Genomic DNA, 60,948 nt, shown 5'->3' on the forward strand with positions numbered 1-60,948 from the left:
TCTTAGTTTCTGCAAATCAACTCAAATATATGCATCAGATTATTTATTACCTGTGTTCAATGAGGAGAAACTAGAACTCTGTTTTATGGCTCAAATGCTGTTAAGTCATCATTACTTTTCTTGCCTGACTGCTTTTCCTTTTTTCGGTATGCCCTCACTTCCCTAATTAGTAACTGCTTGAGTCTGTTCTTTGGAACTCAGGGAAGGCTTAGCAGACTAAAACTTTTTTCTCCAAATAAGAAGCACGAGACATGGAGCAGCTTTTGTACCAGGGAAGTCCTTGCAGGTTCCTGCTCATTTTTAAACTCCCTCCCCTTTCCTTTGATAGTTCTCAATTCTGACAGAACAAGCATGGGAGAAGAAAGTGAAGGTGACAGGTGACAGTTTGATCCTTGGTAGAGGAAGTAAGATCATGCGTGCTGCTCATCACAACCAAAAAATCGGGGGGGGGAAAAAAGGTTCAATAAGCTATGGTATATTCACACAATGAAATACTATGCAAATGTCAACTGAAAAACACACAACGTAGAAGTTGTGAGTTGGACTTTCCTGGTGGTACAGTGGATGAGAATCTGCCTGGTAATTGCAGGGGATATGGGTTGGATCCTTGGTCCAGGAAGGTTCCACATGCTTTGGGGGCAGCTAAGTCCCTGCGCCACAATTACTGGTGCCCACATGCTCTAGAGCCCCCGCGTCAAGTGCTGCAACTACAAAATCCTGTGTGCCTAGAGTCTGCTCTGCAACTGGAGAGGCCTTGCAATAAGAAGCCTGTTCACCGCAATGAAGAGAAAGCTCGCATGGAGCAATGAAGACCTGGAGCAAAAAATAAATACATAAATAAATAATTAAAAAAAGAAATTGTAGGTTAAGTTTTATTTGGGAACCTTATATAGCACAAGAGAACATCTCAGATAGCTCTGAAGAACTTCTCTAAAGAGGTAAGGGAGGAGCTGGGACATATATGAATTTTTTCTTTTTCTAGGAAGAACATATAGTCAAACATCAAAATATTACTGCTAATCACAAAGAACAGACAACTCAAGTTAAAGGTTTTAGTGCTTTTGTATTGATGAGAAGATGCAAGAATCTGGAGTCCTTGGAAAATTTTCCTTAGATATGGATCCTAGCTATCTAGTGCCAAAGCACAGAATGTTTCCTGTTCTTTTTCCACCCTGAATATCTGAACATCCTCTTAGTGGAAGACGGCAGTGGCTAACGGTTTGATCCTTGTAGAACTGGAATGTCAGGCAAATTTTCTTTACACAATTATTAAAAAAAGAGAAAGATTTCTATAAATTAATTTGAATATATATAGTTTATAGTTAATATATATGATATATCTAAGATATGTTTTAATAAAATTCTTCAAAGACTGAATTTTTTAAAATTTGAAAATTATTATGCTTTTACTTTGGCTGCACTAGGTCTTAGCTGTGGTGTGTGGGCTCTCCACTTGTGGCTCGCAGGCCCAGCTGCCCCATGACTTGTGGGTTCTTAGTTCCCTGACCAAGGACTGAATCCATGTCCCTTGCATTGGAAGGTGCCTTCTTAACTCCTGAACCACCAGGGAAGTCCCCGGGATGTTTTTTAAATGAAGAAAAAGCAAGGCTTCCTTTTTGGTAAAAAGTGATGAAAAATAAGACAGCACATTATATTTATTTTTGCAGAAACAAACACAGAAAGAAAAATAGTTAATAAATTCTTTATCATTAAAACAACTGGTGGGTAAGATAAGGGTGAAAGAGAAAGATGATGGAGTGTGGCTCTGAGCATACCACTTTCTACTGATTTGAATTTTGGAATTATAATTATGCTTTGCATATTTTAAAAAGTCAACAAGAAAAAAATTTAAATTTCATGGGATAACTTGCCAAAGAGACTGCCATAACAGTAAAAAGGAATTGGGAGTTGATCATGCTTGAGCTATGAGAGTATTGAAATAGTACCAATAAGACACATAGAAAAGACAGCATGTCAGGGTTGTACATTTTAGGAGAAGATACTTACATGGCTTTTTGAATGTGCTAGGTAAGAAGCAAACTAAAAAACCACGAGGTGATTGATTCCATGATGTCTGGTTCTAGGTGAGTGATAACACCATTGTGGTTATCTGGGTCATGAAGATCTTTTTTGTACAGTTCTTCTGTGTATTCTTGCCACCTCTTCTTAATATCTTCTGCTTCTGTTAGGTCCATACCATTTCTGTGCTTTTTTGTGCCCATCTTTGCATGAAATGTTCCCTTGGTATCTCTAATTTTCTTGAAGAGGCCTCTAGTCTTTCCCATTCTATTGTTTTCCTCTATTTCTTTGCACTGATCACTGAGGAAGGCTTTCTTATCCCTGCTTGCTATTCTTTGGAACTCTGCATTCAAATGGGAATATCTTTCCTTTTGTCCTTTGCCTTTCACTTCTCTTCTTTTCTCAGCTTTTGTAAGCCCTCCTCAGTCAACCATTTTGCCTTTTTGCATTTCTTTTTCTTGGGGATGGTCTTGATCAGTGCCTCCTGCACAATGTCATAAACTTATGCCCATAGTTCTTTAGGCACTCTATCAGATCTAATCCCTTGAATCTGTTTGTCACTTCTACTGCACTGTAAGGGATTTGATTTAGGTCACACCTGAATGGTCTAGTGGTTTTCCCTACTCTCTTCAATTTAAGTCTGAATTTGCCAATAAGAAGTTCATGATCTGAGCCACGGTCAGCTCCCAACCTTGTTTTTGCTGACTGTAAAGAGCTTCTCCATCTTTGCCTGCAAAGAATATAATCAATCTGATTTCAGTACTGACCATCTGGTGATGTCCATGTGTAGAGTCTTCTCTTGTGTTTCTAGAAGAGGGTGTTTGCTATGACCAATGTGTTCTCTTGGCAAAACTGTTAGCCTTTGTCCTGCTTCATTTTGTACTCCAAGGCCAAATTTGTCTCTTACTACAGATATCTCTTGACTTTCTACTTTTGCATTCAGTCCCCTATAATGAAAAGGACATCTTTTTTGGATGTTAGTTCTAGAAGGTCTTGTAGGTCTTTATAGAACCATTCAACTTCAGCTTCTTCAGGTGGGCCTTAGGAAGCATCACTAAGTGGAGGTGATGGAATTCCAGTTGAGCTATTTCAAATCCTAAAAGATGATTCTGTGAAAGTGCTGCACTCAATATGCCAGCAAATTTGGAAAAGTCAGCAGTGGCCACAGGACTGGAAGGGGTCAGTTTTTATTCCAATCCCAAAGAAAGGCAATGCCAAAGAATCTTCAAACTACTGCACAACTGCATTCATTTCACACGCTAGCAAAGTAATGCTCAAAATTCTCCAAGCCAGGCTTCAACAGTATGTGAACTGAGAACTCCCAGATGCTCAAGCTGGATTTAGAAAAGGCAGAGGAATCAGAGATCAAATTGCCAACATCCACTGGATGATCAAAAAAGCAAGAGAGTTCCAGAAAAACATCTACTTCTGCTTTATCAACTATGCCAAAGCCTTTGACTGTGTGGCTCAACAAACTGGAAAATTCTTCAAGAGATGGGAATACCAGACCACCTGACCTGCTTCTTGAGAAATCTGTATGCAGGTCAAGAGGCAACAATTAAAACTGGGCATGGAACAACAGACTGGTTCCAAATCAAGGCTGTATATGGTCACCTTGCTTATTTAACTTATATGCAGAGTACATCATGCGAAATGCCAGGGTGGATGAAGCACAAGCTGAAATCAAGATTACTGGGAGAAATATCAATTACCTCAGAAATGCAGATGACACCACCCTTATGGCAGAAAGCAAAGAAGAACTAAAGAGCCTCCTGATGAAAGTGAAAGAGGAGAGTGAAAAAGTTGGCTTAAAACTCAGCATTCAGTGGCAACCCACTCCAGTATTGTTGCCTGGAAAAGTCTATGGACAGAGGAGCCTGGCGGGCTACAGCCCATGGGGTCGCAAAGAAGTGACACGACTGAGCAGCTGAGCACAGACAAAGGCCACCTTAATACAGATGGAGCCCATCTCAAAATCCACAGTCACGTGTACAAAGATTGCTTTTCCAGATCAGGTCCTCTTTGTAGGTTCTGGGGGTTACAGCTTGGGCATACATTTGGAGCCACTATTAAACCTGCTGCAGTCTGATAAAAAAAAAAAACCAAACACAACAAAAACTCAACATTCAGAAAACTAAGATCATGGCATCTGGTCCCATCATCTCATGGCAAATAAATGGGGAAACAAAGGAAACAGTGAGAGACATTAATTTTTTGGGCTCCAAAGTCACTGCAGATGATGACTGCAGCCATGAAATTAAAAGACGTTTGCTTCTGGGAAGAAAAGTTATGAGCAACCTAGACAGCATATTAAAAAGCAGAGACATTACTTTGCCAACAAAACTTCATCTAATCAAAGCTATGGTTTTTCCAGTCATCATGTATGGATGTGAGAGTTGGACTGTAAAGAAAGTTGAGTGCTGAAGAATTGATGCTTTTTTGAACTGTGGTGTTGGAGAAGACTCTTGAGAGTCCCTTGGACTGCAAGGAGAGCCAACCAGTCCATCCTAAAGGAAATCAGTCCTGAATATTCATTGGAAGGACTGATGCTGAAGCTGAAAGTCCAATACTTTGGCCACCTGATGTGAAGAACTGACTCATTGGAAAAGACCCTGATGCTGGGAAAGATTGAAGGAGGGAGAAGGGGACGACAGAGGATGAGATGGTTGGATGGCATCACTGACTCGATGGACATGAGTTTGAGTAAGCTCTGAGGGTTGGTGATGGACAGGGAAGCCTGATGTGCTGCAGTCCATGGGGTCACAAAGAGTTGGACATGACTGAGTGACTGAACTGAACTGAGGTGATTGACTAAAAGAAAAAGCAAGACTGTACCCCAGAATCATATCCCTGCCTCTCCTGCCAGTGGAAACCAATTTCTCTTGTCTAAGTTTCAGGAGGAAGCTTCAAAGAGTAAAAAGCAAAGACTGTCTAGAGCCAACTAGGCCCCAAATGGCAGAAGATTTGACTCCCATAGATCTTGAGCTTCATCATATGTTCACTGTAATACATTAGTCTATGCTAAAAGACACACCCACCAGTGCCATGATAGTTGACAGTTTCCAATGACAACTTAACAAGACCATACAAGAACAAAAAGGAGAGGTGCATCAATTCCAGTTCCAAACCACACTCCTGTTCTTGGATGACTCATGAATATTTCTCTCACTTTTTCCAATTGCCTCCTTTTTAGCCAGACACACCCTTAAATATGAGGTCTCTGCTCTAACAGGGTTGAGAAGTTGATTTGTGAACTAAGTTCCTACTTTCCCATTCTTTGGCCATTGAATAAAGACTATGCAGTTCCAGTCTCAGCATGGGTTTTTGTTCCCTTATTGGCTTCGAGAATCCAAGCAGGAGCAAGGACCTCTCTGGCTGAGACAATGGGTCTTGGCAAGGGGTAATATCTGAACCCAGAAAACTAGAATGTAAGGAATATCAGCTGAAAAAACAGTACAATATCATACTAAATTTTATGTGCTTTATTCAAGGGAAACTGATTCATGGGTAGAGGGAGTACAGTGCTTCACACTAGGGTCTGGTCAAGGAGAGAGTCTTGTCACCTGGCACTTCTGGGCAGTGCTGTCTCAATCCTCTAGAACAAGTATGTGGTGGGTGGACAGTGATAGTGACTCATGCTCCCAATTCACGACTTGCATCAGCAATCAGCCAAAATCAAACACTGTTTAGATATCTTGGGGAAAATTTCCACAAATTGTCAGTCACCTTGATGCAGGGTGACAGGCTTAGGGGGAGGCTTGGGGAAACAACACTCTTAGGAAGAAACAAACAGCATGTTTGTTACAAACAACACCTTAATGCTACCTGAATTCCTGCTGTTAATTAAGGAAAAATTGTGAAAGATTTTGAAATGAACAAATACTGAGCCTCCCTTCAGTGAAATACCAAGATTTGTCTAAACCAGAGGATCCTCCTTTGAATTTTCTGGTTCTATAGGAGTTTGCATCCTTTATCATCTTTGACTATTTTGCAACGATGTAGGGAAAAGTTGGGCTTCCCTAGTGACTGAGATGGTAAAGTATATCCACCTGCAATGTGGGAGACCTGGGTTTGATCCCTGGGTTGGGAAGATCCCCTGGAGGAAGGCATGGCAACCCACTCCAGTATTCTTGCCTGGAGAATCCCCATGCAGAGGAGCCTGGAGGGCTACAGTCCATGGGGTGGAAGAGTCAGCACAACTGAGTGACTAAGCATACAGGGAAAAGTTAATTCATGGAAGCCTGATGGTGACGCAAATAATCCCTGTTCAGAGAAATGCAAATGAATTTTGTTTGGTAGGGACTGATTTCCACTCTAGAAAGTAAGCAGATGATTCCAGAAATTGCATTTTTTGCTATACAGAATTAATTAATGAGCTAATTAATTGTTAACATGTGTTCATTTTGAATTTCCTATGGGAGTTATGACTTTACCTTAAGAAAATTTCAAGTGCTTAATGGGAGCTGGCAGTTTGTGGCAGTGGATATAAGTTTGGTGGGCCTGAAGTTTATGCAATCTGGAGGTCTCTTTAAGAAAGTAATACACTGAGAGAGGACCTGAAGCTCAGATTTTTTAATTTCTTTAACATTACAGGAATCTACCTCTAAGCATCATTAAAAGATAATTTTTGCAAGGAGGTGAAACCATGAATCTCATACAGATATAATAAAGATGTTAGGTAAAAAATTTATTTTACTCATATGGCAGAATTAGGCAAATATTATAACCAATTCAACTGAGAATAGAAAAAACACAAATGCTGAAATAAACTGCAAATGGAGACAAAGTTGATTTTTTGGGAGAGGAAGGGAAATTATGAAATTTACATAAATTACAGAATTTATACTTCTACTTGTTAGGTAGCTAGTCAGACATGAGTGGGTCCCACCTCATTCTAGAAGGGCCGTATTTCCCTCCTCTGCTATGTGGATCCTGGTAATCAGAGCACACCCAGAGAGTCTTGCTCTAAGTTTCAAATGAGATGAAACTCCAGCACAGGTTGGCATAGCAGCACCAAGACCTAAAAGGTACTCACAGTGACCTTGGGCTCATTATGCCATATTTGTAATAAATTAGGATTTTGGCTCTCCCCTCCCCCATCATGGGTTTCACTCCGCGGCTCATGGGTAAGTGCCTGTGCACTAGGACAAAAATTATGTAACCTAAAGCTGTCAATCAGCTTGTCAGGCAAATCGAATCAGGAGGAAGGGGGATGGGACACAGCCTTTGAAAGAATGGCATAACCTGAGGACACAATATAAACTGATTAGAATCAAATGGGTCTAAGATGGCAGACATGTCAACTTGACCTTGAAGCTCAGTATACACTCATTATAACACACCAGCAAGCTAAATGACAGGCTCAGAGGCACCATGACAGTTCCAAGACCCACCATCAAAGACCAAAACGTGGGTGGTGGCCCAGTTCCTGGAAATCTCCACCCCTTCCCCAAAATAGTTGAAATAATCCTCCCACTCATTAGCCTATACAGTTACTGAGTTCATAAAAGCTAAGAGTGAAAGTCGCTCAGTTGTGTCCGACTCTTTGCGACCCCATGCACTGTACAGTCCATGGAATTCTCCAGGCCAGAATACTGGAGTGAGTAGCCTTTGCCTTCTCCAGGGGATCTTCCCAACCCAGGGATCAAACCCAGGTCTCTCACATTGCAGGTGGATTCTTTTACCAGCTGAGCCGAGCCATAAAACGTAACCACACCACATTCTGAGGCTGCACTCACCCTCTAGGACAGCCCACACTCTTGTTTGTGGAGTGTATTTCTCCCAAGGCCACTCTTGATTTCTGAGATGGCCCACATTCTGTCTGTGGAGTGTGTTTCTCCCTAAATAAATCCACTTCTTACCTACCACTTTGTCTCTCAGTAAACTCTTTCTGCGATGAGACATCAAGAACCTGAGCTTCATTAGGTCCTAAAACTAGGCATGTGACCTCAGTTGAAAGACCATGGGTTTTGGCTGTGTTCAAATACCAATCTGGGTATTGGCTGAGTCCAGCACATGGGTTCAAGTCCCAATCTGAGGTGAATGGTTTCAGTTAGTGACTACAAAGGGACAGTGATAAGGCAAGAAAAGGTTTAAAATTAGGTCTTGGTCCTTAAGAAGCATGTGGGATCCCACAAGCCCACAGGGGGAGGAAGCTCTGCTGATGTCATTGGTGGGGTCAAGTCTGTATGCTTATATGCATCAAACGTTAGGTCCAGGACAGAGTTGTTAATCTCTATACTCTTTGACTGAGGTTTTTCTCCTACATTCTTGCATTCTTGTTCATTCCCTCTCTATTTCTTTCTTTCTTCTGTTAACCCTAGAAGACTCATGTGACCACCAAATTGTACTTTTTATTGTTTTTACTATACCTCTCTCTGACTCTTACAAGTGCTGACCCTTTGTTCCCAATTTATAGCTAGACCAACTCCAACTCATCAATATCATTGGGATGTCTGTTGTGCTATTTCTTTGCAACAACTTTTTGGGCATTTACACCCTGTTGGGACATTATCTTGGAAAAGTTAGCATCTAAGATCATAAGTGCAAATCTTGACCAAATTGCACAGTGGATATTGACTTAAGAGTGAAATTTTAGATAGAATGGGAGTTACAGACATCATCTCAGGTTTGGGTCTGAAACGGGTTAAATTGCATCAGTCTCAACTAATACCCCTCTGGGCCATATCCTCAGGGATTGGGAAAGATTGAGACTGCAGGGATAAAGAAAAAAAAAGAAGACTTATTACCTTATGTAATCATGTTTGGCTATGATAAAAATTAGGAAGCCAAGGAAAGTGGCTACTAAAGGAAAGCCAAAAAAAAAAAAAAAAAAAAAAAAAAAAAAGTGGCCACTAAATGGTTCCCTCAGTTATGACACTATATTGCAGTTAGATTTATATTGTAGAAAGAAATTTGAATGGAGTGAGCTTCCACACTTCAAATTTTCATGGCCTTGTATTTAAATTTAAATGAGACCTCACAGGGATTTAAGGTGTATGTAGCTCAGAGGGATACCCACAGTCAGGAGCCCCTTCTCTGGCTACTGCCTGAGGGGAAACACAGCTAGGGATGAGAAAAAGGGCCTGTGCACATTCAGGAACCTCTCTGTACCCTGGGCTCCCCAAGGGGCCCATCCTTAGCCCAGCTAGCCCTCGCAGTTGGTGTAAGTTACCAACAAACTGCCCTTACAGTTTTGCCCTGATGAAAATCAAAGGACGATAAGAGTCCATGTCCCTTTTTCAACGCCTGATCTAATCTAAGTATGGCAGAGGACAAGTTGGGAAGTTTTTCTGAGGATCCTGAACTTTTTTACAAAGGGATTTACCCAACTAATGAGATCTTTTGATGTCACCCGTGGGACTCATAGATCTTATTGACTACTATCCCACTGCTGCACCCCTGAGGAAAAGTGTGTAATACTGGCAACCAGAGCCCATGTGGAGTATCTGGCAGTCCAAGCCCAGCGGGACCATGCAGTGCTCTGAGTGCGGAACGATGTTGTCCTTGAGGCAAACCTGCCATGGAATTACCAGCTTAATTCAGCTGCTAGAGATAGATGAGACCCTATGATTAACTGTTTAATAGAGGGTACGAAGACACTTAAAATCTGTTAATTGTGACAAGAGGTTGAACAGGAACAGGATGAAAATCCTAGTTAGTTAGGTAAGTCGCGCAGTCGTGTCCGACTCTTTGCAACCCCATAGATGGTAGCCTACCAGGCTCCTCCGTCCGTGGGATTCTCCAGGCAAGAATACTGGAGTGGGTTGCCATTTCCTTCTCCAGGGGATCTTCCCAGCTCAGGGATCGAACCCAGGTCTCCCGCGTTGCAGGCAGACGCTGTAACTTCTGAGCCATCAGGGAAGCCCCATGAAAATCCTATTGTGAGGCTGCCAGGGCTAACGCCATGACAGGCAGCCTAGATTAGGAGTAGGCCTGGTTGTCCGGGGTAACATGATTATCAGGCCACCTGGAGCCAGCCAATCAACATGCGCCTAGTAAGAAACAGGGAACCTATCAGGGGAAAGCTAAAAAGACCGAGAACGCCCAAGTTTGAAAAAAAGCCCTGAAAGTCTGGACCAATAAAATTGCTTTGCAAACATGTTAACCAGTCCGATTAAGCCAGCTACCAACTGCTTATGCACACCCTATAAATTTGGGTAACAGCTAGGGCTCAGCGCTTTCTGACCCTGCACCACTGCATTGGTTGTGGCAGAAACCCTGACTCGAGTCAGCAATAAACTTCCCTTTTTTTGCGAGTTGCATTGTCTTGAAAGCCTTCTCTCTTCCCGCTCAGGGATTCGGACATTGGGCATAACGCTATAGTGTTCTAAAAGAGATTAGCGCCCTTGTCCAAGGTAAGGAGCAGCAGGTGCGCTTTGCTGGAGATACCCCAGAGTATCCCCACGTCTCAAAGAGATACCCCACACCCAAGGTAAGAGAAATCCAAGTAAGACAGTAGGTGTTGTGGGAGGGCATCAGAGGGCAGACACACTAAACCATAATCAAAGAAAACTAGCCAATCTGATCACAGGATCACAGTCTCGTCTAACTCAATGAAACTAAGCCAGGCCGTGTGGGGCCACCCAAGATGGACGGGTCATGGTGGAGCGGTCTGACAGAATGTGGCCCACTGGAGAAGGGAATGGCAAACAACTTCAGTATTCTTGCCTTGAGAAACCCATGAACAGTATGAAAAGGCAAAATGATAGGATACTGAAAGAGGAACTCCCCAGGTCGGTAGGTGCCTACTATGCTACTGGAGATCATCAGAGAAATAATTCCAGAAAGAATGAAAGGATGGAGCCAAAGCAAAAACACCACCCAGTTGTGGATGTGACTGGTGACAGAAGCAAGGTTCGATGCTGTAAAGAGCAATATTGCATAGGAACCTGGAATGAATCAAGGCAAATTGGAAGTGGTCAAACAGGAGATGGCAAGAGTGAATGTCGACCTTCTAGGACTCAGCGAACTAAAATGGACTGGAAAGGGTGAATTTAACTCAGATGACCATTATATCTACTACTGACCATTATATCTACTGCTGTGGGCAGGAATCCCTTACAAGAAATGGAATAGCCATCATGGTCAACGAAAGAGTCTGAAATGCAGTACTTGGATGCAATCTAAAAAATGACAGAATGATCTCTGTTTGCTTCCAATGCAAACCATTCAATATCATGGTAATCCAAGCCTATGCCCCAACCAGTAATGCTGAAGAAGCTGAAGTTGAACGGTTCGATGAAGACCTACAAGACCTTTTAGAACTAACACCCAAAAAAGATGTCTTTTTCGTTATAGGGGACTGGAATGCAGAAGTAGGAAGTCAAGAAACACTTGGAGTAACAGGCAAATTTGGCCTTGGAGTACTTAATGAAGCAGGGCAAAGGCTAAGAGAGTTCTGCCAAGAGAACTCACTGGTCATAGCAAACACCCTCTTCCAACAACACAAGAGAAGACTCTACACATGGACATCACCCGATGGTCAACACTGAAATCAGATTGATTATATTCTTTGCAGCCAAAGATGAAGAAGCTCTATACAGTCAGCAAAAACAAGGTTGGAGCTGACTGTGACTCAGATCATGAACTCCTTATTGCTAAATTCAGACTTAAATTGAAGAGAGTAGGGAAAACCACTAGACCATTCAGGTATGACCTAGATAAAATCCCTTATGACTATACAGTAGAAGTGAGAAATAGATTTAAGGGATTAGATCTGATAGACAGAGTACCTGATGAACTACAGACAGAGGTTCATGACATTGTACAGGAGACAGGGGTCAAGACCACTCCCATGGAAAAAAAATGCAAGAAAGCAAAATGGTTGTCTGAGGAGGTCTTACAAATAGCTGAGAAGAGAAGAGAAGTGAAAAGCAAAGGAGAAAAGGAAAGATATGCCCATTTGAATGCAGAGTTCTAAAGAATAACAAAGAGAGATAAGAAACCTTTCTCAGTGATCAATGCAAAGAAATAGAGGAAAACAACAGAATGGGAAAGACTAGAGATCTCTTCAAGAAAATTAGAGATACCAAGGGAATATTTCATGCAAAGATGGGCTCAATAAAGGACAGAAATGGTAGGGACCTAACAGAAGCAGAAGATATTAAGAAGAGGTGGCAAGAATACACAGAAGAACTATACAAAAAAGATCTTCATGACCCAGATAATCATGATGGTGTGCTCACTCACCTAGAGCCAGACATCCTGGAATGTGAAGTCAAGTGGCCTTAGGAAGCAACACTACCAATAAAGCTAGTGGAAGTGATGGAATTCCAGTTGAGCTATTTCAAATCCTGGAAGATGATGCTATGAAAGTGCTGCACTCAATATGTCAGCAAATTTGGAAAACTCAGCAGCGGTCAGTTTTCATTTCAATGAAAAGGTCAGTTTTCATTCCAATCCCAAAGAAAGGCAATGCCAAAGAATGCTCAAACTACCGCACAATTGCACTCATCTCACATGCTAGTAAAGTAATGCTCAAAATTCTCCAAGCCAGGCTTCAGCAATACGTGAACTGTGAACTTCCAGATGTTCAAGCTGGTTTTAGAAAAGGCAGAGGAACCAGAGATCAAATTGCCAACATCCACTGGATCATGGAAAAAGCAAGAGCGTTCCAGAAAAACATCTATTTCTGCTTTATTGACTATGCCAAAGCCTTTGACTGTGTGGATCACAATAAACTGTGGAAAATTCTGAAAGAGGTGGGTGTACCAGACCACCTGACCTGCCTCTTGAGAAACCTGTATGCAGGTCAGGAAGCAATAGTTAGAACTGGACATGGGACAACAGACTGGTTCTAAATAGGAAAAGAAATACTTCAAGGCTGTATATTGTCACCCTGCTTATTTAACTTATATGCAGAGTATATCATGAGAAACACTGGGCTGGAAGAAGCATAAGATGAAATCAAGACTGCCGGGAGAAATATCAATAATCTCAGATATGCAGATGATACCACCCTTATGGCAGAAAGCAAAGAACTAAAGAGCCTCTTGATGAAAGTAAGAGAGGAGAGTGAAAAAGTTGGCTTAAAGCTCAACATTCAGAAAAGTAAGATCATGGCACCTGGTCCCACTGTTTCATGAGAAATAGATGGGGAAACAGTGGAAACAGTGTCAGACTTTATTTTTTGGGGCTCCAAAATCACTGCAGATGATGACTGCAGCCATGAAATTAAAAGATGCTTACTCCTTGGAAGAAAAGTTATGACCAACCTAGACAGCATATTAAAAAGCAGAGACATTACTTTGCCAACAAAGGTCCATCTAGTCAAGGCTATGGTTTTTCCAGTCATGTATGGATGTGAGAGTTGGACTATAAAGAAAGCTGAGCTCTGAAAAATTGATGGTTTTGAACTGTGATGTTGGAGAAGACTCTTGAGAGTCACTTGGACAGCAAGGAGATCCAACCAGTCCATCCTGAAGGAGATCAGTCCTGGGTGTTCATTGGAAGGACTGATGCTGAAGCTGAAACTCCAATACTTTGGCCACCTCATGCGAAGAGTTGACTCATTGAAAAAGACTCTGATGCTGGGAGGGATTGGGGGCAGGAGGAGAAGGGGACGACAGAGGATGAGATGGCTGGATGGCATCACCGACTCGATGGACCTGAGTTTGAGTAAACTCCGGGAGTTGGTGATGGACAGGGAGGCCTGGACAGGGAGGTGATGGACAGGGAGGCCTGTGATTCATGGGGTCGCAAAGAGTCGGACACGACTGAGCGACTGAACTGGACTTGTGAAACATACAAACATGGATCCCTTCTGCCCTGAGGGACAGCTCAGTCTGCCCCAGATATCAGGCACAAAATTCACAAAAGCAACTGTTGGTCCTCAGATTCCAAAGAGCAATTTGCTCCGATTGACTTATTTGGTTTTCAATAACAGGGATATGGCCAAAAAGGCTGAATGTACCCTGAGAAATATGCAAAAGGCCCAAAAGATTGCAATGGCTTTGTCTGCTCAGAGACCACCAACTGAGAGTCTGGTTTTTCTGGGCCAATCTGACTCTGGCAGACCACAATGTCCATGGTTATCCATACAACCTCAGTGTACTTTGTGTGGACAAAAGGGGCACTGGAGGAAGGATTAGAGGTGATGTGCCCTTTGCAGATAGCCAGGGCATTGGTAAAAGGCATGCTCCAGATGCCGGAGAGCAAGGGAGGCCCCTCAGCCACTGATGGTTTTGCAATCAGATCATCTATGGGGCCTGAGGCTGAAAGTGACTCTACCCAGAGATACCATCTGTGTAACTAATGCCGAGTCTTGGGTGGTCTTTGATGTAGTGGGCCACTTGATAAAATTTTTTATAGACACTGATGCAAACTTCTCGGTTGAAACCCAAAGAATTGGAGACCTTAGCAATCATAAAGGATATGTAATGGGGTTGTCAGGGGAAAAACAGGGGCACAGTTTCTTGGAGACCCTTTTGTGCAACATCAACGGCCAGCTGTTTCTACACTCCTTTCACTCCTTTCTGTTTGTACCTACTTGTCTCATCCCTTTAATAGGAAGTGATTTATTAACTAAAGTTAGGGGTTTCTGTTTCTTGAGGGACTAAGGAACCACCCTTATTGCCAAATGGTTCTAACAGAAAGTAGGAAGGAACAGATTGAAGCTGAGATAGAAGCCTTTTTAGACTATGGAGAGTGAGGTACCAATAAATCATGCAAAAGGTATTTTTTAACTAGGGGAGAGATTCTTCTCTGTGCCTCTGATTTTAGAGGGTTCTGCTTTTTGCAGAGAAATTCCCACCCAGGTCTTAACTTAATAACCACTGTTTGGATATCTTTGGCCAAGCCTGCTGCTGCTGCTAAGTTACTTCAGTCATGTCAGACTCTGTGACCCCATAGACGGAAGCCCACCATACCCCCCTGTCCCTGGGATTCTCCAGGCTAGAACACTGGAGTGGGTTGCCATTTCCTTCTCCAAAGCATAAGAGTGAAAAGTGAAAGGAAAGTCACTCAGTCATGTCTGACTCTTCGCGACTGAATGGACTGCAGCCTACCAGGCTCCTCCATCCATGGGATTTTCCAGGCAAGAGTACTGGAGTGGGGTGCCATTGCCTTCTCTGCTATTGTGCCTAAGCCTTACACTATTCTAACTCAGTACCCAGAAGAAGCCAACTGACTTACTGTATTAGGTTTAAAGGATACGTTTTTCTACATTCCATCGGCCAAAAATCTGAGTTTCTTATGCCCTCAAGTGGACAGATTCAGATACAAAAGAGACTGGACAATATACTTAGACTCGACTTTCCCAAGGATTTAGGGATTGCCCACATATTTTGGGGACTGCCTTGGCGCAAGAACTGGGAATTCTTGTTCCATGACTGAAAATTAAAGGGAACAAATGGAGTTATTCTGCAATATGTAGATGATATTTTAATAGGAAGTTTTCCCCAAGAAGGCATCAGATGAGAATACTGTTAAGATCCTAACTCATTTATGAAAAAAGGGTAATAGGGTGTCCAAAGTTAAGGTGCAAATTTCTAAACAAGTTTCATTATCTGGGATGCATGCTTACCCCAGGGAAGAGGTCTATATCTGCTGATAGAATAGTGTTAATTCAAAGATTAAAGTCTCAAAAAACAGTAAAACAGTTTAGGACCTTCTTGGGGTAAACTGGATATTGCTGGGTTGGATTCCAGGTTATGGGCTAGATGCAAAACCATTATATGAGCTCCTAAAACAAAATGCAGAAACTGGATCATTAAATTGGGGGGATACAAAAGAACAGGTCTTCCAAATTCTGAGGTTGCCTAATTTAGAAAAAACATTTTTTCTCTTTTGGTACTGAAGGAGGAGGTATGGCCCTTGGTGTGTTAACTCAATGTTTAGGACCTACATACCAGCCTGTTGCACATCTATTTAAGAATTTAGACCTCTAATGAGGAAAGCTATCCTAGAAAGTAGAATGGCCTTGGACATTATCACAGTTTCATGGCATGGGGTAGGGGGGAGCGGGGCAGGTAACCTGTGCTATCTTTAAGACAGAATATTGCGTTTTTATTCCAGATAATTCTGTTAGTGTATCTCGATTACTGAGTCACATGCACAAACAGATAGAGGCCCTAAATGACCCTCTCCTAGATTTGGAAAGTATTTTGGGAAAATCGTTTGGGTCTAAGATGATGGCTGAAATTCTGGATAGGCTTCTATGTTTGCTTGTGTGTTCATATGTGTCTATAAGTGTTATAGATGATGGTATTGCCAAAAATTAATTCATAAAAGAGCCATATTTAATTGACTTAAAGAAAATTAAGCACTTACATAATATTCAGAAATACAAAATAATCTGGCCAGAATGAATTTCAGGTTCATGTTAGCTGGAAAATATTCAGCACAAAACTAATATCTGGTATTGAAGGTGACTTAAGCTTGTTGGTTTGATTAATATAGACATTCTAAAAATTATATAAAGTTTCTAAAATTGGGATATGTCCTGGTATAATGTGATAGTTCTAATTATCTTAAAATATTGTGTGTCACAACAGCAATCAGGATTCTTTATCAATTATACTATAATCAGATGTTTAACTCTGTGTTTTAAGTCTTTTGTCATTTATAGATATTTTTATACTCTGGTGCCTAGAAAAGATGCTTCATTATCAAGGAGATTCATAAAGAAAGCTGTGAAGCATTTACAACAGTTCCATATCAAGATGATGGTTATGGGGAGTGTTCCAGCTCATATTGACTTAAAACAGCAAGCTATCCTGTCCCTGAGGCTGTGAGATCAGGCATCCAGAGATATTTACTGCCTGACAGACAGGGTCAATGCCCCTACTCAGCCATGAAGCAGTTACAGAAGATGGACCACTGTCTTTTTGCTTCCCATAAGAATATGGGACTAAAATCTGAGCAAGAAATGACACAAGGAGGGAGGGGCACAGGGTATTGCATTTGAAAGAATGGCTTAACCGAAAGACACTACATAAACTGATAAATCTTCCTGACCCAGGGATCAAACCCCTGTCTCCTATATCCCCTGCGTTGGCAGACACATTCTTTACTCCTGAACCACCTGGGAAGCCTTCTTTGTAACATGTCAGCATGCTAAATGACACACCCAGAGGAACCATGACAGTTCCAAGGTCAACTATCACAGACCAAAGAGTGGGTGGTGGCCCAATTCCTGGAGATTGCACCCTGTCCCCAAAATAGTTGAAATAATCCTCCCATTCGTTAGCCTGTGAAATTTTTGTTGCTCTTCAGTCACTAAGTTATGTCTGACTCCTTGCGACCCCCTGGACTGTAGCACACAGATTCCTCTGTCCTCCACCATCTCCCAGAGTTTGCTCAGATTCATGTCCAGTGAGATGGTGATGCTATCTAACCATCTCATCCTCTGTCTCCCCCTTCTCCTTTTGCCATCAGTCTTTCCCAACGTTAAGGTCTTTTCCAGTAAGTTGGCTCTTCACATTGAAACTATTCACCTCAGATTGAGACTTGAATCCACATGTCAGGACTTGAACCCAGGCAAAAACCTGCTTGGGACTTGAACCCATGTGGTTGGGCCTCAAACCTGGCCAAAATCCATGGTCCTCCAACTGAGATCACACACCTGGTTTTAGGACCTAGTGAAACTCAGGTTCTTGATGTTTCATTGCAGAAAGAATTCAGTGAGAAACAAAGTGATAGGTAAGAAGTGTGGTGTTTTGTTTTTTTTTTGAGAGAGAAATACTCCACATAGTGTGGGCCATCTCAGAAGGCAAGGGCAGCCTTGGGAGATACACTCCACAGACAAGAGTGTGAGCCATCACAGAAGGTGAGTGCAGCCTCAAAATGTGTGGTTAGCTTTTATATGCTGGGCAATTTCATTCATTGAAAGGACTCTTGCTGAAGCTAAAGCTCTGATACTTCGGCCACACGATGCTGAAACAGGAGAGAAGGGGACAGGATGCAATCTTAGAAAGAATGACATAGCCTGAGGACACAACATCAACTGGTGAATCAAATGGGTCCAAGATGGCAGAGAAGTCAACTTCAACTAGACCTTGATCCTCAGTGTATGTTCATTGTAACACATCAACAAGCTAAATGACACATCCAGAGGCTCCAGGACATTTCCAAGGTCCACCATCAAAGACCAAACAGTGGGTGGTGGCCCAATTCCTAGAAATCTCCACCCCTTTTCCAAAATGGTTGGAATAATCTTTCTACTCATTAGCCTTTGAAATTACCCAGCCCATAAAAGTTAACCATTCCACATTTTGAGGCCACACTCATTCTCTGGGACAGCCCACCTTCTTGTCTGTGGAGTGTGTTTCTTTCTAAATAAATTAACTTCTTACCTATCATTTTGTCTCTCACTGAATTTTTCCTGCAATGAGACATCAAGAACAGGAGTTTCTTTAGGTCCTGAAACCAGGTTTGTGGTCTTAGTTGGAAGAGAGTGGATTTCGGCTGGAATCGAGTCCTGGCCACATAGGTTTGAGTCCCAACCTGGGTTTTGGCTGAGTCCTGGCACGTGGGTTCAAGTTTCAATCTGGGGTGAATGGTTTCAAAATGATTCAGGACTCAGGGAACAGCAACGACTCTAAAAAACCCTACCTCATTGCAGGGCTGCTTCTGGCTTCTTTATAGCCCACTCTCATCCTTTCTTGGGAGTGTATTTTTGCTGTGCTTGGTAAAACTCTTGCTACTTAAAACTTCTCTATGCTGCTTGACTGAATTCTTTCCCTAGAGAGGGCAAGAATCAAGGAACTCACCATATTAATTGGGTTTCCCTGGTGGTTCAGCTAGTAAAGAACCCACCTGCAATGTGGGAGACCTGGGTTTGATCCCTGGGTTGGGAAGATCCCCTGCAGAAAGGAAAGACTACCCACTTCAGTATTCTGACCTGGAGAATTCCATGAACAAAAAGAGTCAGACACGACTGAACATATTAATTACCTCTAACTTAAAATTCCTCAATGTACAGAGGGTACCACTGAAGGAGTCTTTTGAGCCTAGAAAAGAAAACAACAGTCTCAAAGGCCCCTTGCTGAATCATCTAACTTCAGAGAAAACAAAGCAGAATTTTAGTTCCACCCTGATGCTCCAGGCCGGTTGCATCTATTTGGGACTTATCACCCCCTGTCCGGAAACCTTCCACCCCCTACACCTGCCCAGAAGACTTATCACCCCTACCCAACTACAAATGTTATCTCAACAAAAGAATACTCAAAATATCCCGCCTGGTTAACGTTTCCCTTATTGCTTCCACAAACCTCCCTATAAGTATGAAGCCTCCCTGATCCCTCTCGGCGCTCAGCCGGGTCGTTAGGCTGGCCGTCGCCCCTCCTTGCCTGAATAAAGGTAACCTACTTCTTTTGAGGTCATCTTTCCTTTTCTGCCTCGCGCGAACTATACCTTACATTTTTGGTGCTGAAAGCCGGGAAGGGGTGGGGCACTTGTCTCACTCTCCCTCCCTCTCACTGTTTTCTCCTTTTCCTCGGAGTCTGGGAGCATGAACATCCTCCGAGCTCACTTTTCTGCCAGGGCTCTTAAGTTCCCCTCGGGGATGCCTAGTGCCTTCGTGAGCGGTGCAAGCCTTGTGCTAAGGTTTTATTGATGCTTTGCGTACTCCCAGGCCTCGGCTTTACCCCCTTTTCTCTCTCTGACAACCTGCAGAATAGGGACCTCTTGCCATTCGACCGCTCTACATGCCAACACTCCACTCAAGCCGGCCCCTAGATTAAGGTAAGATCCGATACGGACGGAGTTCTAGAGGGGTCCTAGAGGTCAGTCCTCCCCAGGTCCTGGGGACCCCTGGCCCAGGGCCACTCTGTAGGTGACAGTGGGGGATGCTTCACCTCGTCCCAGAGCTCTCTTCTCATAACTCCTATTGCAACTACGGGTGATGACTCGAGTTCCCAATAGGAGCCTCTGCTTGCCTTTCAATTATGGGGTCTGGCCAATCTGTTCCAAAAGATTTCCCTCTGACCTGTGTTCTGAAAAATCTCAAACCACTCTCACTCACTGAACTCAAAACTAACCGCTTAAAACAACTCTGTACACAGATTTGGCCTCAATACCAATTAGACAATCAAGACCGCTGGCCTGAAGTCAGCACATTTGACTTTAACATCATCCAAAATCTCACTGACTTCCTTACACTGAATGGCAAATGGTCGGAGATCCCCTATGCCCAAGCCATTTGAGCCCTTCAGAGCTGGCCCACCCTATGCCAGGCCTGCTCGACCCACGAGGTCCTTCTATGCACCTTGCCTCCCAAGCAAAAGGGCTCTTCTTCCTCAACTAACCACAGACCGCAACCTTCTGCACCCCCAGATTTCGACCCCGCGGACGAGACCCCTCCCTACCTGCCACCTCGCCAACCCTCTCCTTCCCCTTCATCCAACTCACCTACTGGCGCCGAAACCTCTCCTGACTCCCCCTCGGCCCCACTACCCCATCTCCCCGACTCCCCCTCCCCCTTCCTCCCCCCCTCCCCGCCCCCCACCGCCACACGGTCACGTACCCAGCACATGTTTCCCCTGAGAGAGGTGGCAGGACCAGAGGGCCCCACTCGAGTCCATGTTCCATTTTCTTCCCCCCCCCCACCATGTGCCATTTTCATTATCAGATATGAGCCAGATAGAAGAAAAGTTAGGATCATTTTCTGAAAATCCTACCAGATACAGAAAAAAATTCCTGAGGCTCTCCCAGGCCTATAACCTCACATGGAGTGACATATATTATATCCTAAATGCCACTCTCACCCCAGATGAAAAAGACCGCATCTGGCAAGCGGCAAAAGCCCATGCTGATCATTTGCATAACCAAGACCGGGACAGTCCACTTGCTGATGAGGTGGTGCCTCAGTTAGATCCCCACTGGACTTACCAGCCCGGTGACCCAGGTATCAGGAGACTCAATCATATGATCACCTGCATTCTAGAAGGAATGCAGAAAAACACTCATATCCATGTCAGTTATTATAAAGTCAGGGAAATCACCCAAGGGGCAGATGAAAATCCAGCTTTATTCTTGGCACGCCTCACAGAGGCAGTCCAGAAGTATACCAACCTAGATATCACAACCCCTGCTGGGTTACTCTACCTTCACATTCAATTCATCAGCCAATCTGCCCCTGACATCAGATGCAAGCTTTGACAACTAGAAAAGGGCCCTGAGATCCCCCAAAGAGACCTTCTAGAAGTAGCCTTCAAGATGTTCAATAGAGAGGAGGAGGCTAAGAGAGAAAAAGAACATGAGAGAAAAGCTAAATATGCCTTTTTGGCAGCAGCAATTAAGGGAAGAGATCAGCCTGGCCCAAGTCATCCCAGAACGCTTCTTAAGACTCCCCCCAGACCCTGCTTCCAATGCAACCAGTCAGGACACTGGGCAAAGGCATGCCCAAACCCACGGCTCCCCACAAAAGCATGCCCAACCTATGGCCAGTGGGGTCACTGGAAGATGGACTGTCCCCAGGGGCGCCCTGGCACCCTTGGGGAGGTCCCCACCTCCCAGACCTGGAGAGTGGAATGTCCACAGGGACACCCTGGCGCATCTGGGCTCCCATAGCCTACCTATCCAAACAGCTGGACATGGTGACCAAGGGCTGGCCTCCCTGCCTGCATACATGCCATGGCTGCGATCGCAGCCCTTGTACCCGAAGCAAATAAACTCTCTAGATATGCCCCTTTAATAGTCTGTTCTCCACACACCTTCCGAGACTTTCTGTCACATCGGGCTTTCCTCTCCCTTCCCCCTTCCAGGGTACAGATCCTACATGCCTTTCTCCTCGACCCTCAGCTCTTATTCTCCCCCTGCTCTCCCCTTAACCCCGCCAGCTTATTACCCATGCACCTCTTACATAGCTGCAGCCTAACAGTAGATCTTACCCAAAACCCCTTCCAACATGTAACAGATCAGCCCATCCTAGACCCAGACACCCCACACTGGTTTGTTGATGGCAGCTCTCAAAAATCCCCACCCTTTGCAGCAGGATATGCCATCATCCAGGGCGGTCTTCGTCACAATCACGGGACCCAGACAATTGAAACCTCACCTCTGCCACCTCACACCACCTCCCAACAGGCAGAACTGATAGCTCTCACCAGAGCTTTAACTCTGGCTAAAAATCTAAGGGTTAACATCCACACAGACTCCAAATATGCCTATAACATACTTCACTCACACATCCTAATATGGAGAGAAAGAGGTTTCCTAACCCAAAAGGGATCTCCCATTATTAATTCAGACCTGATCCACAAACTTCTAGAGCCAGCACTCTTACCAAACAAAGCCGCCATCCTCCACTGTAGGAGACATCAGAAGGGAAGTCTCATATCAGCCTACAACAATGCTGCAGACCAGAAGGCAAAGGAGATAGCACTGTCCCATCCTTCCCTCCAGTCCCCTGTCATCTTATCTTTGACTCCACCCGACCCTCCCACCACCAGAGAAATCCTCTCTTATTTACACTCTCTTTTTCATCCCCCATCCAAGACACTCCAACAGTTCCTCCATAACCACTTCCGCATATCCAATGCTGATCAACAATGTTTAGATAACCTTACCTGCTTCTGTCAAACATGTTAACGTACTAACCCCAGTTCCAACCTTAAACCGACATCCTTTCCAACCCATCAAATGCGAGGCAGCCTCCCAGTACAGGATTGGCAGATAGAATTTACTCATATGCCCCAGGTCCGGAGAGTCAGATACCTTCTAGTCTTTGTGGACACCTTTTCAGGATGGGTAGAAGCATTTCCCACTACAAACATAAAAGCCCACATCGTGGCCCAAATCCTTCTCAGAGAAATTATCCCCAGGTTTGGCCTGCCTTCGTCCCTACAGTCTGATAATGGCCCGGAATTTACATCTGAGGTCACCCAACAACTTGTCCTATTCTTACAGATACCCTGAAAATTTCACATTCCATACTGTCCCCAGTCCTCAGGAAAGGTAGGAAGAATGAATAGAATAATCAAAGAAACCCTTACCAAACTAATCCTCGAGGTACATCTGGACTGGACTAAACTTTTGCCAATTGTTCTCCTCAATACGGGGATTGCCCAGAAAGCCCCTGGGGCTGAGCCCCTTTGAGGTGATGTATGGAAGGCCCATGCTCCCTCCTGGACTCCCCCCCAAACCTCCTCCCATACCAAGCTTCCTACACTCCCCTCTGCTGACGAAACTCCACAATGCCCTCTGGAAATATGTCAACCACAATTTCCTGCCCCTGACCTCCAAACCTCCCTGCCCCCTTTACAAATTGGGGACATGGTCTATCTGTCTGATAGTCCCCAGGGGGACCTAACCCCAAAGTGGCAGGGACCATTCAAAGTCATCCTCCTCACCCCAACTGCAGCTAAACTCGAAAAGGTCACTTCCTGTGTACACCTCTCTTCCCTAAAACAGGTCACCTCCAATCCTGCGCAGCCCTCCTTAAATGACACTTATCAGATCTCCCTCACAGGACCCACCTCCTTAAAATTCACCCGGCGACAAACCCTGTCAACCATCCGAGAGGACACTGAATGACCTGGACTCTCTTCAACCTACAACAGTTCCTGACCCAACTACTGCAAGACCTCTGGAGCCTCCTTCAAAGACCTGACTGCACTGGTGTCTCAACTGTGGCTCCAGGGAACCTTCTACAACCTGACTCCAGGCGAAATTGATTTTTTTACTCTCATTCTCTACATCATTCTGCATCCTAATGAGCATTGTTCCTCCTGAGATTCAAACAACCACCAACTTGGGGCGTCTGCCCTTCGCCCTGACTGGCCTCTCCCTGTCTTTCTAACTAGAGCTACACTCCTAATCTTAATCCTTGCTGTAGGCCTAGTAACTGTCTCCCCTCAGGACTGGCCACCTATCCTTCATCTTTCCGTGGGTATCGCCTATGTTGCTAGCTGTGTTCTGCTCCTAGGGCGCTATTTCCTCTGCACTGCCTAACTAACAGCCCCATGACTCCCCTGTTCCTTATCCTTGCTGCACTCCCCAGCCTTCTGGCCACTCCCTGCCCCTGCTCAGACATTTATTCCTATGTTCATTCCTCATGTTATAATACAGTTCCAAAACCATGCACCATGAACCTCGGGGGTGGGAAGTCCAAATCCCTACTCACTGTCAAAGTTCAAAAGAGAGGGAGTTTCGTGAGTACCTGCCATAAGCCAAATGGAAAAAACATATGTTTCTATCCCATTACCCACTGGGGGTACTCAGACGGGGGCGGGATACTAGATCAAAATCGGAAAAAGAAACAAGAGCAAGTCATAAAGAACATAATTTCCCAGTTACAGGCGACCCCTGAGCCTTATAAACGCCTAGACCTCCTTTCCCAATTACGGCCTCTCCTAAAACCTCCCTCTGGCAACCAACACCTGACCCGCCTTCTCAACTCTTCCTTCCAATTCTTCCAGTACACACAACACACAGCCCAGTGTTGGATATGCATGTCACTGTCTCCCTCACCACACATAGCAATTCCCTTACCCTCAACCTGGCTGTCACAGGGCAACTATACCTCCCCTTCCCAACGGAAAACTACACAACTCATTGGGCCAGTCTCTGACAATGTCCTACTCTCAGCCTCTTCAAACCTAACCTGTATTAACTACTCTAGTCCCAATTACACTGGTCTTACAAACTCGGCTCCCACCTTCTGTTCCACTTGGGTTCTCTGGAACAGCACAGATAACTGCACCAATCCGGGAATCTTCATTCTCTGTGGGACCTATGCATATTCATGCCTCCCCTTAGACCCCCCTGGACCCTGCATCTTGGTCTTCCTGACCCCAGGCCTAACATTCCTCAAAGAAGAAGAGATAGAACAAATAGTCTACCCCCAAGGGGAAGTTTCCCACAGGAAAAGACGAGGTGTCATAGCCCCCCTCCTGATTGGGACTGGCATAGCAGCAGCCCTAGGCACCGGGATTGGAGGCATCTCGACCTCTGCCCATTTCTACTACAAGCTGTCTCAAGAACTTAATGAGGACATGGAGCAGGTAGTGGAGTCCTTCGTTTCAATCCAAAGACAAATTAACTCATTAGCTTCTGTGGCCCTACAAAACAGGCGAGCCCTGGACCTTCTCACTGCAGAAAAGGGAGGAACCTGCCTTTTCCTAGGAGAGGAGTGCTGCTATTTTGTTAATGAGACGGGCATAGTCCAGGGCCGAGTCAAAGAACTTAGAGATAGAATTGAACGCCGCAGGAAAGAGTTACAAAACCTTTACATTCCCCAAAACCTGTTCCAACAGATGCTCCCTTGGTTGCTCCCTTTCCTGGGACCTTTGGTACTTATCATTCTATTCCTCTTATTTGGACCCTGTCTCTTCAATCTCTTTCAAACGTTTCTCCAAGAACGGATTCAGGCCATCTCTCGAGATCAGGTCAAGACCATTCTTCTCAAGAGCCGCACCCCAAGCTCAGAAAAAGGAGACCCTGGGCCCTAGGATGATCCTCCATTCCAGACTCCAAACCGTCACCCCTATCCAGCAGGAAGTAGCCAGAGAGATACTGCGCCCTTTCCCCCATTTTTTTTTTTTTTTTTATGATTTCAGGGTCTGGAATGAAGGAGTCTGTTGGGCCTAGAAAAGAAAACAACAGTCTCAAAGGCCCCTTGCCGAGTCATCTAACTTCAGAGAAAACAAAGCAGAACTTTAGTTCCACCCTGATGCTCCAGGCCTGTTGCATCTATCTGGGACTTCCTGTCTGGAAACCTTCCACCCCCTACACCTGCTCAGAAGACTTATCACCCCCTGCCAAACTACAAATGTCATCTCAACAAAAGAATACTCAAAATATCCCGCCTGGTTAACGTTTCCCTTATCGCTTCCACAAACCTCCCTATAAATATGAAGCCTCCCTGATCCCTCATGGAGCTCAGCCTGGTCGTTAGGCTGGCTGTCGCCCCCTCCTTGCCTGAATAAAGGTAACCTACTTCTGTTGAGGTCATCTTTCCTTTTCTGCCTCGTCCGAACTATACCTTACCACCATTATTGAACACAAGTTCATGTGCCTGATGCACAGTGAGATCAAACAAACCAAAAGGTTGGAGTTAGGGGCAGAGTTAGGGGCAGAGTTAGGTTCATTGTGGGGCCATGCAAGGAGAATGGTGGCTCATGCTCAAAAACCCCAAACTCCCTTAGGATTTCCAGGGAAAAGTTTTTATAGGCAAAATTTGGGGTGAGAGCTGCAGGGTGTGTGGCTTTCTTCTGATTGGTTGGTGGTGAGGTAACAGGGTGGGTGGTACTCCCGGTATCTTGTGCTTCAGCCTGAGGTTACCATCTTCCACTTGAGTGGGGGCCCTTACTTTCTGCAGAAGAACTTAAAGACATTGCTGTGCTTGTCCCCTGAGGAGGAACTGGAACTTGGCCCCAGGGTTACATGATTATTCCTTGACTGTTCCTGAAACCCAGTCCTGTGGGGCTCCCAAGGATGGAGACTTTTTGTCCCCCATTTCTTGTAGGCAAGACTTCAGTCTCTGTGACCTTCCCTGAGTTCCAAATGGTGGCTTGGAATGGTTGCTAATCAAGGGAGGATCAGCAGAGAAACCACTTGAGGCAAAGGTGAAAGGAACCAGAGAAGGTCACCATCTGACCACCTGAGACAGGATTAAAGGAGGGCAAACCCTGCACACACTCTAATCTTGTCAGACTCTACCTTTGACCCACTGGTATAAAAGCGCTCATCAAGTTCTCTGGGGTTGAGACACATAGGTTTTCAAAGCAGAAGCCTGATGTGTCTCCCTTTGCCTGCCAAAGCAAGAAACCTATTCGTTTCTACTTCTGTCTCCAGGATATGATTCAGCACTGGAGTATAGAGAAGTTGAGTTTTTGGTAATATTCCTCTCTCCCTCTCCTGATTACCAACCATTTGAATCAGCCCTTTGGGGCTCAGGGAAGGTCTAGGAGGCAGAATGAAGCCTGTTTCCTACAAACATAAAATGGGAGACACAGAAAGGATATGTACTCAGAACAGCCCCCTAGGATTCTGTTCCCTTCACTAGAATCTGATAACCTGGAAAGATGCAGACAACACAAAGTCTTTTAGTTTGATGCCCACTCCCTGCTATGGGGACCTGTGAGTGATGCAGGCCTAAGTTGGCCCCCAAAGATCTGTATGTAAAGTCCCTGAGGGTGGATTCAGGAAATTCTTCAGACTGCCCCAGGGCCACCTCTTGTGGAGCCAGTCGAGGGCTCAGGCAGAAGGCTATGTCCCTTAATTTGTGTCAGCTTAAAAAAGTGCACAACTTGAGCACTGTGAGTTAAATTTTATTTGGGACAAAATGAGGACTGCAGTCCAGGAATCAGCACTTCACTTCAGATAGCTCTGAGAAACTGGTTCAAAGAAGCAGGGGGGAAGGTCATTATATGTGTGATTTTGGTGAAGGGGGAATACATGCAATCAAGCGCATGCTTCTCTGGAAGGTTTCTGCTAGTCTCCTGAAGCTTTTGCTAGTCATGAGGAACCGTCATCACCATAACAAACTTTGGTGATTTTCTAGATATGAGGAGATACAAGGATTGGGCACATGAAACCAGCTCCTAAAAATATCTAAGTATATGAAGACCTCTCCTACTAGTTCCCCCACACCACCCCTCCCCCCAGCAAAAAGTGCCTCATTTCTGCTCTCCACCTTAAACCCCTTTCAGCAGGTGTTGAAAGTCAGCAGCTGCAGCAGCACATGATTTAATCCTTGTAGAGGGAGACGGCAAGTGTCGATTTGTAGTTAACACTTGCTTCCAAAGAGGAAGCCAGTCACCCAATCCCTAGTTGGAGATAAATGAATATCAAACTTTGGGAGGTAGTTGAGCCCTGCATTGCTGTGAATAAGGCAAAGGGTGCCATCTAGTGGCTGGCTATCCCTTTTGTTATTCTTGGGGTGCCGATGCCAGTAATCTTGGAGGAAACTATTGGGCAGGTCGTGTGGATCCTAGGACAGTTCCTGACTTTGTGGGAATGGAGAAATCTGGCCCCAGGTGTTTTCAAATGAGGACAGGAACTGTGCACTGGCTGTAGAAGGGAGTGCAGAGGCAGTGGGCTGCACGCTGGGGCTATTCAGCATCTCTTTGGGGCTCTCAGAAAAGATGGAGGCGGGGGGGGGGGGGCTGAGTGCAAGCGCGTAACTATCACTCACTCCTCCAGTAAATTCCATGGAGCTGCAAAAGAGTGGGACAGGACTTAAAGACTAAACAACAACAAAACCAGTCATCTGGCTTTCCAACAAGACGTAACTTGATTTCCTCCAGGGTTTGACACTTGACCCCACCCTCAGCCCCACCTCCCATTTGTGGAGAGCAAATCCCAGCCAGACTGGTTTTGAACTTTTGTGATGGGGTTGAGCTGGAATGTCAGGGAGAGGCAAGGGTAAGACTTTAACAGCAAAGTTTACTAAATTTGCATTACAAAGAGTCAGGGTCCCTAAGCAGACCTGAGAACCATGGGTGAAAAGCAGTATTCTGTGAGTGGGAGGGAGAAAGGGAATTGTGAAAAGAGTTGTTGTTCAGTTGCTCAGTCATGTCCAACTCTTTGCAACCCCATGGGTTGCTGCCTGCCAGGGTTCCTTGTCCTTCACCATCTCCCAGAGCTTGCTCAAACTCATGTCCACTGAGTTGCTGATGCCATCTAACTGTCTTGTCCTCTGTTGTCCCCTTTTCTTGCTTTCTATCTTTCCCGGCATCAGGTCTTTTCCAGGGTCTTTTCTGTGAAAAGTTGCTAAATGAGATCAAAGATTTATCCCTTTTCAGTGTCCTTTGGGGGGCAAGGTAAATTATTTTGTGTTGAAGGGGAGCAGAATTTCTCACCCCAAAACATGCCTCTTCAGCGTGAGGGTTATTTCAAGGTAAAGGTAATCAAATCTAACAGATTCTGGAAAGCTCTTTATCTCTCCCTTAACTGCTTAAATTTACATTGGAAAGGGGGCCTATACCAGGAAGAGAGCTATTACCTGAGACACCTAAAGAAATTTATTCACCTTTTGTTTTCCAAACATCTCTGCCTTCTTGTGAATAGTTTTCTTCCCTTTTGTCTACTTATTGAAATTGCGGATTAAAATTTTTTTGTTACTGAATGCAAATTTGTAAGCCCAGCACACTGTGAGGCTGATCTTGGGTGGCCTCAGCCTGCTCTGGCTTGGAGCGGGGCTTGGGTTCCCAGCCAGAAACTGAGGCCGTGTTGCAATAGTGTGAGCACCAAATCCTAACCACTAGACCAGTGGTCAGTGACAAGGGCCTGGCTCTTTGGGTTTGCAGAAAAGAATTCCCACAAAGATAGAAAATAGGGAAACAAATAAAATATTTATTAAGAGGAAAAAAGAGTACAGCATGTGTGGAGAGACAAATGGGCGAACTCAGAGAGAGAGAGAGAGAGAGAGAGAGAGAGAGAGAGAGTCTGAATTGCTGAGTTGCACCCTTGTGGCAGTTTGAATTACTATTATGGGGCATTTCTTCTGAGTTTCCTTTGGCCAATCATTTTGATTTGCCTGATTCACTGTTCATACTTATATCTCAGGATCTCTCATGTGTGCATACACATCTCTTAGCCAAGATGGATTTTAGCCAAGATGAGTAGGTGTATGGGTATGTTAGGTAGTTAGAATAGGGAAAAGGAGTCCAGAATGGCGGTGGCTAAAAGACCTGGAAGGGAAAAGTCCGAGAAAATAGAGCAAAGGAAGGTTCGAGGACCAGAGTAAGGACCTCAAGTAAAACAAACAGCACTCCTGGCTGGCCCAATTTACATAGGACAGGCCCAGGGAGGGAGAAACATAAAGAGGAGCCAAAGCTAGCTCTCTCTCCCGCGCGCTGAGGCACTCTTCTCATGGCATCTTTGGATCGACATGCCCTCACACCTTGAAGATGGATTTTCCTGCTATTATCTAAATAAAATAGAGCTATAACCCTGAGCTGTAACACTGATTTATCTAAGAGCTACAACACGGTCCATTCGAGACCTGAGAGCTATAACCAGGTCTTGTCCAAGATCTGAGAACTGTGACATGCCAGTTCAGTTCAGTTCAGTCGCTCAGTCGTGTCTGACTCTTAGCGACCCCATGAATCGCAGCACACCAGGCCTCCCTGTCCATCACAAACTCCCAGAGTTTACTCAAACTATGCCCATCGAGTCGGTGATGCCATCCAGCCATCTCATCCTCTGTCGTCCCCTTCTCCTCCTGCCCCCAATCCCTCCCAGCATCAGGGTCTTTTTCAATGAGTCAACTCTTCGCATGAGGTGGCCAAAGTACTGGAGTTTCAGCTTCAGCATCAGTCCTTCCAATGAACACCCAGAACTGATCTCCTTCAGGATGGATTGGTTGGATCTCCTTGCAGTCCAAGGGACTCTAATGTCCGTCACTCCAAATCTTTGTTGTGACGAGACAAAAACCGAGGAGCATACACTCACCTGACACGTAGAGAATATCCTTTGACATAACTCCCTCTTTGACCTCAAAGGAGCCTTTCCTGCACTTGTGTGGTTGGGGAGGTCTCCTGACTTCAAGAACGAGAAATCTATATCCTGGATAGGGCCCAGCCTCCTCCCTTAATTGTCCTGCTGCTCTTGTTTTGGAGTTTCAGTCCATAGGGAAGAATCTTCAATTGCTCTATGTTGGGGGTGCATCTACCTCCTGCATCACACCCTCTGAGAAACATAAACCCCCAAAAATCTTTATTGGGAAAATGACAGGCAAAGGTCTGTTTTCTGTAACTTCTTCAGGCTGACAGGGCCTCATAGACCCTACCTAGTTGGAGTCATGGAGCTCTCACCATGTTTCATTGAAGAGGTCCCAGGGTGACTTCAATTGCTTTTGCAGGATCTGCTGTGCGGAGTGGCTGGAGTCCCTGCATCAACATTGTCTTGTAGACTAGTGGTCAGTGACAAGGTCCTAGCCTTTTGGCTTTGCAGAAGGGAATTCCCACAGAGGTGGTATTTATTAGGAGGAAAAAGAGTACAGTGCCTGTGAATGGATACACGGGTAGGTTCAGAGAGAGCGCTGCACTCTGGTGGTAGTTTGAACCACTTCTATGGGGTATTAATTTCCAGTTTACTTTGACCAATCATCTTGTTTTGTTTGGTAAAGATGCCATATTTGGCATAGCTCAGGGTCATCCCGTGTGTGTGTACATCTTTTAGCCCAGATGGATTCTAGTGAAGAGGCTTATGGGTAGTTGACATCACTTACTTTGAGGTTATCTCCCTTTTCAACCGCCAAGGAGCCTTTCAGTGCATGTGTAGTCGGGGAGGTCTCCTTGATTTTAGAATGAGGAATATGTGGTCTTTCATCTCTTATCTGTACAGGGCCCAGCCTCCTCCATTACCCTGTTTTTATAGAGTTTCTGCTATTATGGAAGTTCTGTCCACAGGGGAGAAACTGTTGAGCCTGGGCCCATGTATCTCCTACCTCTAGGGCAAACAAACAAAAATGAGTTTAGAGCACAAAAAGGTTTATTGGAGGTGTCAGCTTAAGAAAAAGCACAATATGAGAGTCGTGAGTCAAGTTTTATTTGGGGCAAAACGAGGACTGCAGCCTGGGAGATGGCATCTCAGATACCTCTGAGAAATGACTCCCAAGATGTAGGAGGGAAAAATAGTATATATGCAATTTTGGTAAAGGGGAAATACATGCAATCAAGCACATACTTCCCAGAAGGTTTCTACTGGTCTTGTGAAGCTTTTGCTAGTCATCAGGAGGAACTGTCACCATGGATTTTAATATTTTTCCAGAGAGGAGACACAAGAATTAGGCTCAAAAAGTGGACTCCTGGGGTTTCCCTGATGGCTCAGTAGTAGAGTCCACCTGCCAATGCAGGAGACGTGGGTTTGATCCCTCGTCTGGGAAGATCCCACATACCACGGAGCAAGTAAGTTTGTGCACCTCTGTAACCTCCAAGCCTGTGCTCTGGAGTCTGGGAACTGCAACTACTGAAGCCCAAGAGCCCTAGAGTATGTGCTCTGCAACAAGAGAGGCCACTGCCAAGAGGAGCTATCACACCACAGCTGGAGAGCAGCTCACTCACTGCAACTAGAGAAAAACCCGTGTATCAACCAGCACAATCAAAAAAAAAAAAAAAAAAAAATTGGCACCTGAAAATATCTAACTATCTGAAGCCCTGTCTTATTAGTTTTTCCCCCCGAGCACAGAGTGCTTTATTTTGTTACCGAATCCAAGCTGACTCAGGTGGCCACATGACAGGCCAGTTAGCTGAAAGATGAGATGTTGAGGCAAGAAATACGACTTTATTCAGAAAGACAGCTGACCGGGAACATGATAGACTAATGTCTCGAAATATCCATCTTATCAGGGTCTGGATGCCAGTTTCTTTTATAGAACGAGAGAGAGATGGGATGAGGAAGTCAAATGAAAAGGGCCATGAGTCTTGCAAATCATCCCTGGGAATGGCCAGTATTGGGGAAGGGATGTGTTAATACCTTCTTTCTTGCAGCCATTAACAGGTGGGCAGAATCAGGTTGTATTTCTGTGTGTTGAGTAAAGGCACTTTAGTTTAATAGTCCAGCAGAGGGGTGGGGTCCTTTTAGGCAGGCCACTATGTATGATTATAATAATAAAAAGAAAAACAAAAAAATAAAGGTTGAAGTCAAACAAAGAGATCCAGCATGGAGTCAAGGCTCTCACCTGCAACAGTTTCTGCTGTCTACCCTGAGCTCCTTTCAGAGGGTGTTGAAAATCAGCAGGTGTAGCAGCATATGATTTAATCCTTGTAGAGGTAGATGGCAATCACCCAATCAACTGCCTGTTTGTAGCCGACAGAGGGCTGAGCAAGAACAAGGGGCTTGTGTTCAAAAACTCCAAACTCCCTAAGGGTTTCAGCAAGGTGCTTTTTTTTTTTTTTTCCAGCAAGGCGTTTTTAAAGGCAAGGGGAGGAAGAGGTGTCCCAGGGTACGTGATCAGCTCCTGCACAATTCTCTGATTAACTGATGGTGATCAATCCTTGGGCACTAGAAGCAAGCTACTGTTCATGATCATCCAGTATTAATAATTAATTTCATCCATTTGGTAGCAGTTTTATCAGCTGAAAAACTTAGGAAATATGCATTAGATATCATTATCTAGATACTTAAGAGAGGAGAAAAAAACAGAATTATGGGGGAACTGAGAAGGTCCCATATGGTTCTGCTTGGCTACATAATCAGGGGCTTACTTAGGACTTTTGAAACTGTACAACTCATATTAGGACTTCAACCCACTGTCTTTTAATTGAGATCACACATCTGGTCTCAGGATTCAGTGAGCTCAGGTGCTTTATGTCTTGTTGCAGAAAAAAGTTTAATGAGAGACAAAGTGATAGGTAAAGAGTGGATTTATTTAGAGAGATACATATTCCATAGACAGGATGGGGTATGTCTCAGAAAGCAAGAACAACTTTGGTAGAAACACCCTTCACTGACATACTGTGGGCTATCTCAGAAGGTAAGAGTCCCCCAAATATGGAGAGGTTAGTTTTTATGGGTCGGGTAATGTCATAGACTAATGAGTGGGAGGATTACTTCAACTATTTTATTTTATTTATTTTTTTTACTTCAACTATTTTAGAGAATGGGTGGAGATTTCCAGGAATTAGGCCACTGCTCACTGTTTGATTTTTGGTGGTTGGTCTTGAAACTGTCATGGTACTGGTGGGTATATCACTTACTTTGCTGATGTGTTTAGATGAGCATACGCTGAGGCTCAAGGTCTAGTGGAAGTTGACCATCTTCCACCTTGACCTATTTTGTTCTTATCAGTTTATGTCTTGTCCTTGGGCTATGTCATTCTTTTAAAGACTCTACCCTGACCCTTTCCTCTTGTTTCAGAAAGGTAATTTGGATAGAGGATTGGTAGACGGAGTACTGGTAAAGGAGGAGACAGGTAAGTACTAGCTGAATCTTGCAACTCATACTGGGACTTGAACACACAGTCTTTTGTTGAGATCATACACCTCATCTTAGGACTTAATGAAGCCCAGGACTTAGAAGTGGTAGAGGAGGAGCCAGTATACGTACAAGGTTTTTTTCTTTTTGGTCTAGGGAATACATGCAGTCAAGCATGCATACATCTTTCATCTGTTGGTGTTTTTATTTCTATAAAGAGCATAAGGGTATTGTTATGTGTATCCCTTGAGGTGAACCTGCCCCTGCCCCAAGGCTACACACTTGATTCTTGGCTGTTCCTCCCTTGTCTCTACATCCCCTCCTTCCCAGATTAGCAACTGTTTGAGTCTGCCCTTTGGAACTCAGGGAAGGTCATGGAGATTGTAGTCTGTTCCTTACAAAGAATAGGGGACACGGAAAGGCTTCCAAGACCAGGAGCCCCACAGGGTCTTGCTCAGTTTCATAAAGAGCTGTTAGGCCAAAGCACAGAGATCCTCACTCTGTTTTTTACCCTGTTGGTGGGCAACTGTAGAGGGTCATGATTTATGTAGAACTGGGTGGTGAACAATGCTTTTTTTGTCCTTCCTCATTCACACTTTTGTATCTCTAGATCTCCACCCCTTTTTTTAGCTCAGGATATTATATAAGCTTCAGTTACCTGGCTGCTTTTGATTCTTCATACCTTCACGTGCTCCTGGTGGTATGTGATTTTGTTTGTTTTTCCTCTGTTAATCTGTTTTATATAGTTTAATTATTAGACCAGTCAAAGAACATAGAACTGAGACAGGAAGTGGGCAGGGCCACAACCTTTAAAAGAATGACATAGCCTGAGAACAGGACTTAAACTGATTAGAACCAGCTAGGTGTAAGATGGCAGATGAGTCATCTTCTACTATATCTCGAACCTCAGTATACGCTTATTGTAGCACATCAACATGCTAAATGACACGTCCACAGGTGACCATGAAGGTCAAAAAGTGGGCGGTGGCTCAATTCCTGGAAATCCCCACCCCTTCCCAAAAGAGCCGGAATACTCTTCCCACTCATTAGCCTGTGAAATACCCACCCTTGTAAAAACCGACAATTCCATATTCAGGACTATTGAAACCATACAACTCATACTAGGACTTGACCTCAGATTAGGATTAGATTAGCATACCCTGGTGACTTTTTTGCCTCTCTCGCCTGCTGAGATGGCCCACTCTGTCAAAGAAGTGTGCTTCCCCCCTAAATAAACCTTTTCCACTTTACTATGTCTTGCTCTTGAATTCTTTGTTTCATGAAACCAAGAACACACGTTTGGTGGCTGTTGCATGAACTGGAATGTGACCATCCTCCTGTGCCCCACTCTCCTGCAATAGAAGGCAGGCTGGGAAATTTTTTCTGCCCTTACACTGCTTATTTGAATTGTGATTTTTCTAAACACCATTCTTCTAGGGGCTTTAACTTTACCAGTTTTGAAACTTTTATTTCTACAAATTGTAACAAATATTGCTAACACTACCATTATAGGCAGAACTGGGTCTGCCTGCTCCTACCTGCCCATCCAATTCATAAACTGAAGTTCTAACCCAGTTTAGAATTTGACACCTAAGTTGTCAATCAAACATAAACATGGTTTATCTTTATATTTGTGCATAAAGCCTTTAAAGAAGTGATTATAAAACTGAGCAGGACCCTATCGGAACCTCCCCTGGTACAAATCTTTTCCGTGTCCTCAGTTTCTTGTAGGTAGGAAAGAAGCTTCAGCCTCCTAGACCTTCCCTGATTACCAAAGGGTAAATTCAAACACTTGTTAATCAAAATAGTGAAAAGTGAGGTAATGGGGAATGAAAAGAGGAACTGATCTTTGGTAGCCTCAACCTGAAGCAGCTTGAAGTGGGCCTTTGGTTTCCCGGCCAGAGACTGAAGTGGGTTACGGCAGTGAAAATACCAAATCCTACCCCTAGACCAATGGTCAGTGACAAGGCCCTGGCTCTTTGGCTTTGCAGAAAAGAATTCCCATAAAGGCAGAAAGTTGTGAAGCAAGTTAAGTATTTACTAGGTGGAAAAAAAAGTATGTGTGGATAGACACAAGGGTGAGCTCAGAGAGAAATCCCCGAGTCCTGCCCTTGTGGTAGTTGAAATCACTTTTGTGGAACATCACTCTGGTTTTTCTTAGGCCTATCATTTTGATTTACTTGGCTCAGAGTCCATATTTGGTATATCTCAGGATCCTCCCATATGTGTGCATGCACCTCTTAGCCAAGATGGATTCTACTGCCAGAGGCCTATGGGTAGCCTGACGTCAGTTAGCATCACTCCCCTTTTGACCTCCAAGGACATTCATGGTCAGGGAGATCTCCTGGCTTCGAGAATGAGAAATATGTGGTCTGGGTAAGGCCTAGCCTCTTCTCTGAAATTCTCTGCTATCCTCATCTTGGAGTTTCAGTCCACAGAGAATGAATCTCTTATCACCTTACCCAGGGGTGGACCTATCTATCTCCTGCCTCAGAATGGTTAAGAAACTACAGTGCAGTGATAAAACAGGGACCTGGTTTCTACTCAGGTGATATATACAACAATATGTTTGAGTTCCTCTGCAGGAACTAAAGCCCCCACCCAGGTGGAGGATGATACTTCAGACTGAGTACAAGATTCCTGGAACACTGCCTTGCTACCTCCCTACCAACCAATCAGGAGAAAGTCTGCACACAGTGGAAGATAACAAAGACTCTGAGCCTCCTTTCCAAATGATTAACTGAGATAAGCTTCTCCTCTCTTCCTTTAAAAACTTTCCTGGTTGAACAGAATCTTTGAGTTGGTTCTTAGACAGGAGTCCACCTTCTCCCTAGGTTGCTGAACTCCTGAATAAAGCAAACTTTCCTTTCTAACCAGCACTTGTCTCTCAAATATCGGCTTTCAAGTGGTGAACTGTTGAACCTGAGTTCAGTGACAATTATTAAATGAAGTCACTAGTTCAGTTCAGTTCAGTTCAATTGCTCAGTCTTTGTGACCCCAAGGACTGCAGCATACCAAGCTTCCCTGTCCATCACCAACTCCCTGAGCTTGCTCAAACTCATGTCCATGAAATTGGTGATGCCATCTAACCATCTCATCCTCTCATCCCCTTCTCCTGCCTTCAATCTTTCCCAGCATCAGGGTCTTTTCCAATGGGTCAGTTCTTTGCATCAGGTGGCCAAAGTATTGGAGCTTCAGCTTCAGTATCAGTCCTTCCAATGAATATTCAGGACTGATTTCCTTGAAGATTGACTGGTTGAATCTTCTTGCAGTCCAAGGAATTCTCAAGTCTTCTCTAGCACCACAGTTCAAAAGCATCAGTTCTTTGGCACTCAGCTTTCTTTATAGTCCAACTCTCACATCCATACATGACTACTGGAAAAACCATAGCTTTGACTAGATGGACCTTTGTTGGCAAAGTAATATCTCTGCCTTTTCATATGCTGTCTAGGTTGATCATAGATTTTTTTCCCAAGGAGCAAGTGTCTTAATTTCTTGGCTGCAGTCACATCTGCAGTGATTTTGAAACCCCAGAAAATAAAGTCTGCCACTGTTTCCATTGTTTCCCCATCTATTTGCCATGAAGTGATGGGACAGGATGCCATGGTCTTTGTTTTTTGAATGTTGACTTTTAAGCCAGCTTTTTCACTCTCCTCTTTCACTTTCATCAAAAGGCTCTTTCTGCCATAAGGGTGGTATCACCTGCATATCTGAGGTTATTGATATTTCTTCTGGCAATTTTTTTTTTTTTTTGGCTACCATCATCATCATTATCATTTTTACCCTCAAGTTCATCCAGGATAACTCTTATTCATCCTTCAAAACCCCATTTGGTTTCACCATCTGTCTTGCCCAGAATGAACTCTCAGTGATTTTTGTGACCATTTGACAAGTTCCTAGACTAAGGCCCAGAGCAGCCAGGTCACTCCTGAGGTCTTTCAGCATCCAGCTCCTTCTTCCTCTACCTGCCCAGTTCCAGGGCCTGGGTCTCAGGCCTGGCCAGTCTGGCTCAGGAGCATGTAGACACAGGCAGTATCAATTCAAATCCATCGCCAGCCGGCCCTGGCATCAGTGGTCAATGCTCATATGTAGGGCTGCTTGGCCTTACACTCAGACTCCCAGTGCCTCCGGCCCACATCCTGGCAGCCTCCTCCAACCCCACCAGGGCCACCTCCTCAGCGCTGGCAGCCTTGCAGCGGGTTTCAAAGAAGTACTGCCACAGGTGACTGCCACCAGCGCAGGCACCGCCTCCAGCACCTCCACCTCGCGGCGACGCAGGCCCACAGCAGTCCGGCATCTGTCACCAGCCGCTGACTGCATCACACAGGCCAGCTCTCCACAGCGACCGGCGGTGCTGTCTTGCTCGCCCCTCGCAGATTGCGGTTAGCTGGGCTCCGGGTTGGCTCCCCAAAGGCTTCGGACTCCAGCAGAAAGAGCAGAGGGGGCCCCATGAGGGTACCCCTGGACAGGGCTACGCGGGGGGGACAAGAAGTCCCACTCAGATGCTGGAAATGGGGGCAGGGGTGAGGGTGGGGGGTGGGGCTCCACTGGGACACTGGGGAGGAGGAACAATAGGAGGATGGGAAGGGAGCCTGGGGGGTGGGCGAGCATCTCGCGGAGCACCTGTCAGCACCTCCTTACTTCTGAGCTCCAGGGCTGGGGACCCCCAGGCTCAGGGGGCCCCTGTTGGGGACACGGGTGGCCCCCTCCTTCCTGACATCTCAGGAGAGGGAGAGGCAACCACGTAGGGCGACCTCCTCGGCTCCCCCGGCTGTCTCTGGCGCGTCGGCTCCCCCTCCTGCTTGCTGGCGGCAGGTTCGGGGGCTCTTCCGGCAAGCTTGATTAAAGCTTGTACTTCATCCAGCCTGGCATTTCACATGATATACTCTGCATATAAGCTAAATAAGCAGGGTGACAGTACACAGCTTTGATGTGCTCTTTTCCCGTTTTGGAACCAGCCCATTGATCCATGTCTGGTTCTAACTGTTGCTTCTTAACCAGCATACAGATTTCTCAGGAGTCAGGTCAGGTCGTCTGGTATTCCCATCTCTTGAAGAATTTTCCACAGTTTATTGTGATCCACACAGTCAAAGGCTTTGGCATAGTCAATAAAGCAGAAGTAGATGTTTTTCTGGAACTCTCTTGCTTTTTTGATCATCCAATGGATGTTGGCAATTTGATCTCTGGTTCCTCTGCCTTTCCTAAATCCAGCTTGTACATCTGGAAGTTCGTGGTTCATGTACTGTTGAAGCCTGGCTTGGAGAATTTTGAGCATTACTTTACCAGCATATGAGATGAGTGCAATTGTGCAGTAGCTTGAGCATTCTTTGGCATTGCCTTTCTTTGGGATTGGAATGAAAACTGACCCTTCCTAGTCCTGTGGCCACTGCTGAGTTTTCCAAATTTGCTGGCCAATTGAGTTGCAGCACTTTCACAGCATCATCTTTTAGGATTTGAAATAGTTCAGCTAGAATTCCATCACATCCACTAGCTTTGTTCATAGTGATGCTTCCCAAGGCCCACTTGACTTCTCACTCCAGGATATTTGGCTCTAGGTGAGTGATCACATCATCATGGTTATCTGAGTCGTTAAGATTTTTTTTTGTACAGTTCTTCTGTGTATTCTTGCCACCTCTTCTTAATATTTTCTGCTTCTGTTAGGTCCATACTGTTTTTGTCTTTTATTGTGCCCATTTTGCATGAACTGTTTCCTCGGTATCTCTAATTTTCTTGAAGAGATCTCTAGTCTCTCCCATTCTATTGTTTTACTCTATTTCTTTGCATTGATCATTATGATGGCTTTCTTATCTCTTCTTGCTGTTTTTTGGAACACTACATTCAAATGGGTATATCTTTCTTTTTCTCCTTTGCCTTTAACTTGTTCAGCTCATAGAAAGATAATCTGATGGTGCCCACCCGTGAATGGATGCAAAAAAGAAGAGATTAACACACCCATTCCTAAGGCTGGCCCTTCCCAGAGATGTTTTGCAAGACTGAAGACCCTTTCTACTTTACTTCTTCATTGCCTCTCCTTATTCTGCCTTTCAATTTTTCAATATTTATTTATTTGGCTGCACCAGGTCTTAGTTGTGGCATACATATAAACTCTTAGTTGCAGCCTGTGGGATCCAGCTCCCTGACCAGGGACCAAACCTAGGCCCCTGGCTTTGGGAGCACAGAGTTTTAGCTACTAGACCACCAGGGAAGTCCCTATTTTGCCTTTTGACATTAGTTCCTCATTGCTTCTCTCCCTCTGGCCCTATAAAAGAACCTGGAGTCCAGACCTTGAGAAGATGGTTACTTTGAGACATTAGTCTGCCATCTTCTTGCAGTCAGCCGACTTTCTGAATAAAGTTGTATTCCTTGCCTCAACACCTCATCTCTTGTATTCACTGGCCTGTCACGGGTCGAGCAGAGTGTGGTTACACTTGGTAACACATTCAGTTGGCTTCACACAGCTGAGGGCTAGGTTTAAGAATTATTTAACCATGATCTGGGCCTTCTGAGGGTCTGTACTGGGGGTGAAAGGTGACTTAGCTATGTCCCCTTCTTGGGGACAAGATAAACCAACTATACCTCTCTTGCTCTGCCTACGCCCTGGCATCAGTGTGTATGAATACTGGAGTTGGGCATTGAAATAAATTTTTTTTTAATCTTCAAAAACAAACAAACAAAAAGTATTATTTAAGAATCATTCTCAGGTTAGGTGTCCCCAGAATGCCGGTTTTTCTTTTGATCAAAAAAGAAAGAAAACAGGAAATTATGAGAAGCATTTAAATTGAGGACTTGTTTTGCCTCTATCAATTCATAGTAAAAACAAAATAAACAAAGAAACCTCAAAATACATTCTTTCACCAAGACTGGGAACTTTTGGAAAACCAAAAATTTAATGGACTGTTGATAGTGGTAGAAATGGTTACAAACTTTTCTGGATACATTACAGCAGCATACGTCAATGGCTATAAAATTGTTCACACCCTGAAGTTCAGTAATCCCTTTCATGGGAATCTGCCCTAAGGAAGCAATTAAACAGAAGCAAAAGGTTGTATAAATATATATACATATATGTGAAAGATGTCTATTGTAAGCATGATTTATAAGAGTAAAAACCTGGAAAGAAACCAAATTCTTAACAATAAACAAATTGTTGAGTTAGAACACAAAGGCCAATGAAATAGTATGCAGCTATTAAAAATGATAATTACAAAGCACAGGTATAAACATGAAAATGTTTATGATTTTTGCACATACACATACTGAAAATACAAAATAGCATCCATCGTAATTACATCTATGTGGAAAAATGTCATACAGATAATGTTGGTAGATGATTTGGATGAATCAAAATAATTTCCTTTAGTAGCAAGGTTGTAAAGTGTTTTTAGTTTTGGAAACTTTATTTGAATGATATAATAGATTATAGTTTTTTCTATTGAAGAAGTGATCTGATCATGCAGAACTTTGCCAGTGGGCTCTGCCAAAGTGTAATTTAAAAAAAATTCAAAATATGATTCATATGACTATAAAGTGAACATGTGTCAGATGTTTATTTAACTCATTAATGAGGAATCTAGTGGATAGTAAAGCTGATTCAAAAAGAATTTGTGGAATAAAGATTTATATGTTAGTCAGGAGCAGCCGTCTGGAATAAGTCAACCAAGAAACAAACTAGACTACAAAACTTTGGGGTAGTCTTCAATCATTTATGCTTCTATCAGGCAAAAATTGACAAATTAATGTGTAGCTTCAGTTTAAGCCCTAATTAGTTTTAAATAGTAAATTAAAGGTATATACCTTAGAGCAGGACAGTCCAACAGAAGCATAATGCAAGCTGCATATGTAATTTAAATTTTTCTATTAACTCTATTAAAAAAAGTAAAAAAAGAAGGTGAAATTAATTTTAGTGTGTGTGTAGCCAAAATATTATTATTTCAATAGGTAGTCAATGTAAAAAATTTGTTCTCTTGCTTAGTCTTCAAAATCTACTGTGTATTTAATACTTACATAAAGCTCCACTCAATTTGTATGCTACATATTCATTGGAATTGTTGTTGCATTTAGGTTTTATAAAATTTGCAGTCAAGAGTTGTTCCAAGTCTAGTTAAAAATATACTGGGAATTCCCTGGCGACCCAGTGGTTAGGACTGGACATTTTCACTGTTTGAGGAACTAAGATCCTGCAAGGCTAGGGCTTGCCTAGTGGTCCAGTGGTTTAGACTCCTTGCTTCCAACGCTGCGGGTGTGGATTCAGTCTCTAGTCAGGGAGCTAAGTCTCCACATGCTGCACAGCAAGGCCAAATAATAAAAGTAAATAAAAAATAACAAATGGAAGCACAGATGTCGAGAATGGTCTTATGGACACAGTGCAGAAAGGAGAGAGTGGAAAGAATAGAGAAAGTAGCATTGATGTATGCACACTATTATGTGTGAAACAGACAGTTGGTGAGATGACGATGCTGATGTTCACTTGTTCAGTTGTGTCTGACTCTGCGACCCCATGGACTGTAGCACGCCAGGCTTCTCTGTCCTCCATCATCTCCCAGAACTTGCTCAAACTCATGTCCATTGAATCGGTGATGCCATCCAACCATCTCGTCCTCTGCTGTTGTCCCCTTCTCCTCCTGTCCTCAATCTTCTTAAGCATCAGGGTCTTTTTCTGGGAGTCGTCTTTCCATCAGGTGGCCAAAATAATGGAGCTTCAGCATCAGCCCCAGTCCTTCCAATGAATATTCATGGTTGATTTCCTTTAGGATTGACTAGTTTGATCTCCTTGCAGTCCAAGATACTCTCAAGAGTCTTCTTCAACACCACAGTTCAAAAGCATCAATTCTTCAGTGCTCATCCTTTTTTATGGCCCAACTCTCAAATCCATACGTGACTACTGGAAAAACCATACATGACTATATGGACTTTTGTTGGCAAAGTGATGTCTCTGCTTTTTAATATACTGTCTAGGTTTGTCATAGCTTTTCTTCAAGGACAAGCATCTTTAATTTCATGGCTGCAGTCACCATCTGCAGTGACTTTGGAGGCCAAAAAAGTAAAGTTTCTCACTGTTTCCATTGTTTCCCCATCTATTTGCATGAAATGATGGGACCTGATGCCACGATCTTAATTTTTTGAATGTTGAGTTTTAAGCCAGCTTTTTCACTTTACTCTTTCACCTTCATCAAGAGGATCTTTAATTCCTCTTCACTTTCTGCTACAAGGGTGGCGTCACTTACTTACCTGAGGTTATTGTTATTTCTCTGGCAATCTTGATTCCAGCTTATCATTCATCCAGCCTGGCATTTCTCATGACATACTCTGCATTTACTAGGCCATCTGACCTGTCTCTTGAGAAACCTGTATGTGGGTCAGGAAGCAACAGTTAGAACTGAACATGGAACAACAGACTGGTTCCAAATAGGAAAAGGAGTACATTAAGGCTGTATATTGTCACCCTGCTTATTTAACTTATATGCAGAATACATCATGAGAAACACTGGGCTGGAAGAAGCACGAGCTGGAATCAAGATTGCTGGGAGAAATATCAATAACCTCAGATATGCAGATGACACCATCCATATGGCAGAAAGTGAAGAGGAACTAAAGAGCCTCTTGATGAATGTGAAAGAGGAGAGTGAAAAAGTTGGCTTAAAGCTCAACATTCAGAAAACTAAGATCAAGGCATCTGGTCCCATCACCTCATGGGAAATAGATGGGGAAACAGTGGAAACAATGTCAGACTTTATTTTTTTGGGTTCCAAAATCACTGCAGGTGGTGGCTGCAGCCATGAAATTAAAAGACGCTTACTCCTTGGAAGAAAAGTTATAACCAACCTAGATAGCATATTAAAAAGCAGAGACATTACTTTGCCAACAAAGGTCTGTCTAGTCAAGACTGTGGTTTTTCCAGTAGTCATGTATGGATGTGAGAGTTGGATGGTGAAGAAAGCTGAGTGCCGTAGTACTGATGCTTTTGAACTGTGGTGTTGAAGAAGACTCTTGAGAGTCCCTTGGACTGCAAGGAGATCCAACCAGTCCATCCTAAAGGAGATCAGTCCTGGGTGTTCATTGGAAGGACTGATGTTGAAGCTGAAACTCCAATACTTTGGCCACCACATGCGAAGATTTGACTCACTGGAAAAAACCCTGATGCTTGAAGGATTGGGGGCAGGAGGAGAAGGGGATGACAGGATGAGATGACTGGATGGCATCACTGACTTGATGGACATGGGTTTGGGTAGACTTCAGGAGTTGGTGATGGACAGGGAGGCTTGGCGTGCTGCTATTCATGGGGTTGCAGAGTCGGACACGACTGAGCTGAACTGAACTGAACTCTGCATTTAAGCTAAATTAACAGGGTGACAATATACAGTCTTGACATACTCCTTTTCCATTTGGAACCAGTTCATTGTTCCTTGTCCGCTTCTAACTGTTGCTTCTTGACCTGCAGATGGGTTTCGCAGGAGGCAGGTAAGGTGGTCTGGTATTCCCATCTTTTGAAGCATTTTCCACAGTTTGTTGTGGTCCTTGAAGTCAAAGGATTTAGCATAGTCAATGAAGCAGAAGTAGATGTTTTTCTGGAATTCTCTTGCCTTTTCTATGATCCAAAGGATGCCGGGAGCCAACACACGAGAGCCTACCCCCTAAAAAGGCCATAAGGGAGAAAACCTGACGGGCAAGGCAAATCAGGTTTTCAGGGGTTTCGAAAAAGTCAGCTCACGAGACCCTACCCCTAACAAAGCTGTAAGGGAGAAAACCTGACGGACAAGGCGGATCAGGTTTTCAGGGGTTTCAAAAGGCCAGCTCACGAGATCCCACCCATGACAAGGTCACCAGGAGAAAGCCTGACAGGCAAGGCAGATCAGCTTTTCAGGGATTTTGAAAAGCTGCCCCCGGCGCTCACCTTAAAGATGATATCTGTCTTTCTGATGCCTGCCTCAATGGACTACTCCCTAATTTCTCTGACACAGGCAGGAAGGCCTTCCCCGATCTCTTCCCAAATAAGAATCAATTTAGAAGTTTAATCAATAAGTTTCCCAGGTGGTGGTATTTTATGAGATTATCCAGGGTGAAAGGAGTGTTTTAATTTAAACTCCTTTGCTGGTAGTTTGTTAGCCAAATGCATTTATGCCCTTGGTACTAATATGCATGATTGCTTATAATATCCTAATCATAGAATAGCATAAAGAGCCTGATTATATAAAAGCCCTAACAGATATACAGCCCTTTTAAGGGGTAAAGGAGTTCTATTAGAAAACATAAGAAAAATTATTCTATAAGTGGTTATTGGGTTGTGATTTGCTTGCTGTGTTTTTCTTGCTGTGTTTTTGCTTTTAATATGCTAAGGTTGTGTTATAGAAACCATTGTTAATATAGTTAAAGATCTAGAGAAATAAGAACTTAGCCCTAGTGTGGTAACAATGAGATGGTTGTTAATTGTCTGTCAGGAGTGCTAGGCAGAAGCTGCCTCACCAAATTCGCAGAGTCAGTATGGGGTAAACTTCTTAGATAAACACAACTGACAACTTTTGCAGAAAGATTAATTTTTGTATTAACAAGAATATAATTCTACTCTGTACTATTTCCCTATGACACGGTTACCTTTCAGTTAAGGTCACCATAAAAATGGAAAATAGGTTTACAATCACTTGACCTGCACAAAATGTTAGTAGCCCCAAGGCCAGAAGATCATGTGCTAAAAATTACTATAGAATTAGAAAGCAAAAAAATCCTGCTTTTCCTAAAAATCAAAATGATGTAATGCTAATCCTGTGTAATCATGAGCAAGCAACTTGTACCTTGAAAACGTTCTGTGAAAGGGTATGAAACCGGTTGTCAAAAAGTAAAACACAGACTTGGCCCTATCAAGGCTAGTCTCACGTGTCTTCTCTCTCTTGCCGACGCCGTTCATCCTGAGGGTACCCCCTGGATCCTGCCGAGGCCGGACCCCAGCAAAAGGATTTTGGCAATTTGATCTCTGTTTTCTCTGCCGTTTCTAAATCCAGCTTGAACACTTGGGAGTTCTCAGTTCACATACTGTTGAAGCCTTGCTTGGAGAATTTTGAGCATTACTCTGCTAGCATATGAAATGAGTGTAATTTTGTGGTAGTTGGAGCATTCTTTGGCATATATATAGCTGGTGAGAAGTTGCTATATTAACATAAGGAACCCAGTTTGGCACTCTGTGATGACCTAGAGGGATATTGGGGGGGGGGCGGGGAGGGAAGCTCAAGAAAGAGCTTCATTGGAAATTATACATATATATATGTATATATATGTATAATTATAGTTGATTCACATTGTTGTATGGCAGAAACCAACACATTATAAAGCAAATTTTCTCCAATTAAAAGATTAAAAAAAAAAATCCCACAAGGTGTATGGCTCAGCCAAAAACAAACAACTTCCCCAAACCCTACCTGTGATATAAATAAAGACAAAGACCTCTGTTAAAAAAAAGTATGTATATATATTAAAAAGTTTACCAATAACTGTAGCTTTAACATTTAAATGAATAAAAATTAAATAAAATTAAACATTTGGTTGTGCTTGCCACATTTTAGGTGGTCAGCAGACACCTGTGGCTGTGGTTAGAATATTGGACAGCCTAGAAGGAAAGGGTGAGATAATCCTTGGGGAAGCCTCTTGGACCATGCTTGTGTATGACCTTGAAAGCACATGCAGTCATCCTTTCACCTTATTTGTGAGTTATGGATAATTTTTATCAAGAGTTCTGAGGATATATAAATTATCTTGATTTTTAAAAACAGCTTTATTAAAATATAATCCACACACCATAAATGTATAGTTAAATAAATGTATAGATTAACTATACATAAATGTTAACATTTATGTATAGTTAAAATGTATAGTTGGATGATTTTTTAGTATATTCACAGAGTTTTGTCACCATTATCACAATCAAGTTTAGGACATTTTTATCACCCCCAAAGAAACCCCATACCTATTGCAGTCACACCCCTTTTCCCTAAACCCCCTCAGCCGTAAGTAGCCACTAATTTACTTTCTCTTTCTATAGATTTGACTATTCTTAATATTTCATATATATGGTTCATTTACTTTGTAGCATGTATCAATACTTAGTTCTTTTTTATCACCAAAAATATTCTATTTTATGAATTTACTATATTGTATTTATCCACTTGCCAGTTGATGGATTTTCAGGTTATTCCTCTGATTTTTTTTGTGTTGACTGAACTGTGGATATTGTCAGCCGTTATGGGGCTGCATTCAGCTGGGAATTTGGCAGGGGCTCCTTAGTTCTCCATGCCTCTCTCTCCACGTTGTATCTCACTCTCCATGAACCCTCTCTCTCCAACAGGATAGCTTGGACTTCCCTATCCATGGAGACTGAGGTTCAAGAGAGGGAGTGACACTTCTTAAGGGCTAGGCTACACCTACATGATTTCTGCCACATTCTACTGGTCACAGAGGTGACAATGTCAGATTTAGAGAGAGGAAAAATAGGCTACATCTTTTGATGGGAGGGATGATATGTGTGTAATTGATGGGTAAGGACTGTGGGTTATATCTTTGGATTCTATCTGCCACACCCGCATTTATCAGTCATTTTAAAATTAGGTGTGGCCATCTGACTTGTGGACAATAGGCTTTTGACAAAAATGACATATTTCATTTCCAGGCTAAAGCAAAGAAAAACCTGCAAGATACTCCAGATGTGTTATCTTTTCTGCAACTAAGAAGGCCTCATGGTGTAATTACTGTGACTTGCTCCATTATATTGCAATCCCCAGACCTGCAACTGACTTTGCATTAGCAAACAATAAACCTGTGTTGTGATAAGCCACTTAATTTGGAAGCTGTTTGCTAGGGGAACATAACGGAGCTCATTCTGATGAAAACATATTGCTTAGGTCCTTACCTCACTTCTAAACCCATTACTGCTGCTGCTGCTGCAGCTTTGACCTCATCTACTGAGCCTCCCTTCGTGCCATTGCTTCTGCGTCTCTGGATAAACTTGTTTAATATAGCTTGACTCTGGGATCTTCCACCCTTAGTGGTTGGTGTACCTGGCTTATTGGTCTTGGATTTCTCCCTTGGACCTGTTGTAGGGTCATAGCGAACAGAGAGATCTGCTTCAAAGTGAAAAATTGAAGGTCCTCATGGCCTCAGCTAGGCTTAACTGCAAAAAAACTGTAGGCAAAGGAGAGATGTCTAGAAATTTTTAATTTAAAGAGTGATTTGGGGGAAAAGACTTGAAGAATGATTTGCTCATAATAGCAGAGTATATGGCTCTGACTTTGTGACTGATAATAAAAAAAATACATATATTTGGTTTTCATCTCCATTTCTGGCACAGAGCTCTAAGACCCTTGGAGTTTCTTAAGTGATGAGAAGGATACAGATATCTTCTGTTATGCAAATATGGTGAAATTTGAGCCCCACCTAGGGATGGGGGCTGGTTGCTGGGAGAACAAACGCTGTGATTAGAGGGTTGGAACTTTCACTCCCACCTCTCTTGACCCTTAGGGAGGGGAGAGGGGTTGGAGGTTGAATCAACCAGTGATCAATGATTTAGTTCATAAAGCCTGTGTAATGAAGCCTCCAAAAACCCCCAAAGGACAGGGTTCAGAGCTTCTGGGTTGGTGACCATGTGTAGATTTGAGAGTAGCATTCTCAGAGAGGGCGTAGAAGTTCTGAGCCCTTCCCCCATACCTTGCTCTGTGTATTTCTTCTATCTGGCTCTTCTTGAGTTATATCCTTTCATAATAAACTGATCATCTAGTAAGTAAAATGTTTCTCTGAGTTCTGTAAGCTGTTCTAGCAAATTAATTGAACCCAAGGAAGGAGTCAGTGGAACCTCTCATCTATAGCCAGTAGGTCAGAAGCACAGATGGCAATCTGGACTTGCAACTGATGTCTGAAGTGGGCAGAGGGGGGGAAGTCTTGTCAGACTGAATCCTTAACCTCTCACTAGATAGCATCAGAATTGTGCTTAATTGTAGGATACCCAATTAGTGGTGCTTGGCAGTGTGGGGAAACCCTCTTCCCCCTACTAGAATTGGGTGCAGAACTCTTTCTTTTTTTGGTGCAAAATTCTTAACGGCAGAGTGAGGCTGAAGAAAGTGAGATCAGTTAGGGAAATGGTAGTGTAACTGTTACTGCCAAAGTCAGCAATTAAATTTACATTATATAATGTTTTATAGCTGAACTTAGATCATTTATTATTAATCATCATAATTCTATACGGTAGTCATTGTTGTATTTTTAGTTGGAATACCAAGGTTTGGGGATGCTGGTAATTTGCAGTTACTAATAGGCAAAGCCAGTACATTCATCAGTTCATTCATGCAATCTTCTTTAATACAAATCCCTTTTCAGAATCCTGGCACACACAAACAAGGATGATATTTGCATGACATTGCTGAGGGAGGTGCTCCTTAGCATTGCCAATAGAGGACATTCTGGTGGTGGGCATTATACCTAAAGTCTTTTGCTAAGATAATAACTGAGAATAGGGAAGCCATATAAATAATATTCAAATATAATTTTAATTGAAGTGAACATTTAAGTGGTTATGAAATATGGTTTTGGCTTTTGTATCACTATAAAAGATTTACAGCCCTCAGGATCTCCTGGGACACCTGTAACCTGTTTACACTCTACAAAGGTGCTAAGTTACAGGAGCTGGGAAACTCTGGGCAATGCACTGCCCTGTAAGCTGAGAACACAGGGATGAAGGATATAGAATGTTTACCCACAAGAATTATGTCTAACAGGCAGAACCCAACAAAATGATTATTACGATGTAGTTTAATAAATCTGATGACAGAAGTGTATCTAGGGTACAACCTAACTCAGGCTAAGGGAGTGGAGGTATACTAATCATTTCTTTTGTTTTGTTTTTCTTTTTTCACAGAAGGAAGTGTTGGGACTCAGGGCAGGCTGCCCCCAGATATGCCAAAATGGCATATTGATTATTTTGAATTGAAGATACTTAAGGAAAGGTCAATGCAAGAGGAATGCCCTGACCTTCCTCTCTGTCTCCTTGAAAGTAGAAAATAAATTTCCCATGTGAAAGGTAACCTCCTTGCACCTGGAGATATAAGGATACCCTTATCAACAGAGTTAGTGATATTGGGGCCAAGAAGTGTGTATAAACAAACTGCTACTTGAGTAATCTCTGTAGATTCTTCACTAGGTAAGCACCCAAAGCCTATGTTTGTCTTATCAATTCCTCACAAATATATTGTTTGTCTAAAAAGTCTAAAAAACTGCTTTATAGGTACCATTCCTGGGATCTCTGTGCACACAAATTTGTTTTTTTTTTTCCCTCTTGTTAATTTGTCTTGTGTGAATTTAATTACTAGACCAGCCAAAATAACTTGAGAAGGGTGAGGGAAAGTTTCTCCCTCCCCAACAGTAACATTTATTTGAAGCTTAACATGAAATTTTACAAATAAAATTTATATAAACACAAATCCACATTCAGTCATTAGACAGATAACAAATGACAAGTAAAAACAAAGAAAATCAATTGGTGACTATGAAACCACGTAACTCAAATTGGGACTTGAACCAAAGAGGCTGGGACTCAAATCCAGTCAAAACTCACAGTCTTCCTACTGAGATCATACACCTAGCTTCAGCATTTAATGAAGCTTAGTTTCTTGATGTCTCATTGCAGAAAGAATTCAGTGAGAAACAAAGTGACAGGTAAGAAGTGGTTTCATTTAGAGAGAAACATACTTTACAAGTGCTATCTCGGAAGGTAAGAGGCCCTGAAATATGGCATGGTTAGTATTATGGGCTGAGTAGTTTCATAAACTAATGAGTGGGAGAGTTATTTCAACACTTTTGAGGAAGGGGTCGGGATTTCCAGGAACTGGGCCACCACCCACCTTTTGACTTTTGATGGTTGACCTCAGAATGGTCATGGCACTGGTCAGTCAGCCAGTTCAGTCACTCAGTCATGTCCGACTCTTTGGAACCCCATGGACTGCAGCACACTAGGCTTAGCTGTCCATCACCAACTCATAGCTTGCTCAAACTCATATCGATCGAGTGGGTGATGCCATCCAACAATCTCACTCTCTGTCATCCCCTTCTCCTTCTGCCTTCAATCTTTCCCAGCATCAGGGTCTTTTCCAATGAGTCAACTCTTCACATCACAAAGTATTAGAGCTTCAGTTTCAGCATCAGTACTTCCAAGGAATATTCAGGACTGATTTTCTTTAGGATTGACTGATTTGATTTCCTTGCAGCCCAAGGGACTCTCAAGTCTTCTCCAAAACCACAGTTCAAAAGCATCAGTTCTTTGGCACTCAGCTTTCTTTATAGGCCCAACTCTCGCATCCATATATGACTACTGGAAAAACCATAGCTTTGACTAGACAGACCTTTGTCGGCAAAGTAACATCTCTGCTTTTTAATATGCTGTCTAGGTTTGTCATAGCTTTTCTTTCAAGGAGCAAGCATCTTTTAATTTTATGGCTGCAGTCACCATCTGCACTGATTTTGGAGCCCCCCCAAATAAAATTTCTCATTGTTTCCTTTATTTCCCTATCTATATACCATGAAGTAATGGGACCAGATGCCATGATCTTCATTTTTTCAATGTTGAGTTTAAGCCAACTTTTTCACTCTCTTCTTTCACTTTTACCAAGAGACTCTTTAGTTTCTCTTCACTTTCTGCCATGAGGGTGGTGTCATCTGTATATCTGCAGTTATTGACATTTCTCCCAGCAATCTTGATTCCAGCTTGTACTTCATCCAGCCTGGCATTTCGCATGATGTACTTTGCATATAAGTTAAATAAGTGAGGTGACAATATACAGCCTTGATGTACCTCTTATCCAGTTTGGAACTAGTCTATTGTTCCATGCCCAGTTCTAACTATTGCTTCCTGAGCTGCATACAGATTTCTCAGGAGCCAGGTCAGGTCGTCTGGTATTCCCATCTCTTGAAGAATTTTCCAGTTTGTTGTGATACACATAAAGGGTTTGGTGTAGTCAATAAAGCAGAAGTAGATGTTTTTCTGGAACTCTCTTGCTTTTTTGATCATCCAATGGATGTTGGCAATTTGATCTCTGGTTCCTCTGCCTTTCCTAAATCCAGCTTGTACATCTGGAAGTTCGTGGTTCATGTACTGTTGAAGCCTGGCTTGAAGAATTTTGAGCATTACTTTACCAGCATATGAGATGAGTGCAATTGTGCAGTAGCTTGAGCATTCTTTGGCATTGCCTTTCTTTGGGATTGGAATGAAAACTGACCTTTTCCAGTCCTGTGGCCACTGCTGAGTTTTCCAAATTTGCTGGCCAATTGAGTTGCAGCACTTTCACAGCATCATCTTTTAGGATTTGAAATAGCTCAGCTAGAATTCCACCACCTCCGCTAACTTTGTGATGCTTCCCAAGGTCCATTTGACTTCTCACTCCAGGAATATCTAGCTCTAGGTGAGTGATCAAACCATCATGGTTATCTGGGTCATTAAGATCTTTTTTGTATAGTTCTTCTGTGTATTCTTGCTACCTCTTCTTAATATCTTCTGCTTCTGTTAGGTCCATGTTGTTTCTGTCCTTTATTGAGCCCATCTTTGCAGGAAATGTTCCCCTGGTATCTCTAATTTTCTTGAAGAGATCTCTAGTCTTTTCCATTCTATTGTTTTCCTCTATTTCTTTGCATTGATCACTGAAGAAGGCTTTCTTATCTCTTCTTGCTATTCTTTGGAACTCTGCATTCAGATGGGTATATCTTTCCTTTTGTCCTTTGCCGTTCACTTCTCTTCTTTTCTCAGCTATTTGTAAGGCCTCCTCATACAACCATTTTGCCTTCTTGCATTCCTTTTTCTTGGGAATGGTTTTGATCACCGCCTCATGTACAGTGCTGTGAACCTCTGTCCATAGTTCTTCAGGTACTCTATCAGATCTATTCCCTTGAATCTATTCTCACTTCCACTGTATAATTGTAAGGGATTTAATTTAGGTTATACCTGAATGATCTAGTGGTTTTCCCTGGTAGGTATGTCATTTAGCTTGCTGATATGTTACAATGAACATATACTGAAGGCTCACAGCCTAGTTAGTGGAAGTCAACTTGTTTTCCATCTTGGACATGTTTGGTCCTAATCAGCTTATGTCATGTCCTCAGGCTATGTCACTCTTTTAAAGAATGTGCTTTGCCCCCTTCCCTCCTGTTTCAATTGTATGCAGTGGGACATAGTTTTGTCTTGTACAGTAGAAAATATTCTACAAAATAATCATTTTAAATCAACAGAAGATCAATCATTAATACCTTAGCACCTACTCTTGCTTTCTCCAATGCCCCCGACTAGTATGGCTGGAACTTGTTTTGGTGATTGTCTCCTGCTTGAGATGCATTGCCATAAGTGCTCTGTTTGCCAATATCTGCATATTCTAGTCCATATCCAGATTTCCCATAATTCTACACAATATCTTCATACCACCCATAGCCACTATAGTTTTGATCACCACTATAGGTACTAAATAAGGTTCTGAGACTCAGTTCCTCTATGTGTGTGTGTGTGTGTGTGTGTGTGTGTGTGTGTGTGTGTGTGTGTGTAGGTTTCCCCATACCAACAAGCAATATTTGGATGCCAGCAGAGTGTCTGAGCATTTGACTCAATTTTGACACTACCTGCCCAGAGATAGAATCAGATTCCACAGGTAAAGTGCTCAGTCCCACAAGCTGTAGTTGTTTGGTCACTAAGTCATGTCTGACTCTGTGACCCCATGGACTGCAGCAAGCCAGGCTTCCCTGTCCTTCACTATTTCCTGGAGTTTGCTAAGATTCATGTCCTTTGAGTAGGTGATACTATCTAACCATCTTATCCTCTGTCGCCCTCTTCTCCTTTTGCATTCAGTCTTTTCCAGCATCAGGGTGAGGGGCCACAAAAGGCAGAAACTGGGTCAATCAGGAGGCAGAGATAGTGAGGGGAAATCTTATGCAAGAGCCCTTATTGTGGTTTCCATAGGAAGAGGTAAAGCAGGACAAGCAGGTTTAGTATTGGCTAGTTTGAATAATTTCAGCAGGCTCTGGGGCACAGGAGCTGTCTCTAGTTGTCTGGTTCCTGATCCTTGGTGATTGGGGCAGGTTGATAGTGTCCTGGAATGTGAGACCCTAATAGACAGGAGACTGAGGGTACCAGCTCTGTATTGGTTGGTTTGCACATGACAGGAAAGTTCACAGGCAAGTTGTTTGCTACCCTTAGGAATTAGCTAACCCTGACAGGGATAGTTCCTCCAGGGTAAGCAAGGCCCCCAAGAAGTCAAAATATTAAAAAATTCAGGGAATGGGCCCTTCTGCCATCATTTTAAATTCAACTCCATAAAATGCATCATCATTGCTGCTGCCTGGACTCAGGCTGACCACCAGCACCCCCACCATGCAGCATGTAAATAAGTATGATGACCCAGAAGAATTTGCAGAGGGCTACAAGATCAACATCAGTAAGGATCAGCAGGGTGATAGTAAAATGTTTATTGGAGCCTTGAGTTGGTATATAAGCAAGAAGGACCTGACTGAATACTTATCTCACTTGGTAAGCTGTAGACTGCATAATCAAAACAGATCCAATTACTAGAAGATCAAGAGGACCTGGATTTGTGCTTTTCAGAGATGCTGCTAGTGTTAATAAGACTTTGGAAGTGAAAGAACACTAACTAGATGACAAGTTGATAGACCCCCCCCCCCCAAAAAAAAAAGTCAATGCTTTAAGAGGCAAGGAATCTCCTAAAAAGATTTTTGTGGGTAGTTGAGCCCACATACTTCTGAAGAACAAATTAAAGAATACTTTGGAGATTTTGGAAGGGTTGAAATATTGAACTCTCCATGATACAAAAATAAATGAAAAAATGAGGATTTTTAAGAAAAATCACATATACAGATGAAGAGCTAGTAAAGAAATTGTTAGAAAGTACATATCATCAAATTGGTTCTGTGATGAGTAAATTAAAAAAAAAAAAAGCACAACCCAAAGAGATGTACAAGCAGCAATAGCAACAGGAGGAAGGGAAGCTGCAGCTGGGGGACCAGGTGGTACTAGGATCATGGTGGACATCAGGGCCAAACCCAAAACCAAATATTATGATGAAAGATATGGAAGTTACAAGAGTGCCTATGATATTGTGATTTATAGAAAAATATACTTGATCATTCAGGTGATAATCAGAATATATGAGAAATATATATTTGGTCTTCATCCATAGTTCCTGTCTTACAGTTCTCTAAAGCCTTGGAGCCCATTGAGTGATAAGAGCACTGGGATAACATTTGGTCTCTTGTCCTCAGTTCCTGAAAATGCTTCAGGGAAAGCCAAAACAATCTTGTGGAAGCAAAAACAGAGCCAGAGGAATCAGGTTCCCTGACTTCAGACTATACTACAAAACTATAGTCATCAAAACAGTGTGGTCTGACTGGCACAAAAATAGAAATATAGATCAATGGAACAAGATCGAGAGCCCAGAACTAAACCCACGCACCCATGGTCAATTAATCTATGATGAAGGAGTCATGACGACACAATTTTGATAAGACAGTCTCTTCAACAAATGGTGGTGGGAAAACTGGACAGCAACATGGAAAAAAATCAAATTAGATCATTCTTTAATGCCATACAAAAAATAAGCTCAAAATGGATTAGAGACCTAGAGGTGAGACTGAGCACTATAAAACTCCTAGAGGAAAACATAGGCAGAGCACTCCTAACATAGATGGCAGCAGTATCTTTTTTGATCTATTTTCTAGAATAATGGAAATAAAAAACAAAAATAAATAAGTGGGAATTAATTAAGCCTAAAAGATTTGGCACAGCAAAGAAAACCATAAACAAAACAAAGACAACCTACAGACTTGGAGTAAATATTTACAAATGATGTGACTGATGAAGGATTAGTCTCCAAAATCTACTAACAGCTCATGAAGCTTAATATCATCAAAACAAACAGTCCAATCAAAAAATGGGCAGAAGACTAAAATAGGAAGTTTTCCAAAAAATACATACAGATGGCCAAGAGACACATGAAAAGATGTTCAACATTGCTAGTTATTAGAGAAATGCAAATCAAAACTACAATGAGATATCAACTCACACCAGTAAAATGGCTATCATCAAAAAATTTGCAAACATTAAGTGCTGAAGAGGGTGTGGAGAGAAGAGAACCCTCCTATACTGTTGGTGGGAATGTAAATTGGTATAGCTACTATGGAGAATAGTATGGAGGTTCCTTAAAAAAGCTAAAACTAGAGTTATCACATGCCTCTGCAATCCCACTCCTGGGTATGCATCTGGAGGAAAACATGGTCTGGAAGGATGCATGCACCCCAGTGTTCATTGCAATATGTTTACAGTAGCCAAGACATGGAAGAAACCTAAATGCCCATTGATAAAGGAATGGATAAGGAAGAAGTGGTACATGTATACAGTGGAATATTACCCAGCCATTAAAAAGAATGAAGTAATGCCATTTGCAACAACATGGATGTAACTAGAGATTGTGATATTGAGTGACAGAAGTAAGTCAGACAGAAGTAACTCGGACAAAGAAAAGTATGATATCCCATATCCCTTATATGTAGAATCTAAAAAGAAATGATACAAATACACTTATATACAAAAATAGAAACAGACTTTCAGACTTAAAGAACAAATTTATGGTTACTGGGGGGAAGGGTGGAGGGAAGGGATAGTTAGGGAGGTTTGGAGATCAGTATGTATAACCAACCTGACTGCTATTAACAAAGTACAATATGCTGAAGCTGAGGATGGAGACTGACTTCATTTTACTTCGTTTTAATGTAAGCAGACAGCTGGGTCATGGAAATGAGATACTGAGATTAAGAAATGACAACTGAGTCTCTTTATCATAGAAACTATATATATACATATAAACTATATATATATTTCTTTTTTGACTGCACTGGGTGGCTTGTGGGATCTTAGTTCCTTAACCAGAGATTGAACTCAGGCCCTCAGCTTGAAAGCTCAGAGTCCTCACCATTGGACAGGTAGGGAATTCCCTAGAAACTATATTTTATTCATCCTTTTTGTTATTTAGTTGCTAGGTTGTCCTACTGTTTTGTGACCCCATGGATCATAGCCCACCAGGCTCCTCTCTCCGTGGGATTTCCCAGGCAAGAATACTGGAGTGGGTTGCCATTTCTTTCTCCAAGGGATCTTCCCAACCCAGGGATCAAACCTGCATCTTCTGTGTCTCCTACATTGGCAGGTGGATTCTTTACCACTGAGCCACCATGAAAGCTCTTATTCATCTTATACCCTGGCATCTATTAGGACACCTTGTTCATAGAATATATATAGTAAATGCTCTTGTATAGAGCATGGCCTAGGGGGAGAGATATAAACTCCTGGGTTAGGAAAAACATCTAAACAGGCCAGTTTGCTTGCAAAAACTCAGCCTAGACAGGAGATGGTGCAGCAAAGAAGAGTTAGGCTTCCCTGTATAAGACAGCATTGGGAAGTTAGTAATTGATGTCGAAGGTTAGCGAGAGGTTATTATAGCTCTGGGAGCCAGAGGCAGGGTCACTCTTCTGAGGGGGAAATTCAGCAGTAGGAAGTTCCTTGTTTCAGGGATGCTGAGGAACATGAGAACAGAGATGTCTAATGTCCCATATTTATTTATTTTTGGGGCTGGCAGTAATTCCTCTCTATTATCCCAAAACCTTCAGTAGCAATCTCAACAACTGCCTTGGATTGGTGATGTTTTGCAGATAAAAGGGGAGGCTTCATATTTGGTCCTAAAGACAGTGTAAGGATGAAAACTGTGTGGGAGGAGAGATGTGAGAGAATTCAGCGAGAACAGGAAGTCAGAGCCAGAGGTAGCCATGAGGGGCCCTTGGGAATCCCTTGAAATCTCAGAGAGGGCATGGGGTTTTTCCAGAGTATGTAGAGCAGGAAGTTGAGTCAGCAAATTTTTTTGTTTTTTTTTGTCCAAGATCAGATTTGGACTTGGGGACATTCTGGCTAAAATGTGTTACATATTCATTTATTAAAGCATACATTTAATAGTTTTTATTGAACACCTACTACATGGCACACACAGAGAGTAGAATACTGAGTAAAAACAGATGTGGTCTCAGGTACCTTAGAGTGTTCTTCAACTCATGACTATACGGAGCTGTCAAAGGGATCTATCCAATGAGACTGTCTGAAATATCACCCTTGAGAGAGAACCATGGTTTGAGATTATTTGTAGACAATGAGTCATTAATGATGTGTTTGTAAACTGACCTAAGCCAAATTGGTTGTTCACAGTTGCTACCAAGTTCTTTTTGGTAGGTGTAAGTGATCTTGATGACTTGAGGTAGTGAAGGCTACGGGTCTGCTTTTCCACAGCCTCCCCTGCTGAACTGATAGACTACAAGGAAAGCAAATCTCAAACTGAAATCTACCATACTATTTATTATGGAAGAGGTGCAAACCAAATATACAACTTTGTTCTTTGGAGTTCAGTGAAGTGACAGCACTCTGCATTTAGGCACTTCAGGTTCACTGCAGCCACATATGACAATATTCTATTGCAGGACTAAGCATTCCTTTTAATTGGATCAGGATCAGACTCCTCCTTTAAATGGTAGAATGCGAGAGTCTTGGGCTGAAGGCATAGTGCCAATCATCAGGTCTGTACAGCATTTCTAGCCCTTCCTCTAAGAGGAACATCACTGATTACCATTTCTTTTTTTCCCCCAATTTTAAACTTTTTATTTTGTATTGGGGTGTAGCTGATTTACAATGTTGTGGTAGTTTCAGGTAAACAGTGAAGGGACTCAGCCATACATAGACATGTATACCCCTCTCCCAACCAGGCTGGCACATAAGCTTGAGTAGAGTTGCATGTGCTACACATTAGGTCCTTGTCGGTTTTCCATTTTGTATATAGCAATGTGTACATGTCCTTCCCAAACTCCCTAACTATCTCTTTAGCTGTCAGCAACCATAATTTCATTTTCTAAGTCTGATTCATCACCATTTCTTCGGTTAGGAACATCACCAAAGAAAAAAATGTTTATCATCTCTTATGCCAACTAAAGACTTTTCTTGGGTAGATTCAAGGGAAAGATAGTTCAAGCTCTAGTTAAAACCCTTGGGTAGTTCCAGAGTGGAGACTCCTCAGTATCTTTCAAGTAATAACCTATCACAACTTTTTTAACTGTCACAAAACATACATAACATAAAATATACCATTTTTAAGTATATTAAGTAGAACAGTGGTTACGAGGGACTGAAATTAGGAGGGAGAAATAGAGGTTATTGTTTAATGAGTACAGGATGGGATGATGGAAAAGTTCTGGAGATGAACAGTGGTGATGGCTGCACAACATTATGAATATATTTAATGTCATTGAACTATATACTGAAAGTGAAAGTGAAGTCTAACTCTGCGATCGCGTGGGCTGTAGTGTACCAGGCTCTGAAGCCTGGTAGGGACATAGACTGCCTCCGCCACAGGAGTTATGGCCCTATCAGAGACTTTTTTTGAGCCCCCTGTAGCTGGCGATCAGAAGGCTTTTTGGCCAGTCTTTCTCCGTAGCTCTGCCTGTTCAGGCACTAAGAGGTCTTCCTTGCGTGAGGTCCTTCTCTGTTGTTCCGCGTGTCAGGCACGTGGAGTGGTCCTCTGGCTGGGGTCCTACTCTGTAGATCGGCACATTAGTCACTTAAAGGAGCACCCAGGGTGGGTCCTACCCTAATTCAGTGCATCAAACATTTGGTGGTCCAGCCTGTCTGTTGCTCAGCTGCCGATGCTGGTGTGTGGTGAGGGAGAGGCCATGGTGGTGACTCCACCCCCTACGCGTGACTCAGCAGTATCCTTGCTTCCATGGCTGCCTGGCTTTCCCCCACAGGCATTTCCCACTACAGTCTCCTCCATCACATCCCCTCGATCAGTCTCTCCACAGTCAGCAGCAGCCCTCGCCCTGGGATTGCTCCACAATCCCTAAACTCCAGTTCCCAGATGCTGTGCCTTTCCAGGGGACCTGTGTCCCTGTCTGGGGTATGTATGGCTGCGGCAAGGACGGTCTGATTCTCATTCCATTTAGGTTGCCACATCAGCTGTTTCACTCTCAGCCTTAAACGTTTCTCCTTTGACTCAGATGTCCAGATGTGGGGATTGGACCCCTGCTTCAGTTCCCCTACCCGCCAAGGGCAGGTCCAGTCCTACTGACACTTCTGTTTTTCCCCCTAGTTCCTTCATCCTACTGAGTATTGCATGGTTCTATATATTCTTCTCCACTCGTCAGATAAGCATGTCCCCTCTGAGCTGGTGTTCTGTATGCACTTCTGTGTCTGAAGGTGTATTCCTGATGTTTCCATGGAGAGAGATGTACTCCATGTCCACCTACTCCTCTGCCATCATTTCCTCCATCACTTTAGTTTTTAGAAATATTTAATATTGCAGAATAGCTCTTTAAAATTAGTTCTGCTAAAATTTTGTCATATTGCCAGAGAAATGTCTTGAAATTTGAGTGTACACCACCATGATAATTTATAGTATGGGTAGGCATTGCTTTAAAAACTAAAGGACCAACTGGTGATCCCTGAAACAGGGACATTTTGGGCAGTGGTGGCATCCCCAGATCCTACTGTCGTCTGAGCCCTCTTCTCTCCTCTCAAGCCCACGAGCCATTAGACACAAAGCCATACCACTTCCAGCAGGAATGGCCCACCTCTGAAGGTGTGGGTGCCTCCTGGGAATTTTGCAATTCTCATAACACATCACAGAAATATTACTAATGAAAAAGATATTTAAGACAAAGGAACATAAAATTATTTTTTTTGCAATCAAGAGGGCTCAAGTGGAATAACCAGCCTTGGGAGGTAGAGAATTAACTCACAAGCAGAGGTCATATTCATTGATTTGATAATAATATACTGAGATTTTACCCAGACCAAGTCATGTGATAAATTCCAGAAGGAGGCAGGTAGATTTGGAAACAGAGGGAATAACATTAATGCTTTATTCTTGTCAAGATCAGGGGTTGACAAACCATTGCCCATGACCCGTTTTTTTATGGCCAGTGAGCTAAGCATGGGTTTACATATTTAAAGGTTGGGAATTCTCTGGTGGTCCAGTGGTTAGGACTCCAAGTTTTCACTGCCAAGGGCCTGGGTTGGGGAAC

At 43.1% G+C, this 60,948-nt stretch overlaps 2 pseudogenes; one reads left to right on the forward strand and one right to left on the reverse strand.

Annotated features, from left to right (window-relative positions):
• Nucleotides 1-37,814: 37,814 nt before the first annotated feature.
• LOC136160932 (neurotrophin-4-like) lies at nt 37,815-38,436 on the reverse strand (annotated as a pseudogene).
• A 15,763-nt stretch (nt 38,437-54,199) lies between these two features.
• Nucleotides 54,200-60,031, forward strand: LOC136171752 (heterogeneous nuclear ribonucleoprotein D-like pseudogene; annotated as a pseudogene).
• The last annotated feature ends 917 nt before the right edge of the window (nt 60,032-60,948 follow it).

This window comes from Muntiacus reevesi, chromosome 1 (genome assembly GCF_963930625.1).
Source record: "Muntiacus reevesi chromosome 1, mMunRee1.1, whole genome shotgun sequence".
In the NCBI taxonomy this organism is placed as follows: Eukaryota; Metazoa; Chordata; class Mammalia; order Artiodactyla; family Cervidae; genus Muntiacus; species Muntiacus reevesi.